The following is a 71,353-nucleotide window of genomic DNA, read 5'->3' as shown; positions in this document are numbered from 1 at the left end:
GATTCTTGAGGTTATTATTCAATCCTCTATTTACTCAAATATAGTAAAACTACTATTAAATGTATGTGTCAATTTTTTATGCCAGGTCCTTACATTTAATCGTGAAATGACACTATAGGGTAGGGCTGTTACCAATCAAATTAAACCATTGGCCGGTTGCATTAACAGCTTAGACTAGTCTGAAAAGTTAGTCATCAAACTGCTATTGGTCAGACTAGTTCTTATGACAGTCTTAACATAGAGGCTAAGTTTTTGCAGCTAGCCACAGTAATTGCATGAATAAAAAATGAATACTAAAAATATCAAACTAAAACCGCCAACATTTAGTTCTACGTACAACATTTTCACACAATTACAAGTATCATGATTACAAGACAGCAAATAATAATAAATAGTCAAATCTTTTGTTTATGATCATAAAGTGAGATATGTATGAAGTCAAGTCAAGTCAAGTCAAGTTTATTTATACAGCGCTTTTCACAATACACATTGTATCAAAGCAGCTTCACAGTATTAAATTAAAATAATACATCAATGTTTGTTTCGAGTGGAAAACGTCCACGTTTGGTAATGCTGATCAATAGTATTGTTGATTGATTAATTCAATTAAATATCCCCAACTGAGCAAGCCAAAGGCAACAGTGGCAAGGAACTGAAAAAAAAAAGTGCCAGCATTCCCTTCAAATGTTTTGAATATTTGCAACATTCTCTGGCTTGATAGAGTTTATGCAGTACTGTATGTAAAGTCTTAGGGAAGCCTGTTTAAAGTGTTGCACCTTCTGCCCCCTAGTGGTAAGAATGCAGTCTATGCAGTCCATAGGGATGGAGAGGATAAACATACTCAATTCAAGAGCTCTAGGTGAAGCGCGCAGAGTCTACATATAAATTCCAACCCATACTGCCTTACAATATATGTCAAATATAATCTCATACGGTCACTTCACCTCACAAATCTGACCAACATTTAGGACACATTAGTGATTTCCTCACATATGTTAGTCTGTAGTCTCAGACAGTGTAGTGTCTTTAAACACAGAGCAGAGAGGATGTCCGCTAATATGACGACTGTGGGCAACCAGGGCGGACAGAGGAAGAGACATCCCGAACCAAGATCTTTGTGTTTAACAGGATGTCCATACAGCTGAAGTGGGGGAGAGTTCCTCCTGTAGTTCCTCTCCAGAGGACGAAACTCAGCGTGTTGGAGACTACAACTACATAGATACCTCATATCTAATGTAATTAATCTAAAAGCAGTAGACAAAATATCATTATTATGGGTTTTATAGACATTTATCAGGTTTTGGCACAAAGGAATATTAGAAAATGTTAAATAAAAAAGTGATTCATACAGGTGTGCCATATGACTTCTGTGGAACAAAACTTAAAAAAAAAAAAAGTTCATGCTGCTTATTATTTGTTACAAACAGCATACAAGCTCCAAAAAGGACAAAAGAGCAGGATTTCCATACGACAAAGCCATGTGAGGAACAGAATATAACTGAAATCTCATTTATGTCAAGATGCATCAAACCAGATTTTGTCAGTGGAATCATAGTTTTTGTTCTAGTATGTTTCATCATTTACATGAAAACTGACATAACACATTTGGTCACAAATGTATGCGAATGAGATTTAAGAGATTATTTGTGAATGATGAGTTAAATTTTGGTCAGACAGCTTCTTAAGACCGAGGGGCCGTTTACACAACGGTTTTCAGCTAAAAACTGAAAACGTTTTATGCGTTTTGGTCGTTCATTTACACGACAATGGTGTTTTGGGGGGTCTGAAAATACAAACTTTTGAAAACAGGTAACAAGTGCAAGTTTTTGAATATGATACCGTTATTGTCTCCATGCAAACTACAAAAATGCGAATTTGTGAAAACTGTGACATCATGTACATGCGTATTACGTGTTCAGTCTATAGGCGCGTAGTGTTTCTTTACAAAGTAACATCGCCAACTACTGGCCTGGCAGCAGAATACAGCGGTTGTAGTTGTTTTTGTGGACCCGTGTGAACAGGGACCGTTTTGACAACGTTGTCGTCTGTACGCAAAAAAACGCAAAGGAAAAAGCACATCGAGTACGTCATTTGTCGTATAAACGTACCCTTAGAATATATTTCTGGACAGTTCTTATGATACTTCATTGGTGTTTTGTTTTGTTTTTTGTCATTTTTGGAGCTGGAGAGTCCTTGCTGTTATTAACTCTCATAGTATGAAAATCAGAGCCAGATCATTCTGTCAAGCTTCTCCTTTTGTATTCCATGGAAGAAAGAAAATCGTGCAGGTTGGAGGTTCATTTTGGGGTGAACTGTCCCTTTAAATTAATATACAGGAAGTATTTCCTTTTATTCAGTCCAAAACACCAGAAAACTATTTCCTCTCATCCTCCCTTCCATGTAGTCTGTGAGAGACACAACACAGCTGAGAATAAAACTCTGACTTCCTTACATTTAAACTGCTCAATCAAGCCTCGCGGATGGATAACATTTTTGTATCTCTATTAACCTTCTATGTGAGACAAAACCACAAGGGAAAATCATCATCTCATCAAGTTCTTATTTAACAGGCATGCAAGCCAGGCCGTTTTTGTGTTGTACTCCCTCGTCCCTTTGTGTACTCCCCTGATGCGACCAAGGCACATTTCAGGTATTAATTAGTAAACAGCACATGCCACCCTCCGCGCAAACAGTGTTTTATGAGGGTTTTTTTCAAGCTGCCCTAGTTAAACTTCACACTGAAAACAATGTGAAGGGAGTCACTGCAGTGACAGCTCGTTGAGTGTGCCTTTGCGTAAAAACCTTTTTATATGTTCGCCCACACATACATTCCAGTCCAAAACCACCTATTGTACGATATGCCCACAATCGATGGAAAGTCCCTCTGAGAGAACAGCAGGAAACGTTACTTTGGAGAAGTAAAAGATATTTTCCAAAGGTTGCCCAAATGGTGGAGACAGTTCAATGTTAAGAGGCCACAAAATCCTCGAGGCTTGTTTTCATATGACAACAGATCTAAAGAGTTCTAGAAGTGCTTGGGGTCACGTGAGTGAAAATACAAGCAGGAGTAATGGAAGACACTTCACTGATCCATAGAAACCTAAAGGCATCACTAATGATGTGTGTGTGTATATATATATATATATATATATATATATATATATATATATATATATATATATATATATATATATATATATATATATATATATATATATTATTTAACTAAACATTTCCAGGGTGACTAATCAATGATGTATTAAATGCATTGAAAATGCAATATCTGCCTTCATTTTTAACATATTTTTCTTGGCTCAAAATTGTATTATAACTGCAAAATACAGATGATAACTGGACACTCTTGCCAAATTAAACATGATCAGGTCATGTACAGTACAAACGAAGGGAGGTCATGTGACAGCACATGATGATGTTCTATTTCGCTTTCTGTTTTTGAAATATAGTAAGGAGTATACAGTTTTGTGCATTTTATTTTCAGAAAGTAATATGCTAGTATATACATATACACATAACAATCTATGCGTCACTGCAGAATAGAGCATTTCTAAATGATTTTGAGAGCTTTCTTGACTCCATGAGTGTGTTGGAAATCACGAGATCTGTGGATGATGAGGAGAGAGTCAGGTGGGCATCATGGGACAGGAGCGCAGGAACAAGCGTCACACTTTCATCATTCACTCAGTCAGGCCTTGATACACTCACACTCACACACACATCACATGTGACTTCTCTTCTGGAGAGTAGCGTATATTTTCCATTACCCTCATGTTGATAGATAAATACACTTCCAGAAACTGATGGCTGTCACAAGATATTCCAACGTTGTTCCAGTATATAAGACTTAAGTAATATCCTGGTAATTTACATGAATTGACATACAGATGATATTCTGGACACTCTTGCCAAATTAAACATGATCAGGTCATGTACAAACGAAGGGGGGTCATGTGACAGCACATTATGTTCTATTTTGCTTACTATTTTTAGGCAGTGTATAGTATTGCACATTTTTATTCAGAAAGTAATATGTCAGTGCGGCTGATTTAAATAAATCTGAATGCTGCCATCTGAACCCTGATGCGCACCAAACAAGTGGACCGAGACAGACCCCTAAAAAGACGGGTCTCTGTCCGCTTTCAAACTAACTCTGGTGCGGTTTAACTGAAATATGAACGTAACATGGACCAAAGACATCTAAATGAACCAAAGAGAGGACATGATGTCACAAGATGCGACCCTAAATAGGACAAAATGTCCAAGCATACCTGGTAAGCAATAGACGTTACAGAAAGTGGCTTTAAAAGTCAATATATTGTTTATGCTACATTTACATTTTATATTTCGCATTTCATGCAGGACAGTCCAGTTCTTCGACATTGGACATAATGGAACAGAAAAGCCCAATGCACAAAATTCTCTTGAATTTTACTGTAAGTCGTAACATAGTCTAAAAATGAAAATTGTCATAATTTAGGCCTAACGTTACTCACCCTCATGTCATTCCAATCTCATAATGCCAGACTACACAATATTTTTGTCTGTTATGATAGTCACTGTCAGATTATGCGATTTTGACTCCTACATTCTTGTAGTGTCGTCGACAAAAAAACATGTCAGACTACACGTTGCTTCACCACAAATCATTGCTTGCGTCTTTAACAATGTGTGATATCATCAAGAAGGCGGAACTAGTGTCGACTGACAGTGTTGTGAGAGTAAACAAACAACGGCTACCAAAGCGTTGTGTTTTGCACTGGTTGTCTTGTCGTCAGAAAAGTTCCCAAAAGAAAGAAAACCTGACGGTTGACATGTTCATAGAGAATACGAAGAGGACAGTATGGAATCTGAGATGTGACGGAACCTGTCGTGGAAGACCAGAGAAAAATTTGCAGCGTCGGTTGTCGTCAACAATGACACACTATACGAGATAAAACCATCGATTTTGTCGCTTACGAATCCAAGACACCCTACGTCAAACGGATTGTGCCAAAATCGGGCTAAAATCGTGTAGTCTAACGGGCATGAGGCGTTTGGTCATCTTTTTAAACATAAATGATAATAAATAATTAAAAACTTCGACACTTCAAAAATCCATAAAGTCATCATAAAATGAATCCATGTGAATGGAGCTGGTCAAACAATGAGCTCTCTGTATGCGTGATGATCAATGTTTAAATACAGTAAGTGAATAAAAGCCTTATTTAAATCCATTCATGATCATCTAAGACTTGGATTAACGACTTGATTCATATGGATTACATTTACCATCTCTTTATGAACTTCTTGAAGTGTATTACAGTTTTGGTGTAATGTATTATAAGGTATAGAGGGACATAAATCCCTCAGGTTTCATTACAAATTTTTGGGTGAACCATTAAGATTACCTTAAAGGGGACCTATTATGCCCCTTTTCACAAGATGTAAAATAATTCTCTGATGTCCCCAGAGTGTGTATGTGAAGTTTTAGCTCAAAATACCCAACAGAATTTTATTTACAGCACGTTTAAATCATCATTTTTTGGGTCTGTGAAAAACGCACTGTTTTAGTGCTTCTCCTTTAAATGCTAATGAGCTGCTGGTTCACGGCACAGGGGGCGGAGCCTAAGCAGCCGCGATCAGAACAGGGAAGATGATAATAATAAAACAGACAGTCACAGTAATGGTGTTCATTTCGACCATAAAAATGCCTACAGAGTCAGAGAATATATGCTGTATGGAGTTGGAAAAGTTATAGTTTAGTTTAATTACGATTATAACCTATTTGGCATTGCTTGTATACACTATTAATGCAAGCCTGCTGTAGGTCTCCGTCTGACGATCTAATTGTCTGAATGATGACACAAAATATACTGATGAGTTTAATAAAGTTTACTGTATGTCACACAAAAGATGAAGCATCAGTTTTTCTTCAGAAAATCACTGTTAGAGCTGAGTAAACAGTATAAGAAGTGCATAAGTAACTTACATACATTTCTGTTGAGTTGAGGGAGGATTTTCTTTGAAAACAAAATGAATCCACCTCGTCTTCAGTGGCTGGCAGATTTCAAGAGTAAATAGAGAGAGCTATGTGAATGAATACATCCAGCTACAACACCTTCAACGCTTGGGAGATGCTTCGACGCTTCTCGTGAGTGCATTGCTGCAGCAATGGCTGATGTGTACAACTCGCAGTGAACTCGATCAGGGCGGGTCTAAGTTATAATGGTATGTCACTCAACACTCGGGGGCGGGGCCTGTGGCTTTAGTGATGTCACTAAAGCCACATTCTGAAAACGGGTCGTTTGGAGAGACTGCTTTTGATTTATGGAGATTAAAAAAAAAAGGAGTGAGTGGATTTTTATCACTGTAGGGTGGTTGTGTACACACACTGCCAACACACATTTATGTCCAAACACCATACAAAAGTGAATTTTGCATAATAGGTCCCCTTTAAAGATTTGTCCTCACAGAAATGACTGCAATAGCTCAACTTGTTAATTAGAAGGTCATATCATAAATCAGTCATACAGTGTATCAAATTACCATCTGAAATCATCAATGTCCATTATTTTATTTTATTTTTACTGAAAGGCTGTTATTCAAGATGATGATTATAGATCTTATGATCTTAATTGTTATGAACAGAAAATGCAATTGCTTGTTTTACGTAAAAAAAAAAAAAAAAATTTAAAGTGCAGTAAAAAATGTGGGTCACTTTCATCTTCTTTTCTTTATAATAGATTTTGGGATGTCCTCTACATGTTTTATAGGTCAAAGAAGTAATGGGCTAAATGAATTATTCTTCGTTATCCCATTTTGAAGCTGATCTTCCCCATCTTGTGATGTGATTCACTGGAGTGAAGGAGTAATGCTTTCATCAGCAGAAGTGGTTCTTAAGGTCAGTAGGACTGCACAGAGGCTTAAGACTCTCTCTCCACACTCTTCTTTCAGTGTATGCCATATGAAATCGGGAACATTTTGGTGGAAATCTTCTTCAGCCTCCTGCCATGGAAAACCCAGACTAATGAAAACTCCCTGAAGGCTCCCATAGGAGAGTGATGGGGGAGTCATTGTCCTTATGTCGCAGTTCTGCGGCTACAAACCCACATTATTTGCTAGACTTGTATTTTATTTTTCTCATGAACAGAAAACTAGGGATGTGAGGCCGGTTCTCTAGAAACAAAACCTTCCCTGTCATCGCGTCAAAAATGTTTTCCAAAAAACAATATAATTCTGGTATTTATCAAATTAGACCAATGTGTCACTATTCTAACAACAGTAAGAGGTCATCCTGATTTAAAACACATTAAAACAGACAGAGTGCAGCCTTTCCTTGAGAACATATGCTGAAATGATTTGCCATTTACATCATCTGGCCAAATTAGCTTAGTAAAAATACACAGTATATGGTATATTTCAGATACTGTAATACAGTAAATTAGAGAGCAAAAAAATTGACACAATCTAGCTTTTTCATACACCATGTCTACACCAATTCTTTATCCTTCTAGAGAGCAATGTGAAATAATGTGCAGAATTATTTAGTTAATTATTATTAACTCCTGAACTCTCTTTGACCCTCTGAGAACGGGGCAGGTTTTTACATGAGTTCGGAGATATTAGCGAGAGTTTGAGATGGTACATATAAAGAACCAACAGCCAAATAATCTGTCAAATCCTGCAGATAAATGGCCCTGATGCGGTGGAGATCTAAAGCAGGACTACACAACAATCTTTGAACTCAACCAATGGTTTTAAAATAAATAATGTAAATAGACTCAACAGTGCACGCCTCTAGACATAACACAGTTGACAAAGCAGGTGGTGATAAGGTGTGCCCTAATCCTAAATCATCTTTACATGTTAAGGCAGTGTACTTTTCAGCTTACACAGGCACGGCACAAAAAAGCGACAAGCGATATATCACATCTTTTGTGATTTCATGCTAATCTGAGTTTTGTCCTGCATCATGGAACACGAAAGAAAAAAGCTTGAGAGGGAAGTGTCCGGACCAAACAACATGGCAGCCATGTTGAAATCCAAGCAGAAGAAATGATTGCTTCAGAGGTTCCCATCAAACAAACAGTAGGCTCCAATGGACAGGTAATATCACAATATACTTTACTCTGTCTCAGCATCATCAGTGTACGTATGACAGTAACAGTGGCTCCTTCGGATTGGAAAGATGTTCAAGTCATCATGAAATGGAAATTCACCTATCTATTTTTTCAGATTTGTCTCCATCCAATCAACAACCAATTGATTGAACCAAGAATACGCCCTAAAAAAAATTCTTTCCGACAATCCATTTCACTCTGATGTATGTCACAAAACAGAAGAAAAGATCTGTTTCTATTTCAGTTACATATTAAGTCATCTAAAGCAGTGGATCTCAACCTTTTGGACTTCAAGGCCCACAAATTGCCCACAACTAGAAAGATGTATTTTCATGACCAAATACTAAGAAATATCTTGATTTTAAATTGTTTTCACTTATTTTAATGCTTGTTTTGTCTTGTTTTAAATCATTTTAAGTCATCTTGAAGCCCCCTTGGAAGTTTGTTTGCCCTCTGGTTGAGAACCACTGATCTAGAGAATATTATGCTTGACAAAATGAATATTTTTTGTCCTTTTTCCTGAAAGAGAATTCCAAAACTTAAATGTGTATACGTTAACTTTGTCACCTTGTAGTAATACACTAGCATTTGGATAACCTCAAAGCAAACACACATGGACTAAAACCCCAAAATGCCAATTCTGATTTCATGAAAGTACCCTGCAAATCTTGAAACCTCCCACCGTGAAGCCTATTTTTGTCAAGTTGTTCTACAAGGCAAATTTTAATTGCTGATTTTTAATTGTCAAATATGCCCTAATTGGCCACGTCTATTGCTTTGGGCAGTATTTCTCTTTCAGTGAGGACAGAAAAATGACTTTACTAATTTGAAGCCTGTCGCATCGTGCCTGGTTAGGACACAGTGTTAGGACACAGTGTTGGGCAATTTGTGGACTAGTTTCCACAGAGAAAGAGAAACAGCCAACTTGCTACACACAATAAGGTCAGCCAAGCCTCAGTCTCAGGGGTGTTTGTCCACTGACCTGGCTGAGTGGCAAACTGATGACAGAGGACTTAAATTCTGCCTTGGCTACCAAGATAGCCAGGCATGTCAGCAAACTGGTAGTGAAGGACATTGGATAAACTCAAAAGGTGGTGGTGGTGGTGGTGGTGGTGGTGGTGGGGTGGGGGGGGGGCTGTGTCTATTGATTCGACATGGCTACAGAGAAAAAAAATGAGCGACAGTGCTCCTGCCTTACAGTTAATTAAACATGACAAGCATACCACAGTAATCGCAGCTGCCATATCACATGCACCTGCATATTCTTCTGCAGAACCAGGAGGTCTCAAAAGAATAAACGAGATTGCATGTCCCGTTTTAAATCAACCCAAAGCAGTGGACTTGAAGTTTTAGTCTAGGTACTGTAGGATAGCACACAATATTGCCCTGTGTTATTATATTTCATCTGTTTGACGCTCTGTGCATCCTGCACACATTGTCATTTCATTGTGTTTTCCTGTGGCTGGCAGGTTTCCAGAAGAACACTGTTAGTATTCATGGGAAAACACCTGAGGCACCTGAGAGCAGAGCTGACTTGGCATAAGAGATCAAGCCACATGCAGTCTCCTAAATTATCTGCAATCGGACCTGTTCCTCCACATAAATATTCAAATAAGTGTCAGTGCTAGTGTGTGCACATACACAGAATATCTCATTGGGGCATTCATGCTTCACTGACAAAAAAAAAAGAAGTGATTTTTAATAGATTGTGGGAAAGCATTTTGCCAGAAATTTTCACAATAGACATTTCTCATCCAAACTAGCTGCATGTAAATCAAATTTTGGGGACTGAGCATTGAGTGACGGTCTTTTTAATTTTGGATGGGAAGCCAGCAAGGAAGAAAGACAAAGGACAATGAACAATGGAAACCAGAGTGACGTTATAATTGAATATCATACCCTGCTTATTTCCCTCAGAACATCAATCCAATATGACCTTCGCTGAAACAATGATCCAATTCTTGAGAAGGCTATTGTCAGAAAAAGATTAATTTAGATCAAACTTGATGGACCTCCTAAAGCAAGAAGGGGAGTTTTTAAGGGAATGTAGCCATTGGTGCTAAGGTATCTTTTTATCCACGAAGAGAACAAGTCATGCTATGAACAGAAGGCATGCTCTTAGCACTTAATGGGCAAATGTCTGTGCCACTGTTTTTTTTGTTTTGACCATTTAACCAACATAGCAAGATTCTCTTCAAACTGTTGCTCCACCATGAAATGTACTATGTACCATGTAAATGAAGTTGCAACAAATTATCAATTGCCTTCTAACACGTTTTACAATGAAATTGAAACACAATAATTTGCATGAACCAGACAAGCTAGTCTCAGCCTCAGTAGCTCATCAAATGCCTGACAGCAACACAACTTTAAGGAATTAAGATGTGTAGGTATTTTATCAATTAACCAGGACTAAAATCTATATTCTGCTTTGATTTCAAGCATTCACTGAGACTCCTGCACCCAATTTCTTCCATACAGATCTATTATTGTGGTATAATCTATTTGTAATAAAACCACCCCGAATGGTACAGAAAAATGAGTAGTTGTTTGATTGGTGTACTTGTCGGTCAGTTGGTTTCTTCCTGTCATGTGGCGGTTCTTGGCCATAATAGCCTGTGACTTTGTGCCGCAGGTCAAAAGTCTGGCTAAACGATCTTAACTGTTTTAAAACAGTGTCCACCTGGGACTAAAACTTGCAGGCGGGGCAACCGAGAAGAATTTCTGCTGACACAGCCTGGAGCCAAAAATCATTGGGCCATCTCTGAACAGCAGAAAATCAGATAACAATAGAGCTGCACAGCAAGCCATATCAATCCCACACCATGTTCATTGTGTGAAAAGTAACTGATATTCAACTCACATGTGCTTCATGACCATTTTGAATACTTTTAATAAAAACTTAGGAAATGCACAATTACAAAGGCAGACATTGTTGTGTGAAAAAAGCTTTCAACCGCTCCACCTTGAACAGTGATGACGGAGGTTAATGCATTGTTAGCGGTGGTCTGTGTGTGGGTGTGCTGCCCTTTCCCTGAGGAGAAGGGAAGAAAGCAGCCACCCCTGCTATAAATAAACAGGCCAGGCCTGGCAACTAATCTAATAAAAATGTCCTTATTGTATCTGCCAAGAGCCGGCAGTCCGAAAGGGCAGGCGTGGTGCATGTGGAGGGCGCAGATATTGGCAAAAGATCGCTGAGTCATCACCTGGTGGAAGGGCGTATGGAGTTGGATGCCGATCTATCCTCTTTCTACAGGCACTCAGCAATAATCAAGCTAATCAGTGTTGAGCCGACAATTCATAATGACAAAGGCATCCATCTTCATTCAATTGATCGAAGGCTGCAGTGAAGTGAAATTACTGTGCCATCAAACAGAATTGCAAAAATAATGAATCTTTTTTCCTAACAGTCACCCACCTACCATTAGTCAGACCAACAGGTAGTCCTGCCCTAAAAACTGTTTGAGTATCTCCACCAGCTCAGCTGAATAATTGAACTGTGGTAAAAAATAAGTGTCTGCATCCATTCGCTCACTAACTAGTGAGAGGATGCATGAAGTAAGTTGCTTATCAGCCGAACACTGGATCAATTCAAATTAGAGAGTCTTCCAGGACCAGGGGCCAGATTCATGTTTCTTAAAGTCCCCCTGTGGTGAAAATCAAGCTTTTAATGTTGTTTTATGTCTATGTTATGTTTTTAATATGCTTTAATACAAACCATGTGCAAATTCATAAGTCAACACCATTGCTGAGTATTTTCTCTTTAAAACTGCCGTGAACCAAAGACACGGTCTCAAAACGTGGTTTGAAATCACTGGTGTTTCTGACGTCACAAGTTACCTTGTAACCAATCAGGTCAACATGTGATCGTCAACGAGTGGATCTCCGAGATGGTGTGAGTGAGTGGAGGTGGGGATAATTTGCATATTCATAGAACAGCGTATACTAAATGAGTCAAGGGTGTAGAGATAAATTCAATCTATTTTAAGGCATGAAGAAATTTTTTCATGGAATTTTTTTTTAAATGTCATTTTGGTGTTTTAGTGGTCAGTTTTGAGGGATAAAATTATAGATTTTAAGATAAATTACACGTTTGTAAGAATGCCCATGAGTGCAAATATTGAAAAATTCTTAAGAAGTTCTCAAATATTTTCTTGAGAACACTTTTCTTTTTTAAAGAAGAATGTGACAGGCATTAGTAATGTTATCTGATTGTATGGCAGTTATTGCAGAGGACTTGATCAACTCAATGAAAAACACCTCAAAGACTGTCTTTTTGCACTGCCTGCGGATTACCAAAAAGAAGACTAAAAGATCAGAATATTTTTAAGAAATGTTTTTTTGGAAAACAAAATATTCTTAACTTTATTCTTAAGTTAGAAAATAAGAAGAAAATAGCAGTTAAGATGAATTTCATTATAAAGAGTTTTGTGTCGCTGAGTTTTGGTTAAACCTGTTAAACTTTTAGTTAAACTAACCTTAAACATTTGGTTGATTTGATTAGCATAAAAGCCTCCTTCTCAAAAGAGTTGTGCATCAAGGAACCCCCTCAAATCCTCTGGGGTTTGGTTCAAGCAAACTGAATCAAGGGTCGTGACTGATGCGGACGCAATTGGTTCAAATTCAGTTCAAACCTTCCATGTGTGAAAATGACATAACTGTGGATGCTTCATATCCTGTGACCATAACCATTACACTAAAGATCAAACCAAAACATCAAAGACTTTTAGTGTGAGGATCTTTTGTTTCATCTATCAAGAGCATCATTTCAGCTTGCATGACATTTAAGCAGGCTCAGATGCTAATGTACAACTATGGTGCATATAATGATGTACATCTACCTGAAAATCTTCAGGTCTACACACATCAATCTATGAACTATACTTCACACAAGGAGATCCAAACAGTAACCAGTTTATTTCATGAATACAGACATGGCTTTACTAAAATGAACCTAATATGTACCTCTTCACAGTGTGCCTTTACTTTTGAACAGCAACATTAAGTGAGGGAGAGGAAGAATTCTTCACTTACACGCTTAAATGCTTCCAGAATTGACACTGAGATAACAACACATTAACCATGAGAAAAATAACATACTCCTGCGGCCTGCTGGGACCTGAAGGACAAACAGGTTCAGTGGAGGAGTTTATTTACTGAAACCAAAGTACTAGGACTCTACAGATTGACCATTTCAGGCACATTTGCAACTTAAAATTATTGCGAGTGACTGCGTAAAATATTTAGGGCACACCGGTGCGAGTGACCAAAGCTCTTGAATAGTTGTATCTACACTGTGCAACAGTTATGTTTCGCATTGTGACTTCATGCCTTCAATAAACAAAGCAAGTACGAAAATGTTTAGTGCAACGGAATATACTTCAGAGATTAAACATTGTGTTTTTGTGTATTTATGTTTACAAGGCGAAACCTCAGTTAATATGAGCTGTTGTTTCTTAGTAGCCTGTGAAATTAAATTTGGATTATCAGAAGCAGGGTCGGAAATTAACTTGGTTTGGGGCAAAAATGCCACCAAAATTAATAAATATTGTTCCAAAAATTCAAGTTATGCCTTGTATGAGTTGTTTTTGATGTGTACAACATGATATAATTAAGCATATATCACATGAGCAAGAGTGTTGTTTTCCCCAAATATGAATGTGATATTGATTGTATACAACAGTTCAATGAACAAAAAGTTAATATTAAGTGACTTACATTTTAGACACAATATTTTCTGTTTTTGCTCTATTTCGCCAAGTTCCAAACAAAGCCGCACCTGAGCCACTGCGCAAACATAGCAATGTTTTTTATGCGTTTTGAATAAATCTGGTGAGTGAGTGATTCAATGAACAATTCATAAAGACAGTTGGTGTGTTCGACTTGTGTGAAGTGGCGCTGTGCAGACCGATCGGTGTATGACATCAAAGTACAGTGAGGCTGATTCGGAAGTAATCGGAGCCGTCTGCTCCTCTATTCACTCTCGTGGTACTTTGATGTCTTACACCGGTCAGTCTGCGAACACACCTAGTCACTTGCTTTGTTCCTGAAAGAATCAGCTGTTTTTAACGAATTTATTGAATGAATGATTCAGTGATAATAATTTAATAATGTAACAATTTAATATTTCTGTATTCAAAATGTTATATTTAAACATTAATATCATAACATTGTTAATATGAATGTAAATGCATTCATGTCTCCTCTGAGACGCATTAATCTGTAAATATAATAAATGGCACTTATTGCATTGATGGATGCAAAGATGGATTTTGTTGATACTGATTTAATTTAATTGGCAATTGACTGACTGTCGTATTATTCTAACTAAATTGATTAATTTAATTTGAAAAAGTTAAGCAATTTCAAATTTAAGAATTTAACATGAAAGTTGATATAAATTTTATAGGTTAGAAAACAGAAAGAATACATACCCTTAATAAGCTAAAAATGCCCCTGGAAATCATTTTAAGGGGGCAAACATTGCTCTGTAATGGAAAAGTTAATTTCTTAACTTTAAATAATGATCAGAAGGTGCTCCTAATTTTTTAACTCTGCTTCTAAAATGTTTTTATGTAGAAGCACAAGTGCTCCTAAAAAAATGTAAGCGTAGAGCCCTAAGTACATTTATACACATTAATTATACATGTTAATCCTATTCTAACAGTATGACAAAGAAGAAAAGAGTGTCCCATTGTTTTCAAGGTGACCCTATGATCTCTGTCTGCTTTGAAATTATAAACAGACTACAAACAGATCGAAACAATTTTTTGAATGTGAGGATTTCAGAGATTCTCTATGGCTAAACCTAGAAAAATGAAACTTAGCATGGCCAATGTCACTTTCAGGATATTGCCCGGGACAACGCTTTCACATATACAGAGATCCAGTATGTTCCCATGAAAAAGGCCAATGTTGTGTAACCACACTGTGTTGCCGCTAACTTTTCCATGGTGATGCTAGCATTATACACATGCCAAGCCAGTAACCAGGGAGATGTCCACTGCAAAGCCAAACGCCTGGTTGCCAAGACTATGATGGCGAGATGACCGCTTGTTGAAACATCTTGAGGTTCAAAGTCCAAGGGTTTAGTGAGGCGTGGTTAGTCTGGGAAATCTAAATACACAGACATAAAAGCTTCAGGATTTATTGGTTTTGGAGAGGAAGCTACTTATTGTTATAATCATATGGACAGCGCGTCTCTGCTTCCTTTCACTGTAGAGAAATGAAGCCAAAATATCCCAGTAACGGTCGTTGCCGATTACGTCATTCGGAGCCCGAGTCTGCGCTGTAATGATCCTGAGGTGGAGCCTCGCCATCAAGGCCCCGCCCACAATACTGCTCGCGCAGACTCAATCACAAGCACAGCTGTCAATCAAGTTGTTACATCCCATTTTTATAGCATCAAATAACTAACTAAAACCAAACTTATTGGGAAACCGAACACTTGAACATATACGTCTGCATGATGAGAACTACCTAAAATGACAGAAACCATCTATGGAAAAAATTATTTGAAGTGTAGTTGGATTTTTTTGTTTGATTACATAAAGTTTGATTACGTCCCATTTGATTACGTGAAGTGGACAGGGCTAAAGACATATACTGCAGCCAGCCACCAGGGGGCAATCGAAATGCTTTGGCTTCACAACTTGTGTAGCACACTTGGTAATAAAAAATAATCAGCAAACATAATATGTTAGATTTTGAAGGTGCACTAAGTAACTAAGATTTTTACATTTCTTGGAAAATATTTGAGTGGAACTTATGCATGCAAATCTTATCGCAATGCCAAGGTGTTGCTGTTTGGTTGAGAAGGGTTTCTATGGTTTCTAGGGTATTGCTAGATGGTTAGGCCCTTTACTAACCCAAGAGTTTGATATATTTCCATATATAAAGCAATATAGTGCAACATTATTACATTGCTCAACAAGATAGCATCAGCATTTGTCCGGTCTCCGTTCGAAACCAGCAAGTTTTTAGGTCCGGAGTTTAAGAGACCAATCTTTCCAAGCCGGAACCCCCTTTTCTGCAGTGAAAATGCATGGACACAGAGAATGGACACAGGCCGAGAACCATGTCGGTGGAAAAGGTGATGCCCCCAACAGAGCTGGAGTACTCTGAGTATGCTGAGCTGACGTGCAACATAACAGTCTGAAGTTTTATGAAAAACATTTAAAGTTGACAGTTGTTGTTTTTTTATGGAATATTGCAGTATTTATTATAAAGGCTTTATCTGTGCACACATTTTTTTGCAAACCACAACCATCTAATGATCCAATCAATTCCCAGTGAACAAAATCAAGTCCCGTCCTTCTTTTTTTCTTGTTCGAGAAGCCGTTTCACATAGCCTAGAAATCTAGATGCACCCTAGAGGCAGCAAAATTTATTTTGCAGCCAGGGTAGTCTAGCAACTCTCCGTTGACTTTCGGAGCTGTAAAAAACTAAATTAGGTCAGGCCAATCACATCATGTATAGAGTAGGTGGGGCGGGGTTAACATAATGATGGCAGAGTTGCGACAGTTCCCTACTACTTGAAAACAAAGAAGAGCTGCTGCTGGCGAACAGTCTTTCGAATCGGCTTTGGCCGCAACTCTGGAGGACTTGGAGTTAAGTTTTTCTTTGAGAAAAGAGCAAAGAACAGCACTTAAGTCATTCTTAAAAAAGGAAGATATGTTCGTAATTTTGCCGGCCAGATTCAAAAGTTCAATCTATCAACTAACGTAAGCTCCGCTGTTGGGAAAACGCTCTGGTTGGTTGAAGCGCTGTCCTATTGCGTGCAGAGGGAATTTGAAAGACAGCTGTTTATCCCGCCCCTCGGATTGAGCCGTGTCTATGGTGAGTTGCCAGACCTAACATCTTGATGTAGGTCTGGCTTGCCAGGCTACGTTTCACACAGATATAAGTCAAAATAGGGAAGAAAAGACTATCATAACTTTCGTTTCATGTCGACTTTTAAGCAAAGGTGTGATTTAATCATTTTGTGGAAAAATGACTTCACCTTTGATTCACAGCACTCAAATGAGTCTGATTTAAAGACTCAGTGTTCTCATCCATCATCTTTGTGCTTTGAGTTTTTAATGTAAAAGAAGCCAAACAATACAGAGCATGAAGCCATAATGAATCCATCAAATTAAAAAAATAATGAAACTCCCCCATGCTCCACAGAGCACACCCCATAATCTAGTCTCTTCTGGAGCTCAACCCACTAATAAAGTCTTGATAGTTTTGGCAACAGATGTTCAAAAGTTAATGGCTGATGAAAAAAATCTCAATCTCCACTTTTAAACCTTGAACAACATGGAATGAACCACAGATTGCGTCTGGGTAAAGCGGTGACTTAAGATATTAGATCACCAGTTAAACAGTTGTAAACAGTAATCTGCTTGAAGGAACTTGACCTCCCTTGACATTCTGTTTCTGTTTCATCAAGTACCAGGTATGAGTTTTAGAAAGTTTTTTACATACTGACAGTTTCATAAATTCATAGTAAACAGAATATTAATGTTAAAAGGGAAAGTGTTATTTTTTCCAATGTTAAAATACTTTGTCAGAAGCCAGTTTAATGTGCAGAGAAAACTACAGTATAAGTAAACCATTCATCTAGTAGTAGGCCAACTTCCTGAAAAGTATAAACATTGACACTTTCATCATTGCTGAGTTAGTTCTAGCAATGTTGTTGCGATCAAGCTTGTCAGTGTCTGGCTCAACCAATGCCATTTGGGGCAGCACTACTTGTTGGCTGAAGCGATAGTAAATGTGTAGGGTGAAGTGATTATTTTTGTAATTCCGTTTGGATGCTTATACGTACCATTTCATTCCAGTGTAGAATATCACATCATAATGTCCTATGTATATGCTATCGAAACTGGAGTATTGCTAATGATTCCAACAAGAAAGTTACCAGTCCAGTTATCAGTGCAGCACAGTTGTGTGTGTCCACTCCAGTAGGTCACTGTTAATCTATGATAACTATGGCACAAAAACTCTTGGCACAATGGTAAAATAGAGAAACTTACTGTTTTCTGACTTTTATTTTAGAACCTTAATGAGTAAAACCTACGGTGGCCGAGAGAGCTCAGCGTGCTGCAACTGACGAAAATGCAACTCACATTGCAACTAAACACAGAAACTTGATGCAAATACTCACAACGCAACCAAACACAGAAACTCACAACGCAACCAAATACAGAAACCCGCTGCAAATACTCAACGCAACCAAATTCAGAAAAGCGCTGCAAATACAAATTGTGAGTATTTGCAGCACATGTCGTCAAACTGATGAAGATGTTTTATTAATATGCTGTGTTTTCTTCAGTTGCAGCACTTTGAGCTCTCTCGGCCACTGTAAAAACCTTAATGATAAAACCCAAAAGTAGATATTTTGAAACAACATTGGACCCCAATTTCATTTTTTTTATCTTCTTTTGTGAAGTAAGAAAGTTAAAGGTTTGGAACGACATAAAAACTCTCATTTTGTGACAAACTATCCTTTTAAGGTACTAATATGCATCATTTGGGGGTATATAGGAACAAAGGTGTATGTTTGAGGGTACTGGTCCAGTAACAAGCTAAAGGTACATTTTTTGCACAATCCTTTAACAGTGTATCTTGAGAGATCAGTTATCACTTTGTGACACAAGCAACTCTATGTTTCCAAACATTTCCCACTTTAAAACATAAAGACGCCTCAATACGCCTCTCTGTGCTCCCTCAATGTGTAGACAACTCTGGGACATAAGACTGTCCACACGATCCAACTGCACATTTTATTGTCTGCCCATTGCATTCTTTATGGGCAGATAAAAAAAAAAAAAAAAAGCAAGAATGAGTTCAATGACCTCACCAGCACCCAGTTGATTCCCATCCAGAACTCTGGAGAAAAAATGAGAGGAATGCATTGGAGTGTAGAAACAAACAATTGCACTTTGTTCCCTGCTGGTACAAGAGGCTTCCATTCGGCCCACAGAGAAAGATTCCTCTAGCCACCATCAAAGGAAGGTCACTGCCTAGTGAGCTAATGTGCATTGCATGGCATTATTAAACAATGCAAATATGTGCTGGGATCTATTAATTTATTACAAACATACATGAAATGCAATGCATACATATGACTTAAATACATCTCTTTGATGAACAAGTTTTAAAATTAAATATGTTTGGAAGGCCTAAAATAAAAAAATGTCAATTCAGCCATAAAATTAAGACAGCCATAAATATTAGTATCGTAATTTTACATTTGAAATAAAGTTATGAATATTAACTTATATTATATTATATAATATATGGTTATTATTATATTATTTTTCTGAAACACTTGATTTTTTTTATTTTACAGTGTTTTTATTTAGTAATTTAAATTTTTTACATTTTTATAACCATATTGTTATATAATCACAACATTTTGGCCAAATTGTGGAGTAGAGCAAACCTGGATTTTTTTTTTTAAATGACATTTTAAAATGCAATGACAAATTTTATAAAAAAAAAAAAAAAAAACGGAACAGAAAATAAAATTAAACAGAAAAATACATGGAGAGGACCACTCCACATGACGTTTTAAAGTAGTAATATTTAAACTTTTCTTGAAATCAAACGTTTTTTTTTGTTTTTTTTTAAACCAAAATGGCACATCAGCTTTAAAATATTTTTTTATTTTATTGTAATTTCTTTTTATCATGGACACTATTTTCAGAATCAAGTATTCCCAAGAGCTATGTAGAAAACATAAATAAAGAAAAATCTTAATTATTAGAAAAACAAATAAGAAAAACTGCTGATATATGTCAGAAGGTCTGGTTATTACTTATGCAGTCAAGGTTATTTGAAATTTCAGACAGCTCAAAACCTTGAGGTTGAAGTGTTTCCAAAGAAGCATTTAGCATGGCAACTGGACTGGCTTGCTTAGCATGCACTGGCAATTGAAGTGAACTCAACAGTTGATGGCTTGACAGCTAATTTAGCTGCTGCATCAAACACTGAACATCACAGGACTTACAGAAGCTTAGACTCCAACTCTAAAGTTACAGCGAAACCATGATGCTTTAGATGTCTCTCAGCACAGGCAGCCACTCCCTGGGTTTCTGTCCGTCTAATGTGGTCTGGCAAGCGTATTGTGCACACTTCTCGCTCTGACTTTTATTAAATGAGGCGTTTGTAGTTTGATGAAGGTTCCCCTCCAAAACCACCCCAGCCTTCGCCTGTTAACATCACCTCAAGATCAAAAGGCGCTAATCGCCGCTATGGCTGCGGTTCAGCATATTAGCTGCTGCCTTCCAACAAACTTTTTGTGATGGTGAACGTGTGTGTCATGCAGTATTTTGCGGCCATTAAATTAAGGTTAAAAAAGGACAAAGTCAAATAAAAAAAGTGTTTTGTTATATTAAAAAATCTTTATTGACAATCAGCATACATTGCTGATATTTACAGAAAAACCATGTCTAGACGTTGCATTGAGAGAATCCAAAATACGGAGGCTCAAGCGGAAGAACATACTCCACCAGTGCAAACCACAAGCTGAACCACCCAAATTATTGCAGCCTGAAACTGCCCATTTGAATAACACTTCCCTGTGCTGAGATCATAAATAATTCAACATGTGTACTTACTAGCCTAACCTCACATTAAAACCTGCCAAAACTGAATCTCAGGCCTCGGAGATGAACTTCAACTTCAATCTCAATGCCGCACTATCTGAACTGCTCCTTCATTAAGTTAATTCCAAGTTGCAAACAAGCAAGCTTCGACAGTGTTGTAAAGGGAGCTTGTTACTGCTGAAACTCTTTACAGGAGAGCGATCTCATGCTGTAGCTGACGAGAGACATCTGAGTTGGAGAAGGGCTGCTTGTGGGAGTTTGAGGCAAAGTCGAATTGAGGGCCGACAGCATGATATGGAAATGCTGCCTTGAAGCTTTTATCACCTCAGCGTCACGCAGGAAGCATTCGTCACCACTTCAAAACCAATCTGACAGTTTCAAGTGATGGCTGAAGGAAAGGTTGAGAAAAGCTGAAGAAAGTTTGGTGGCACTGAAACAAGCCAAGCTGAGTCTACAAGCTTCAAGAACCATCACAAAGAGTCATACAAACAAAATCTAAAGAACGCTATTCAGCTTTTCCATTTTACTATTAGGGTAAGTCTCACATAACGTTTCTTGAGCCCCAAATCAACAATGATTTCTAAAGGATTGTGTGACACTGAAGACTGGAGTAATGGTGCTGAACCATCACAGGAATAAATTACATTAGAAATCAGAATAATTTTTGACTATAACAATATATATTAATGCTGAAGGCCAAACTCTTCCAATGTAATGCCATTTTTTGATGATAAAGCCAAATATGAATCTATGATTCACCTGATTAGACACATCGTTCTAATTATCGGAGCCCTAGAACAGTTGGGCTTATACCAAACAGACAGTTAAAAACAAAAACTGCAATTTTCTTGCTGTCATGCGGCTATCAGTCTGTGGATGTGTCGAGGTGATCCCTAGGGTGATGCCTGCCAGCAGTGCCAGACCATCATATGTCTGACAGGAGGCTAATGTCCTGCAGGTCATTTGCTCCCACAGCTTGCATGTCACCCAGCGACAACAGAGCATCATTGATTTCACACAGCCTGTCAATCTTGCCATCAGTTCCACTTAAAAGAAATCAAACTGGTCTGTCGCAATTTTTATTGTTGAGCTCTGCCGTTTAAATGGGTATAGCCCTATGCTCAAAAAACAATCAGACTTTATTAAAAACAATTACTGGTAAAGTCTGTACAATTGGGAGGGAAAAAAAATCAAACTGCTTTTAGAAATAGAATTAGAAATACTGCTATTGTAATCTTTCACTGCCAAATTATTAAAATGAGTATAATATAATTCGATTTTGCAATACAATTGTAAAATTACAATACTAATATTTATGGCTGTCTTCATTTCTTCATTTTCAAATGTTTGATCATCAAGCTTTTATTTTGCCCAGAAAAACCACAGGGAGCCATTCTCTTTAGAAGAAGTTTTGACAACGCTTCTCATTACAAGTATGGGAAGATGGTTGGGACATCATGTTGCAATCCCAAATGCACATTAAACACGGCCCAAACTCAGAGCAGATGCAGAGATGTCTGTGTGAAGCAGCATTTCCTGTGAACCGAAACGCTCCGAGACACTGAAAACACAGGATCATGAGCTGCTTTCGTGTCACACTTCACTCTGAAACACGCATATATATCTATATAACAAGATACACATATTATTAATATATATAATATATTGGGAATGGATAATCAAATAGGTGAAGTATTTGTATGTTTATTAATTGTTATGTTTCGGGGATTGGTGTGGCCCAAAAAGGGGCGGGGCTTGGCCTATTTAAGCCAAGGCCAAACCTGAAGTCTTGACTTGTTAACCAAGTCGGAAAGCGAGAGTGCAACTGTGGTGCCTCAAGCAAACCAAAACCTTTGTGAACTGGTGTACGGTAGATACGTTTTTTTTTTGTTGAAGAGTTTTCGTCTTTATTTTTTTGTTGTACTTTTAGGGATTTTTTTTTTCTTTTCTTTTTGTGTGCACCTGTACATATACTTCACTGTGGACGGTCTTCTTATTGGCACTGTAAATAAATTCCACCTTGCACGAAGTGCTTCTGCGAGTGCGCCATCCTTTTTACATCCATACACGGACTCACATTTCTCCCCGAAGACGGGCTGGTAGGCTCGTCTTCATCACATACACATTTTAAATAATTGTGTTTTTGGTTATTTTTCAATTAATCATGGAGCCCTAAGTCTATGTTTTCTACTCTCTTGCTTTCTCTGGTTATTCTCAGTTCAATAATCATCACCGTTGCTCTTGATTATTCTCTTATATTTCTAAATCAAAGGTATTTTTGTAGCTTATCTTCACATCAAGTAACCGTTCAGTGAGCCTTATCAACCACACAAAGTTGCAACAACAGTAGCTGGATTCAAAATGACCTTTGCCTTACTGAATTGTTCTCTACATATTCTGGGTCATGCTGGGCGTTACTGTGTCAGACCAAACAGTTCACAACATGATAAGGTAGTGAGGAACAGATACTAATCTTAACGCTCAGGGTTTTGACAGTTCCACTCATTCACCATGCAGGATACGGGATTGAAAATGTGCACTAATCCGCGCTTTTCGCACTATGACATTTAGACAGCGTCCTGGGAGCAGAAACACATCTATATTTAGATGCTCTCACATAGCTCTGAATATTTCAAGGCCTGTATAGTCACCTGATACGCGGAGCCAGTGGGATAAGGTAGTGTGCGGTGAGCAGACAGAAACAGACAGCATGACTCATCTTGTTTGAGGGATGGTCATTTAGTGTCAGAGATTAGCCAGCTCATGCATCTTTCAGCAACATGTGTTCAGGCCTGGTTGCGGCCACAGGGAAAGGAGTTTTATTTGTCAGAGTGGCGTCATTGGATGCAAGAACACGTGAGTGTAAGTGTGGGGTAGAACAGATGGATGTGAACAAGTGAAAATGTGACACATAATGACCAAATGCCTCACCATGCAGTTACTTTTAGACAGATGATAAAGGATGTCATCATCTTCATGCTCATGTGGGCGGTGCAGTTACATTCACAAAATTTCTGCAAGATTTCGCGGGCAAAAAACTCGAATCTGATCGTACAAATTCCTAATGAAATGACTGGATTTCGCTGGCAAAATTTTGCCTAGCAACAGTAAATGGGACTGCACCTTTGCACTCTTGCAAATAGTGCCTTGCCCCTCACACCGTGATGAGTATAGTGATGCACTGAAATACATTAAAAAATATATCTTTTTTAATTCTGGAACCAGAATTTAGTCAAAAACTGACACTAAAAGTAAAGTTTCAGTAAATAAATGTGGGTAATTGTGTTATTGAAGCAATTGAAATCAAACTTGAGTGTGTTTTCACAAAAACATCATTAGACAATTATGGTCGCAAGTTCCGTTGTTATCAGCGTAGTTCAACAAGTCTGTGTTTCCCGAAAACATAGTTCCAACGAACATTCGCAAACAGCGACGCAAAATTTTGTGGTTGGAACAACAGCTCTCGACCCGTGTTTAGAAGCATAGTTTCTTGTTTTACAACTTGTGGACTTAATAAATCCTTATCTGGAGCAAAATAAGCAAGCTGACATTCAGTACAATCTATATCTTTCATTTCGAAAACATACAAATTTAAATTACGCCTTTTAGTTTGTCAAGAGATTTAAAGAGCCGTTTCTGAATAGTGCACGTGAGCGAACGTGCTCTAGTAGGCCTACGTAAGAACGAGCCTATATATGATTAAATCTGGAATTAAAGCAAAATAACTGGATAATTAGTCCTCAGATGCCATGTCCATAATTTATAGCACAAATATCTAGCATTAATTTGATCTCAAACTAATTAATTAATTTAGTTATTATCCACCACCTGCGTGACATCATTAACCGACGTGGTTGAACGACAATTTTGCGACAATACGGTTTCGGGAAACAGTCGCTAGTTGATTTCTTCAATGATGTATTGTACTGTGGTAGTTAAGCATCAAGTTACATCGTTGTACGGGGAACACACTCCTGGTTGATAAACTGGTCAGAGTACAGTTCTTCAGGAAAGAGCTTCCACGCGATATTTCAGCCGAACAAATTTTACATATTGCTACTATATCATCATTTTTTCTCATGTTGAAGGGCGTCCACACTGCTGACATGTTTTCGTGATGTAGCTTATCCATGTTGGGTGCATGAAATAAACGCTGACTGATATTTTTGGTTCCTGAAATTTCCAATTGTTGGTATCTGCAGGTTGGAGGAATGGGTGTGAGGAAAGGTTGGGGCGTGGAGAAAGGTCTTTATCATTGGTCATGAAAGGGGTAGGGTTAAGGGTTAGTTTCTGCAGTAGCAATTTATCTTTCGGCAAACCTCCTTCCGGCACCCCCCTTATTCCAACCTGCAGCTACCTCGGTCTCGAAATTTCAGTGTATCTCTAGCTATGAGCCAACTGTATTATGGTTAAATCAGCCTTTCTAGAGTGATTGTACTCAGCATAGAAGTTGAATCAAAGCAGCAATTACAAATGCACAAACTTCAACATAGACTTTTTATTAACGCACAGAGGCCTAAATGTATTTACACAGGAATCACAATTTTGGGAATGCTTAAATATCGGTTATTGATTTGTATGCATTCGAGGAGCCAGTCCAGTCCAACTGCTCTCTGTGTTGCAAAGAGTAGGAGCTTATGGAGAGTGGTTTAAAATATAGAGTACTGTGAAAGAAATGTTTGTTTTAAGATGGTTATTTATATATTTTGCTTAAGTGTGCCAGTAGGAATGTTCAATTTTAGATTTCCAAACTGATCTCTGTGTGGGCCATCTGTTGTAGGACTTTTTGTTCATACAAAAATCTTGCTGGATTATTACAATGTTTTGAGGTCTGGTTTTTAAACTGGGGTCCAAGAAGCCCCAAGTGCAAGGGTGTGCTGGGGGATCCACAGAAAATATAACATATTTTACATAATGTAGTTACAACACATACTTAACGTGTTGACTTTAAAAAATTATTACCGGTACATATCTTTAACACAATAATTTTAATTATTACAGTACAGTGACAATATTTCATTTTAACATTTCTTTATAACATCACATTTAATATTTTTCGCACACACTATACATGGTAGGGTTCTATGATTTTCATGATATGGAAAACACATGTAAATGCTGCTCAGTTTTGATTACTACACATACTCAAAAATTGTGACAGATATATATTACTTTTGTACAGTAGAATATTTTTCTCAAAGTATTAATAGTGATGATAATAATAATAATTAAATAGTTAAAACATTATTTTTTTTAGGAATATCACAATTTATTTCTTTCGCGTTTAAATTTTAACAGTAAACCTCTGCACCTTTATTGTCAAAAAAAAGGAATTGCTATATTTTCATTTGATTACATTTTAAAGAATAAGTTAAATTTACTTTATATATTATGAAGGGAGTCCCTCAGAACGGGATCCGTTTTGGGAGTCCTTGGCATCAAAAATCTGAAAACCCCTGTGCTATATGATTCATCGGACATTAGAAAAGTACTTGTTCCAGATGTGTCAGATCAGCGTGTTAGTTCTAGGAATCATCCATTATGAAATCAACCTGGGTTATTTAAAGAGCTAATAGATGTTTTGATAAGCCATAACACCTTTCTGAAACCTTTATTTTAAGGGTGTTAACTGCACGTATTCACATGCTCTAATTAATTTGAATGCATTCACATGCATGTGCACAGTGCACACCCAGTTTCACACAGAGCTAAAACGAAATGTTCAGCCAGTTGACCTGGCTGGAGTGATTGTCCACGCACATCCCCACCCATGGAAGGCCTCTCAGGAAAGCAACACCCAGGTCATCCGCTCTATTTATTTACATTCCTCTGATCGGGAGGATCCCCCGGAGACAGGGCACAGAAATGTGCTGTGGAAGGGTGTGGAGCACCTCTGGGACAACACAGGACAGCACCTCCACCAAACATCAGGCTATTATCACACACTCACACCATTGTGCTTTCAGAAAAGCACACTGTATACGAGAACAATACATTACAGTATAGCCACGATCACAAGATTACTGTGTGAGAGGTTACTACTTATCCTTATTTATAGATTCTGTTCTCTGTCCACCCTTCATCACGGGTGCAGGAGACACAACTTAAGACCAGAATATTAAAGTAGATGTGTCATAACTAGGGGTGAGTGATATTGACAAAAATCATGTTTCAATATTTTCTGGGAGTCTGTCGGTAATGATAATTTGACAGTATTTTGCTGAGTGTGTTTTTGTGCTGGTTTAGACTTGTTGTGGACAGCTTACATACTCTTCATATTTGCCCACTTAAATTGATTTCCAACCTTATTAGATGCATGCATATTTTTGGTCAATTTCTTACATTCTCAGTGTAGCCACACATCACAAGAACAAGAACAGCATCACATAATCTGCCTTTTTTCTATGGTCAGTTTTATGGTCAACCAATGGCACGGAAGAGTAACAATGTGAAGAGAATTTTGCCCGAGAAAGTTGTTGACATGTTTACAGACATTTTAGAGAATGGTTTTGTTCATTCAATGAAAGTCAATACGGTTGTTTTGGACCCCATTGACTTTCATTGCATGAACAAAAACATTCTTCAAAATATCAAAAGTCATACAGGTTTGGAACAACATGATGGTCAAGTCAAGTCATGTCACCTTTATTTATATAGAGCTTTATACAATACAGATGGTTTCAAAGCAGCTTTACAGTGAGTGATAACAGGTAAATGATTCAATGATGCAAACAGAGTTAATTTGGGCTGTAAAGCAGCTGTAAAAAGTGTCATTGTTCAGTGTTGATTCAGTTCCCATGTACAGATCATCAATTATTAAATTAGTTCATTTTCATCTATAAAGCAGTTCTGCAGACAACAGTGATGTCATCAGCAAGCTCATTTCAGTTCTCATCCAATTGTGTCAGAGCGTTCAAATCAATAATATTGTTGAATATTAAGTGTCCCCAACTAAGCAAGCCAGAGGCGACAGTGGCAAGAAATCCAAACTCCATCAGTTGAAAGAATGGGAAAAAAAAAAAAACTAAAAATAGGCTATACATTGGTGCTGCATGCTTGCAACACATTCATATCTGCATTTGTGTACTTGCATAGAGTATGTTTTTGCCATTAGAGCATGCCTGTGTATATATCACATTGCATCATAAGACTGTTCAAAAGAAACAGTGGATGGTTAGAGACATAGGCTAGGTCAATATTAGGACAAGGCTTGATAAAAGGGACATGAAGAGCAACAGAGGAAAACATGTTTACGATTAAGGTGGAATGTTTGAAATATTTGTTGAGAAATATCTGTCCTTGTAGAGTTAGCCAGAGTATTTGCTCATGAAGGACAACAACAGTTCTGCCGCAAATTGTCAGGTGTAAATCTGAAGCATCTGAAGTGCCGTTTATTTCAGGCCGGTATTACCTGTGCGAGCGACATAGAGTGCATAAGAGAGACATATATTCTTGTTTGTGTCTTGCGACAGACATTACACTGAACGCCTGCCTTATTCCCTTTGGCTAAGCTAGTAGGAAATGTTTCTGAGATTACCAGCAGTCTGCTGATGAGTGTAAACACAGGGGCAGATGGTAAGTGACTGCAGCTCCGGTAAGAGGACCCTGTGCGGGGGAAACTTGGCCGGATTTTTAACTTTAATGAACTGAGCTCTGGCTAGTCTGAGAGTGTGAAAACATTCACACAGGAGTAAAGTATACATTTACTCATGAGGAAAGAACGTACGCTACCATTTACTTACTATATGCTATACAGAAAAGGTTTCTTCAAACACTATTTCTGGACCATTTTTGTTTTGCCAACCATAGGAAAGTTGTTTTCATCGGAAGTTATGACATTTTGATTAAAAATTACGTGGAATCATAAAAAAAGAATCATATACATGGATGAATTGTTCACAATAAGATACATAACATGCATTTACAAAACAGATACAGTGATTTTTCATTTCATGCTGACTTTAAACTTAGATAATAAGATTTAATGCTTAAATCTCTTGCTCCTCAGATTTCTTCTGAGAAAAAAAGTTTTAGAAGTGTTTTAGAAGAGATCGCAATAGTGTCAGTGCTTAGTTTTCCAAGGAAACTAAATTTTACAATCAAAAGTAAGAGATTTCAAACTCCAACATTTCACATCAAATTGTTACAAGACCAACTTGGAAAAGAAGATATTTTGAATGTCAGCGGGGCCTATGACATTGGACCCCATTGACTTTAATTGTAGAGACATTCTTCAAAATATCTTCTCTTGTGTTAACTGTTCCCCAGTAGATAAAAGAACATACAGGTTTAAAACAACATGAGGGTGAGTGAATGATTACAATTTTCATTTTTGGGTGAACTATCCCTTTAAATCAAATATAATTATCCTGAGTTACAAAAGAGAACCATCTGAGCAAAAAAAAATGTTAACCAAAAGTTATACACGATGCCAATTTCTTATTTTCCACAAAACTTCCAGTTTTTCTAAGAACAGTCCATTTACGGTTCACTTCCAGTGTCTGGAAGGACATGACGTGAAACATGTGATGTGAAAGGCAGCCCAAGGACTTCTTCCACTCTTAACTTTCATTAGTGGCTTCTCCATTTCCTGAACGTGGCTTTTGTTCCACTCTCATATCCCCCTTAGCCAATAAATCAGAATGATAATCTTTCACAGAAGCATCTGAAATGAAAACTGCAAGTTCTCGTTAGTAATAGTTCTGATTGTTCCACTCTTTCCTAAGAAAGAGTCATACTGATGACAAAGAGTGAAACATACAACCACACAACGGAAACAATAGGAGTCAGTAATACCTGGATAGAGGTATCCGTCAGCAACTGAGATGAATGGGAATGCTGACGGATGGCACCTGCATACTGACAACTTTGGCATATTATGTCATATATTCCATGTGACTGAATACTCTGGAGTCTCAGGACAGCTGCCACATAAACGCTGCCACAAAGTCACAAGTGGGAAATTCAGAACTTTCTTTAAGTTTCCAAACTGGGCGGTGTGTTGTTGATAAAATATTATGGACACAATAAATACATTTGTTAAAATGAATTTATTTATCAACAATAAAATTTGCATTTAAAAAATATGCTAGTATTGTACAATTACGATTGAATATATAACAATTCAATTAACAGTACCTTCATAAATTGAAAAAAAATATAGGGATGTATTTGCTTTATATAGGAAATGCATTTTCAGAAACTAAGATAGTGTAGTTCACTTCACTTAAGTGTCCGATAAAATATGGTTAACAAATGATAGATCAGTTTATTGTAATATTATCCTTATCTTATAATTATGAGTACAAGTTGTAATTGCTGCCTAACACATTCATTGTGTCTGCTTAAATACATAGTTCTGTCATGAAACTCTAGATGGCTCAGGCTGGTAGGTTCTTAACTCAACCTGGTTACAATCACATCTATCTCTATAGGGCACATCTTTGTTCAATGTTCCTGCTGTATCATAGCCAATGAGCTCACTGCTCATCCTTCAAATACTTGGTCAGCGTTTGCTGTAGCAGTCTGCAACGTGCTTTCAGAAACCCTCCACCTTCCCCAGCTCCACCTGTATAGATCTGCTACAGGTAATTCATGTATGCTATATTTTACAGCAGCAGCATGTCTTACTGATAACAGAATACTTCCTAAATTGTAACATTGAAACAATCATTTTCTTTAATGCTGCTTTGAAACAATGTGTATTATGAAAAGCGCTATAAAATTACGAATTGAACTGAATTGAATTAAAAACATAAAAAAAAACAAAAGCACAACCGATGTGCATTCCTTATTAATCCTTTTGTAGAAGTAAAGTTAAATCTTGCTGAATTCTTTGTAAAAAAAAAAAGAAAAAGTACATCTTAAGTGATGCACCTGATGTCCCAACTTCCCAACTCATAAATAACTTCCAAGGAGAACTTGAATGCATCAAATGACAATGCTGACAAGCTGATGGCACCACAGTCCCAAGCCCTTCACTAGCAACAACTTCACATTGTCCTAAAATAATATAGAGATATATATAATATTCAGCCAATGGTGTTTTTGTTAAACCCGTTTCTGTGACCATCATAGGGCCATCATATGATTGGCTTACTTATTCAAGTGACAAAAACACAGAGGTTGCCATCTCCTCCTTAGATAGGAAAGTCTTAGGCATTGGCTTACACATCAAATGGTTTGATGGTCAAATGGTACAAAAATAAAACTGATCCTAAACCATTTCAGGCTTGAAACTGGAAAGAGCATACAAAGGGCCGTGTGTGTTGAGTATCAAATCACCTCTCTGTCAATCCTCCATTGCCCTCATCACCTCTGTGCTCACCCAAAGTCTTCATTGAAGCTGCTAGTAAATGAAGGAATAACTTGTAAGAGCAGTCCCAAAATCCCCCTTTTAAAGACACACAAGCAAATTCCAATCATCTGTCCTCAACTAAATGCCAGGGCTCTTTTGCAAAGTCATGTTATTAGCAGACTGCAGATCTGTGGCGTGTGCATGGCCTGCTAGCACGCATACTCCCACTACACCCCTGGGCTGAACCTGGATCAGCAGGCTGAAGTGTATAATTTAAGAGCCCAGCAGCTGCCAACACAGCACGTCATGCAGCATTTACTGTCACGTCGCACAGATAAACACAGGTGCTGCCCACGTGGGGTTCAGGCGCATTAGCTTGTCAGTCTGCAGGAGGCATGTCTAGCCCATTCAGCACAGAGTTCACAGAAGTGCAATGGTGTCCAACATGAAATTAGAGGAGAATAGGGTAGTTAAACCCTGGATCAAATGGGCTAAGCGTTCATTTTCAGAGGTTTTAATTGTTTAATCTATCTAAACTTACTGTTTAACCAAACATTTAGAAAAGGTTCAAACGAAAGTTCAAAAGAACAGCATTTATTTTGAATCCAAATTTTTTGGATCAGTCTTTTCCTGTCACTTTTGATCATTTTAATGCTTTTTTGTGTGATAAAAGTATCAGTGCCGTTGAAAAAAACAAAATCGTACTCGCCCCAAACATTTGAACAACATTCTATGGATCCTTGTTTGAAACACCCGCTTGGATCAGGTTAGCCAAAAATATTGAATTAACACAAAATAAAGAGGAACTTTATGAATGATGTCCACTTAAATTCTGTGGCCGCATGTGTGGCTATTGACTTCTTTTGAAAGAATGAAATATTAAAAAGTGCAATTTTGGTATATTTTTTGGTATACATTTTGGTGTTTTTGTTTTGTATATAGCTGTCAAAGTTAACTGCATATGTGTTCTTGAAAAATACTTCTTAAAAAAAGCTTTCAAATAAAATGTATTCAACTAAAAATGTTTCTCTTTAGGTTTGTACATATAACATCACTCTAACAGTGGGTAGATAAAAATACACTACAAAGTCAATATTTTTCAATTTTGCCATTATATATGGATCTTTACATGAAAACATAGCTGCCTTTACTGTATATTTTATAAAGGGAATCCCTCAAAAGGGGATTATTATATTTGGTGGTCCTTGCATCAAAATGTTTGGGAAAAACCCTACTTTCAGCCATGGATAAGAGTGTTGTACTTTCAGGTTAAACTCTAGTGTTCAGTTCCATTTCATTGAATCTTAAAGATCCTCAGAATCAACGCAAAAAAAAAAAAAGTCCAGAGATTCCTTCTGGGCCTAGATGAGAACAATCGCTCTGCGTGGGACGATTGAAACCCACTGCCAAATGTATAATTGAAACAGACTGAAAAATATATAGAATATGACTCAAGGTGTTATTTTCTGAATGCAGGCTTATACTGTCTCTGAGCACACAGTGAATTAGAGGACAAAGTAAGACAGTGGGGTGTTGTTGAGATCCAGACAGCAAGGTAAACAAACATAGTCTTGTGATGCAGCTTGATGAAAAATGTAAGTGTTTGGGGCAGGACAGTAGACTCAACAACATAAGCCCACAAATGACACCTATTTTTGTCTGGAGTTAAACAGGAAACAGAAGGTAGGCTGATTTGAGAGCACACGCATTGCTCTCGCCTGTCCAAATGTCACCATTAAGGTTAATGAGCCTGACACCTCCGTCACTGCTTTTAGAGCAGGGCGGAAAATATAAGCCCTGCATGGCCGGATTTATAGTATCTAGTTGCCCACGTCACAGCAATTTAGTAAACTTGATTATTTTTATAGAAAACCACAATAGTGGTCTCAGACACTGTGATCTCAATACCTCTATTCCTACGAATAATTACAGAACAACATGTTTACAGTGTATGATAACCTTTAATACGCCACAGGCAGCTACCTTGTCATACAGTGCTAATTTTGTGGTTTTTCACTGTGCCACTTTAGTAAATGGATTTGCTAGTCAATTTAGCAGTAACACTTTTATCCGTTTTTGTCAACTGCAATTAATATGGGCAACAGCCAGGATATGATGTCACACAGCTTTTATTTTTATAAATAATAAATTGTGAATTTAGGGTTAATTTGGGGTTTCTATATTCTATTATATATATATACCATTTTTCATGAGATGTACACAAAAGGCCTGTTACTCTCTAATACTGTTCACAAATCTGTCTAAATCTGTGTTAGTAAGCACTTCTCCTTTGCCGAGATAATCCATCCACCTCACAGGTGTGGCATATCAAGATGCTGATTAGAGAGCATGATTATTGCACAGGTGTGCCTTAGGCTGGCCACAATAAAAGGCCACTCTAAAATGCAGTTTTATCACACAGCACAATGCCACAGATGTCGCAAATTTTGAGGGAGCGTGCAATTGGCATGCTGACTGCAGGAATGTCCACCAGAGCTGTTGCCCGTGAATTGAATGTTCATTTCTCTACCATAAGCCGTCTCCAAAGGCGTTTCAGAGAATTTGGCAGTACATCCAACCGGCCTTAGGGAAGCTGCATCTGCATGCTTGTCGCCCTCATCGGGGTCTCGACCTGACTGCAGTTCGTCGTCGTAACCATCATGAGTGGGCAATTCCTGGAAGCTGAAAACATCCCAGTTCTTGCATGGCCAGCGTACTCACCGGACATGACACCCATTGAGCATGTTTGGGATACTCTGGATCGGCATATTTGACAGCTGTTCCAGGTCCTGCCAATATCCAGCAACTTCGCACAGCCATTGAAGAGGAGTGGACCAACATTCCACAGGCCACAATCAACAACCTGATCAACTCTATGCGAAGGAGATGTGTTGCACTGCGTGAGGCAAATGGTGGTCACACCAGATACTGCCACCCAATACAGTAAAACTGCACATTTTAGAGTGACCTTTTATTGTGGCCAGCCTAAGGCACACCTGTGCAATAATCATGCTGTCTAATCAGCATCTTGATATGCCAAACCTGTGAGGTGGATGGATTATCTGGGCAAAGGAGAAGTGCTTACTAACACAGATTTAGACAGATTTGTGAACAATATTTGAGAGAAATGGGGCTTTTGTGTATATAGAAAACGTCTTAGATCTTTGAGTTCAGCTCATGAAAAATGGGGGCAAAAAACGTGTTGCATTTATAATTTTGTTCAGTGTGTATATATATATAAATCAAAATAATCTCAATAGTTAGAAGGGTTTCTTAAATCTGAAGTATTTTTACTGTTGGATACTGCAGCCAGTTGTCACTGTGACTCAGGCGTTCTGGTCTATTTCAAAGCCATAATTGAAAAGAAATTAGTAAATAGAGGAACTCTTTCCTGATGTTCAGGTCAGTGAAAGTGTAATCCTTTGATATGTGTCAAAAGTTTCCACTTTCAAAAGGTCAGGACTCGAGGGGAATGTTAAACTTTCCTTCCTTAAAGTTAAAATGCAGCCTTTGAATTATTGATGAATGCCCTGTGGACACAATGCTTTGAATTATGCACATCCACATTAAGTCTTTGTTCAAACACAAACTAGTATTAAATAATGTTGCGGTCCACAGTAGAACAGAGATGTGGAAAATGCAACCAGAGTGAATGAAAGAGGGGAAGTCCTGGATGACCTTACTGATCTGATGCTTAAGTCCTGCACCAGACCACAAGTTCCCGCTCATTTATGATTGTCACCTTACAGTTCAAAGCGAGTTCATTATTGAAAGGTCATATTCTGAATGGCCATTAAAAAAAAAAAGCAGCATGTCTCATGAGTTCCTCCTGAATGGCATTATTAATTTACAGCTTACTGAAAATTCATCAGGATATTTTTTACATATTTGACATTGTTGCTGCACCTCTCTTCCCAGTCTGTCTGTAATGCTCTGGGCTGTGTTTCCCAAAAGCATCATCAGCCTAAGTTGATCGTAGAACAATTGCCACCAATGGTGTCTAAGATCAGCTTAGGCTTACGATGCTTTTGGGAAACGCAGCCCTGTTTAGTTCCTGTCTCTATGAAGCCCCTCCTTCTGAAAAGCGCAATGTGCTCTGATTGGTCAGCTGGATCAGTGTGTTGTGATTGGTCAACCGCTTTGAACGTAATTGGGAAATGTCACTCCCCTTACCATAACTGCGACACTACTCAACCAGGGCGAGTCTTGGGCAGGAAAATTATGTGAACGAGGAATTTTATGACGTGTACGTTCGCGGAAGAAAACTCAAGACTACAATCGAGGCAGAACTTTGTAGACATTTTTCATGCTCAAACAGCAACATTACACAAGAAAGAAAGTTGAAAAAGTAAGAAACATCTAAGAAAGCATAATAGGTCCTCTTTTAAAAAACAGCATATATTGTAATCTCAGTTGCATGTTTAATTTGGTGAGTAGCTTTGTCTTTTACATCATGTTTTTACATATATATTTTTTAATTTTATGCAGAAATATCAACAACAAAAATTAAGTGTGTCATTTCCAATAAATGGAATTGTTTTCTAAAACAATTCCTGAAGACTCCCACGATCTGCTATTGGTTTATTCATCACTCTGGAAATTAAAGGTCATGCACATTGCATTGTGGGATGCAGTACCCAGATCTTGGTGGCATAATGCATATAGTAAGTCATCTGGGTATTCTATGCATGTGGAAAATTAGCATATAGTACACAGTATACCTACTATATGATACTGAATTTACTCAAATAGTAGGACTAATATGGTTATTGGAGAAGTCCAGCATTCGTCACCAGAGAGAAGCCTGTTGCTTCACTGGAAGATCAGTTATGACAGTTTGAATAAGAATTATGAGATAACTGAAACCTGCACTGATGAATTGTTTAAACAACATGCATTTAGAAAATAGTTGAGTTTTCATTTAATGCCAAATTTAAGTCTTTCTACTGGTTATTTACATGCTTCCAAAAATTATTTATAAGTTAATAAAAATAATAAAAATATATTGTATCTTCTATTTTGTTGCCTATACAAACCCTTTGTGCCAACCATATCTGTGCTGAGGTAGGCATGATTACACAAGTCATGAGTTAACAAAATTTAGGAAATATTTTGTAAGATCTAATTTGATCTGGTTTTTTTTACTCAATAACTTAATCAATCGTTTGCATTTACTTAGGTTACATTATTGTCTGTTCAACCAGAGATACTTGACAGAAAAGCGTCACATCCACTGCCTTCAACTGTCAAAGTACATTAATTTTATGTGTGCTAAACTAGAATTTTCATTTTAGAACTCTAGTTGTGCAAACCTGGTTTTCCAGGTACACCTGGGCAGAAAATGAATGGAGTTCAGTGATGTTTAAACAATATCATCACAAGCTGATCCATTGCACTTAGCACAAGAATAGCCCAGGGTAATTTAAACGCATGATTTGGTGAGTAAATATCGGATATAGCATATCCCATAAAACTGGTAAGGCCAAACATCCTCCTGTTTGCATGAATCAACAGCAGTTCCTGAAAGTTCCGCACAGGGAACCACACCTTCAACTCTGCAGACAGCAGCTGTCATTGATGGCTTCACGTAACAGACTCGCCACGGAGGCGTGAGAGAGGTGTGACAAATCGCCGAAGCTCATTGGCTGGCGCATTTTAACGAACAGCGCTACCGGCCAATCAGAGATCACGCGCAACGCTTCGAACGCATGACGCCATGCGCAGAGGCGGAGCATGAGACGCTGCGTCTTCGGACGTGAGGTATATTGAGTTAATTACATACCCAGCCACCGTTCTCCTGGATCCAGCCGTGCAGCGGCCCGTTCAGATATTCCGTCATCCAGCCCGCAATGTTATCCACCTGCGCCGTCATCTCCTTGTTCACGCATTCGACACAAACAGTCCCTCCAAACTCGAAAAAAGCGATGATTCTGCCCCAGTTCACGCCGTCCCTGAACAGCTCGTCTATGACCGCGGTGAAGCGTTGATGCGCCGTGATGGACGTGAGATGCAGCTGTTTGGACATCTCCGCAAAGTCCGACTGATATAACCGTTCCAGTTCATCCCCAGCCTCCCGTAGCACCTTGTGAAGAGCGCTGAACGGGTCGTGACGCGGGCTGGGAGAGACGCCGCTGTCCTCCTCCTGCCTCCCCATCATCAGTCCATTCGAGACACTGTCATCGTGTCCATTCACTTCCCACACGAATCCCCTCTTCCAGAGCTTATGGTGGATGTACTTCACCACTATATTGCGGTTATCATACACGACCTCCTGTGCCATATCGACCTGTATATATATAGCTAAACAACCTCAGAATCAATGTGAGCTTATTAATCCAGGCGCATCTCCATCATGATCTTCATCTTCATAACACCAATGCAATGCAGCAACTGATTTTTAGATAACTGCAAATCGTTCGAACGGTGAACTTACTGCATGTTGCCTCACTTGAGACGGCAAGTTGCAGCACTCGCGCAAATCCTCCTCCAGTGCCTCGGTGTAGAAAAACGCCCACTTTCTGTTCCCAGCAGAAAATTCCAGGCATGTATGAGAGGACTTAAGCATCTTCCTTCATATCAGATAACACAAACATGCCGTATAAGCACGGGTGAGAAAGTCTCTGGTGTTTTGAGTGGGAATTGCGTGCAGTAAGTCATGGTTTATTCGTGTAAAAGACTCCAGAGCTGCGGGAGACGGAAGAGGCTGGTCGCCGAGTGTTCACGCGCACTTGTGAGTTTCTTCTCTCGCGGAGCGGCTAGTGTGAAGAAAGACTTTCTCAGTGGTGTCTGCTGCCGAATTGAGTCTTTACGCGAAAGGTAAACGGGTAACAGTTGTGTCTCTCAGTATAAGTTGAGCGTTTGGAGGAGTCTGCTGTGCGCAGTCGCTCCATTTGCAGCCAGACTCGACTCTGCCCCCTTTATAGCAGAGGTGTTTCCTGTGCGACGTCACTCATTCACACTCATGTGCGTGTGTGAAGTGCAAATACTGCTAATGCATTGCTCGTTTATCCTCCTTTGAGCATTTAAAAAATCTGGAGCATAATTAATATTAATCATAGTTTTTAACATTACTGAACAACATTTTTTGAATAATATTGTTCATATAAAAAGTATTATAACATCTTTATGTAAAAGTAGATTAAAGGGATAGTTCACCTAAAAATGAAAACTCACCCACATGTCGTTCCATACCCATAAGACTTGTTCATCTTCAGAACACAAATGAATAAAAATGAATGAACACATCAAAATATATTTTGATGAAATCTGAGAGCTTTTTGTCCCTCCATTGACAGCTACGCAACTACCACTTTGACCTTCAAAAAGTTCATGAAGAGATCGTAAAACTAATCCATATGAATTGAGCGGTTTAGTCCAAATTTTCTGAAGAGACTCAATCGCTTTAAATGATGAACAGATTGAATTTAAGCTTTTATTCATCTATAAACATTGATCAGCAAACATAAACAGAAGCTCAACCGAACCTACATGAGAGTGAACCTCATTGGTTCTTGCTGAAGCTCAAACGTGATGCCTAACACGAGAATGAACATCATTGGTTCTCGCACGTCAAGCGAACAGGCTTGAGCTTCCGTTTGCCATAACTGATGTGCGAGTTGAATGTTTATATGTGAAATGTCAAAGTGAGGGACAGAAAGGTCTCAGATTTAATTAAAAATATCTTGATTTGTTTTTCCGAAGATGAATGAAAGTCCTACGGGTTTTGGAACGATGTGTGGGTGAGTAATTAATTATAGGATTTTTGGGTGAACTAACCCTTTAATGGTGAGTTCATATTTAATCATCAACTTATTTTTATATTTATTATCACACTGTATATCTTCACAGTGGGCTTTTAAATTTTACACTTCTGTTTCTAGGTCAGTAATCAAATAAGCAATTTGTGGCATGCACTGATCATGTGAACTTGTTTGTACAGACGATCAGATGTTCTTGCTTTCACTGAAGCATAAAATGCTTTTTGGATTATTTTCAGATCACGCTGGAAAACATGAGATGATCAGAACTTCTGGAGTTCATAACATTCGAGTGCTGTCTTAAGCAGATTGGGACGAAATCCATCATACGGTTTCACTTGAACTGTTTTCATGGAATTTAAAATGTTTTTTGTTTTGTTTTTTTATTCAGAAGAGAAGCATTTCCTAGTGGTCTTTTGGATGTTTATATATTATATAGCATATCATCATATTGGCCACACCCCCAAACATTTGGTATCACAGAACAGTCTAGGGTGTTGTTACCTTTACCTGTTACTTGCTGTTTTTAGAACTAGCTTAACTTATTTTTATACTGTAGTTTGGCATTTGACGCTATGTGAGAGTTGTCTTATTGTTTTATTCTGTGCTGTTGACTGTTTGTATCATTGATATGGGATATGAGTGTACAGCACTTTGATAAACACTTGCTGTTTTTAAAAAGTGCTTTATAAATAAACTTTGACTTTTGACTTTAATATACACAGAACTTAAAATAGTGGAATGTATGCTTTCAGGGACCAAGCAAAACATATTTATGTGGATATTAAATTGACTGTTAGGACTGACTATACTGTACAAGCAGAGTAGTTAATATATATTATTAATATAAATAATAATAAATACTCTTTAGAAAATGTAGGAAAATATAATTTATTCTTTGGAGTTTCCAAATGTTATTTAGAATTCTCATGTTCTAAATACCATCCTAACATTTAATTATTTATTTATTTAGGTATATGGGAGAAATAACAATTTTCTTGCAAATAGAATGCGTAGGTAATTAAATTTTTTACCTGGTTCGGATGAGCTGAAATGGAAATCAGCATCTGTACAAGCAGAGCAGAATTTGGTCCCCAGCCTTGCCTCAAAATGGGAACTTCTATGGACAGGAGGCCTTTGATCTTTCAGCACCCCTCGGTGTCAACCCTGCTTTGAATAAAGGTGAACCAACTCATGCCAAACCCTATGAATTACAGCAGAACAAAATGACTACATCATACATATGACCCCTGCTAGCAGTCCAGGCTTCCGAGACAGAACATTGTGTGTTGCAATGGTGGTCTTTAAAATGTTCAGGTTTGTGCCTAACTTGCTTTCTACCTCTGTCAGCCTTGACTGGGTTATTCAGGGCTAAGTTAGGCTTCTGGAGTAGGCTATTTCAGACTTGCGATGAAGTGCTTTAAAGTAAAGGAACAGGTTCAGGCGATTTATACTGATGTTACTGACAGGTATGTCCTGTGTCTCCTAATTCTGGCAAGAGTGAACCTCCATTCCTGTCTATTAATGAAAACAAATAGTAAATCCCTAACCCCTGGTTCCACAGACAAGGCTTAAGACTAGTCCCAGACTAAAATGCATGTTTGAGTTGTCTTAAGTGAAAAAAAACTTGCACTGACCAATCTTAAAATATATCAGTGCCATTGTTGTGTCTCAAAATGCACACCAGCAATGTTTTTTTCTAAGGCGCGTTTTAAAAAAGTTACTTGAATTAAACTAAGGCTTAATCCTAGCTTAATCTAAGCCCTGTCTGTGAAACCAGGCCTATAAATTAAATGGTAAAATGTTACATAGGACACTATGTAGTGCATATGTTTTGAGCAACAAGTTTTCCAGTCAGTGATTGGGATTATTTCAAAATAGTTATTGAGAAAGTTATTTTAATAGACACTGCGAACAAAAAGACGAATTTCTAGCCAATTAAATATTTAAAGCATAATTAAGCAGAAATGTTTGTTATATTTTCAAGGGATTCCATCACCATCATTTTACAAAGTTCAAAAGGTTCCGACACAAAATTACCTTTCAAAAGTTATTTATTTCATTATGTAAGAAAATAAGACAAAGCAACAACATCCTCTTTTTCTCCCATGGCACACAAGGTGAAATTTATGCAATTTTGGCAACAAATGAATAAGGGAAAAAACAGATATACAAGCAAAACGTATCCAAGTTGGTCTTGGTCTTTTAAAAGTTACTCATAAACTATATACCTTATTCTCAGAAATATACCTCAACTTCAGTCAATAAAAGAGGGAACTATAGCAGAAGACAGTGAAAATAAAATCAAAGTATCTTCTTATGCTTTTAAATGAAGTGTGAGCACAGGCTTGATTTGCATAGCTTTAAGGAGATCAAAACATTTTCTCTACTGTTTGCTTCTTAATGACTAAACAAATGACTACGGCCATGTGTTGAGTTACGGAAGAGGGCACGACCGAATCGTAAGTCCGACACACATCGGCACCTAACTTATAGCTACTATGTGCTGGACGACGTGCCTTGAGCCAATATCAAATGAGAACATCGTCGCTCCGACTCATGCATTCTCACTTTCATATTTTGGGCCATTTTGTAAAAAATATCCAATGAACAAACAAACAAAAACAATGTCTTTTTCCATATTGAAACAAATCTACGTAAACCATACACAATCTATGCCATAGTTGGATGTGGAGGTGTCCACTCTTATAGCTTTTATAGTGGTCTGTGTTTGGATCTCTTAAGGCTTGGAATGGGTCTCCACGACTGCATTGGTCAATCGTTTCTAGCATACCTGCAAACTCCGGACCGGCGAAAAATTTCTCTTCTAAAACTGACTACATCTTATGCTAATAGGAAAGCAGAAATACAGCGGTTACCCCTGCAAAGCTACGCTTATAGACTCTATTACCGTGAAAAGGTAAGATGAAAAGAAAGGCGATGAGTTTGCAGGCATGTTCTAGGGAAAACAGCAGCATAAAAAAAAAATCTTAAATAAAGAGTTGCATTGAATGGAAGTGCTACTTCACCCAAAAATGAAAATTCTGACCATTCATTCACCCGAATTCCAAAACCGTAAGACTTTCTTTTTTCTGTAGAACAAGAGTTTTGTTTAATTTAGTTTTTTTGTCCAAAAATTTGTCATACGGACCACTTTTACAGTCCCTTTGAATCACTGTATGGAAAGGAGCAGCATGAACATTCCACTAAACTTCTCCTTTTGTGTTTTACGGATGACAGAGAGTCATGCAGGTTGAGCAACATGAGGGTGAAGAAATATTGAGAGAATGTTCATTTTCATTTTCAATTGACCCCTTTCTGTTCATTCAGGCTTTCAAGGGATAAACATCCGCTCGTGTAACTGTAGGGTGTGATCACATCACATGCTCGCCGTTTGCTTGTGACCGTGAGGAAGGCAAATATTACAACAGCATGAGTAAGTGTCATTTTCTCTCTAGCTATTGTGTTGTCAGTAAGGTACGACATCGAACGGGTGCAACAAGAACAAGGGGCAAGTTTGGAAGGCCTAAATCAGAAAACACAGTTTATATGCTAGAACCATCCAGTTTACGTTACAACAGAGCAGAGCAACGAGGAGATTCACTTCACTTGTGGAAGCCATATTGCTTGTTTTGGTGTACAAATCAGATCAAGCTTCACAACATCTACAGTATTTGAAATGCCTGCGTGAACACAATACTCTTGATACATTTATTCATCTTCAATACTAGAGTTCTGGGGTTGTGGACATCAAACCACATGTATAGCTGACTACGATTATTCAAACATGAGCTGCTTCATATGTAGGCTTTTGCTCTGGTTACACCTGATCCATTTGGATCTCCAGCTCCACCTGTTGGCAGAAAGGTGTAGTGACTCGAACCAGCGAGCCATTCACCACCGCAATGGCTTATCAAGACCCCTCCTCCAGTTCAGTGAACTCTTAGAAGCCCCTGAGGTCACCTAAATGCATGCGTACAAGCAGACAAATATAATACACACACGCACGCACATTTATAAGGTAAACATTTCCTTCAGAAACCCCCACACAGAGCAAAGAAGATAAGGCAGAGTGGCAGACTCAGGCTGTTTCATCCGAAAACACAGACGCCCCGTGTCCATACCTTAAAACTATGAAATCTAAAAGCAGGAAGATACAGTGCTTGAATACGAACATCACAGACCAGTCAGAAGAACATAGGACAGCTCGTCACCTCATAAGGAAGCGAAGTTGGAGTTCTTGAGCTGTACAGATTTTTACCTGTACAGCATATGGTAACATTTCATTAATATAAATAAAAGCTGACTGAATTTTAATTCTAGTGTTGAACCTTCTGAAGTAAAAACCTTCTAAAACATGAAAATGAAGTATAGGCAGTGAGAGCCAAAGAGTAATTCATTTAAATGCAAATAAACTTGGTTTTGTTTTGTTTTTTAAGAGATTGAAATATTGATGCAGCATGCACTGGAATGACTGGGATCCTGAATATTACAGAACTACAGTGTTTTTTAGTTTTTTTTGGTAGACCTCTTCTACCCACTTAAACATGTCTGCCAGGCTGGGTTTGTGCGTGCTGTGAAGGTGTATGGGTGAATGTAGTGGTGGGAATGCTGGTGTTACTCCCTCTTGTCCGCTGCTTTGGACTGTTCTCTCTGGATCATGCAGCGGCGGACGATGCTGTCAAAGCTGCCCAGGTAGAAGAGAGCGATGGTGCGGAACAGTCCCATGGTCACAATCTGGACAGGGTGACAAAATATTACCATTTTAACATATCACAGAAAATAAATAACTGTGTATCCGACTATCCATCCATCCATCTACCTATTAATCTTTCCATCCATCTACCTATCCATCCATCTATCCTCCATCCATTCATCCATCCATCTACCTATATACTGTATCAATCCATTTACCTACCTACACATTCATCTTTCCACCTATATATCTATCCATATATCAATCTACCTATATATCCATCAATCCATCTACCTACCTATCCATCATCAATCCATACATCCATCCATCCATCCATCCATCTACCTACCTATCCTTCCATTCATCCATTTATCCATCCATCCTCCATCCATCTACTGATCAGTAAACAGTTGAGCTCTTAAAAGAGACATGTTTTTCTTACTGTGAAGAACATTTTAATAATCTAAAACAATCTTTTCCCACTATAAAGAATCTTTTGTGGAATGGAAATGTCCCATGGATGTTAAAGGTTCTTAATGGAACTATCAATGCTGATAAAGAACCTTTATTTTTAATCCTATGTTTCGATCTATCAACATATACAGTGAGGAAAATAAGTATTTGAACACCCTGCTATTTTGCAAGTTCTCCCACTTAGAAATCATGGAGGGGTCTGAAATTGTCATCGTAGGTGCATGTCCACTGTGAGAGACATAATCTAAAAAAAAAAATCCAGAAATCACAATGTATGATTTTTTAACTATTTATTTGTATGATACAGCTGCAAATAAGTATTTGAACACCAGAGAAAATCAATGTTAATATTTGGTACAGTAGCCTTTGTTTGCAATTACAGAGGTCAAACGTTTCCTGTAGTTTTTCACCAGGTTTGCACACACTGTAGGAGGGATTTTGGCCCACTCCTCCACACAGATCTTCTCTAGATCAGTCAGGTTTCTGGGCTGTCACTGAGAAACACGGAGTTTGAGCTCCCTCCAAAGATTCTCTATTGGGTTTAGGTCTGGAGACTGGCTAGGCCACGCCAGAACCTTGATATGCTTCTTACAGAGCCACTCCTTGGTTATCCTGGCTGTGTGCTTCGGGTCATTGTCATGTTGGAAGACCCAGCCTTGACCCATCTTCAATGCTCTAACTGAGGGAAGGAGGTTGTTCCCCAAAATCTCGCAATACATGGCCCCGGTCATCCTCTCCTTAATACAGTGCAGTCGCCCTGTCCCATGTGCAGAAAAACACCCCCAAAGCATGATGCTACCACCCCCATTCTTCACAGTAGGGATGGTGTTCTTGGGATGGTACTCATCATTCTTCTTCCTCCAAACACGTTTAGTGGAATTATGACCAAAAAATTCTATTTTGGTCTCATCTGACCACATGACTTTCTCCCATGACTCCTCTGGATCATCCAAATGGTCATTGGCAAACTTAAGACGGGCCTTGACATGTGCTGGTTTAAGCAGGGGAACCTTCCGTGCCATGCATGATTTCAAACCATGACATCTTAGTGTATTACCAACAGTAACCTTGGAAACGGTGGTCCCAGCTCTTTTCAGGTCATTGACCAGCTCCTCCCGTGTAGTTCTGGGCTGATTTCTCACCTTTCTTAGGATCATTGAGACCCCACGAGGTGAGATCTTGCATAGAGCCCCAATCCGAGGGAGATTGACAGTCATGTTTAGCTTCTTCCATTTTCTAATGATTGCTCCAACAGTGGACCTTTTTTCACCAAGCTGCTTGGCAATTTCCCCGTAGCCCTTTCCAGCGTTGTGGAGGTGTACAATTTTGTCTCTAGTGTCTTTGGACAGCTCTTTGGTCTTGGCCATGTTAGTAGTTGGATTCTTACTGATTGTATGGGGTGGACAGGTGTCTTTATGCAGCTAACGACCTCAAACAGGTGCATCTAATTTAGGATAATAAATGGAGTGGAGGTGGACATTTTAAAGGCAGACTAACAGGTCTTTGAGGGTCAGAATTCTAGCTGATAGACAGGTGTTCAAATACTTATTTGCAGCTGTATCATACAAATAAATAGTTAAAAAATCATATATTGTGATTTCTGGATTTTTTTTTTTTTAGATTATGTCTCTCACAGTGGACATGCACCTACGATGACAATTTCAGACCCCTCCACTTTCTAAGTGGGAGAACTTGCAAAATAGCAGGGTGTTCAAATACTTATTTTCCTCACTGTATATCCATCCATCCATCCATCCAATATAGCTATCCATCTATACCCATCCCTCTATCCACCTATCCATCCACCTAGGAATGCACCAATACCAGTATCGGTATCGGGCCTGATACTGCACTTGTGTACTCGTACTCAAATTCATTACAATGCTTTGATACCAAAAACTCCCAAAATTTGCCTCTGATTCCTCTGATTTGACCAGTTTTGAGTCAGGGAAGATCTGGACAAAAGTCAAGAGGCTCATTAAAATCTTCAAAGGGAATATCTAAGAGCGTGACTGACTCAAATAGCCCTACGAAAGCTGAATGCAAACAAGATGTTACTAAGATACAAAGATGAAGCAGGATGATGAAAGAGACATGATGCAGAAATAATTAGCTGTCATTCCATGTCAATCTCCTAGGGTATTGTCAATGAGTCAAATATGATGACACTGTTGCGCTAGAGCCAGAATCTTAGTGTTTTGTGACAATGGGCCATACCTGCTGCAGCCCCTCAGTGATGGAGGTCACAGGTGACATCCCACAAGTCAGCGCTGACAGCATGTAGCCATCAGGACCAAATGAGCTGGTGAAATTTCCCTGCTGTGAATGGACAGAGACAAGAAAGGGTATTTAAGGTATTTGGAAGAAACAATAGTTAATGTATATATACGTATATATAAATATAACATTTCTCAAATTATCTCCTTTTGTATTCCACAGAAGGAAGTAAGTCATACAGGTTTGGACCGACATGACAGTAAAAGATGACAATTTACATTTTTGGATGAACTATCCCTTTAAAGAAGGACTTTATTGTGCTTAAAAACAGCTAGACGGAGTGCAAAACAGAAGGCAGGGGTCTCAAGGCATGTTATTGAAAGCTAATAGTCGAATAGTCGATTGTTGGAGTAGTTGACTTCCTTGACCACTCCCTACTTACCACAGCATCCTTCACCGCAATTTTTGCCACTTGCTCAGGCTGACAGACTCCAGATGTCTCTGAAATTAACTTGGTCTCCAGAGGCTGCCGTTGAGAGAGATAAAACCAGAAGAATAAAACATAGGCAGGACAAAAACACGTTTTGCTCAGCATTACTTTGTGCAGGGACAAACAGCCACCTCAATATATATGAAGAGTTCAGATGCAAAAGCCTCTAAGTGCCATCTGAAATTTTCTTTTAGAATGATCATTTTTATCAAGCTCATATATTTAAGTTCAGTAATTTCACTTAAATGGCAATGAAAATTAACTATGAATTGTCATTTAAGTGACATTGCTGAACTTAAATATATGAGCTTGATAAAAATGATTATTCTAGAAGAAAATTTCAGATGGCTCGCCTCTTCATATATATATATATTTTACTTCAGGAACAAAGATCCAACTATGTAACAGAGCAGAGACATGCATTATTTGAAATCCTTCATTTTTAAATATTCTATTAATATTAATGCTCTTTTCTAATATTCTAGGTATTTAATATTCAGAGATTAATTCTATTCAGGAAAAAAATAAATCTATTATCTCACCTTATTCTTATTCTCTTCTGCAAAACCTGGTGTGTCAGTGTCTGGGGGATACGCCACAGTAACATAGATATTATAGGGCTTCATCTAAGAAAGATCAGGAGGAAAGAATAAATCAAAATCAAAGTGTTAATGGACAGCTACATGGTACATACTAAGCGAGCGCCACGTATACATACACACCTCCATCTGCAAGGCCTCAGCCAGACCACGCAGGGCGAATTTGGATGGCGAATAGGCCGTGTAGCCAAAGAGGCCAATCTGCCCTCCCTGTGACGACACAAACATGATGCGGCCCATCCGCCTTTCCTTCATAGTGGTGATCACTGCCCGGGTAGGGTAAACGCTGCCCAGATAGTTCACCTCCATCATTTTCTGTTAAAGGCACAATATGTAAGATTTTTGGGATTAAATTATCCAAAAACCACTAGAACAATGTTATACATTTTGTTGACTTGTGTACTTGCATTCTCCAAAATATTTCCAACAATGTTTAAATACAGAAAAGTTGCTTTAAAGCAAGCAGCTTTACAGTATTAAAGTCGTATTTAGCCCTTGGAAGTTTACCCAAGTTCCCGAGTTGGGCGGGCCATAAACTTTAAACATGGCGAAGGGGAGAACAATTTCTGCTCTGACTGATTTTCTTTATTAGTTTTTTATACAACGGCTTCATTCACCTTGTCTAGTCATTAAAGTAATGTATATTTACATATATGAATAATCATTTAAAGCGTATAATTTAAAGCCTGTATATGACTGAAATTCTAGAATCGACAGCAAGCTGACTATCTAGATAGCGTGGTGAACGTATAAATGGTTGTCAATGAATGGGACGCTAAATATCATCACTTGAATAGGACGATATGGTAATCGAGACTTAAGAAGTGGGAAGTAGGAAATTTCCGATGGCAAGTGAAGACAGAATAATAGTAGTTTGAAGGTGTTTACCAGCCATTTACAGCTATAGGGAGCTGTTTTGAACTCCAGAAACAAACTCAAAAACTAACTTCATTTTGGCCTGATTTTGCTCGAAAAGACATCACAGCAGTTCACTCTTCGATTTCCAGGGCCTTTACTAGCCCAATTCAAAAATGCCCACGCACATGTCCATGATATGCTGCTCTTACCTTGAAGCGGTCAACTTCCACCTCCTCAAACTTCCCAGATATAGACGTCCCAGCACAATTCACCAGCATGTCCACAGGACCCAGCTTCTCTTGAGCCTGGATAGCAAACACAAACATGCAACAGTCAGCAACCAACGCAAACCATCTGAAGAAAAAATTATAATAAGAGTTTATGTTTGAAAATAATGACCAGATTAAATGCTGACATGGAATAATATGCGAACAGATTCTTATAAATTGGTAAACAAAATAAACATACTTGTTTTATGACACTCTCCACTTGGCTGTAGTCTTTCGACACATCAACAGAAATGCAAAGCACCACCTAGAGGTAATCATAACAATACATGTCAAGCCCATTTAAGATTTTTGAGTTGATTTTGAGTGCAATGTCCAAAAAAATTAAATAAAATACATACTTGCTTATCATTTATGGCACATTTTTCCACTTCTTTCTTGGCTTGAACCAACTTGTGCTGTAGGGGAAAATGTACGCAATGGTAAACACACATACACTCATGGTTTTCAGAATATCAAATATGTAATACCATCCAAAGGCAGGATAAATTATTATGTAAACTACTGATCAAACAATTTGGGGTCAATAAGATTTTTTTTTTTTTTTTTTAAAGAAATTAATACTTTTTTTCAGTGCAGATGATTAACAATGTTACAAAAGATTTCTATTCTGAATGCTGTTCTTTTTACTTTTCTATTCATAAAGGGATCCTGGAAAAAAAAATCTATGGTTTCCACAAATATATTAAGCAGCACAATGTTTTCAACATTGTTAATAATTTCTTCAAATAAATGCAGCCGAGACTGCAGTCACTGACAGATGATATACACACCTCATCTCGTGCCACCAGTGTGATGAAGGCACCATGTTTGTAGCATTCCATGGCAATGCACTTCCCAATCCCACTGCTGCCTCCGGTCACCTGATGATGGACAGCATATTCAGAGCAGATTTATTACTCACCAAGCAAGTCACAGTTCACATCATTTACTAAAATATGCTAAAAGCTTTGAGAGAGCATATAAACAAATTCACCAGGTTATAGGCACCAGAAAATCCAACAAATAATAATAAGTGCAGGTGCCACCAAATGTGCATTTATTCTCAAACAGTGGTCATAGAGCAACAGTCAGATAAGGTTGCAATAAAAAAAATCCTGTTCATATCCTCCATAGAGAAAATGACTTTTCACAATATACATGTACAAGACTACTATTAAAGGGATAGGCCTAGTTCACACAAAAATGAAAATTCTGTCATAATTTACTCTCCCTCAAGTTGTTCCAAACTTGCATGAGTTTAAATAGAATATAATTTAAAGAATATGGGTAACCAAACAGTTGATGGACCCCATTGACTTCCATAGTGTCCCCCGATAGATACAAATTCTCTATTGTTAGAGAGTTCAACATGGTGTTCATTTACAACTAGGTAAGTTCAAGCTCTTGATAAACTATGAACCTTAGCAAATGCAAAAACATGCAGTGCCCTCTTGAAAAGGTCCATTGCCCTGGAACAGATGGTTGCATAACCAGTACAAGAATGCATTTATTTGGCTTCCTGTAAGAAATATGAGCTGTAACATGAATATTTCTATGCATTTACAATATGAAGTCATAACAAATAGTCTCACCAACTGACGACACAAATAAAAGTCACATGCACATTTGCATTGGTCCATTGCGCATAATTGCAGTGACGTGACACATAATGCATATAAGTGCATATAATCACTTTATGAATAAGCAGGAACAATTAATGTTTAATGCAAATACATTATTATGCTTTTGCAATATATGGAAGACAACGTATTGGCAACCATTTCTTTTATACTTCTGATGTTATGAGATCTGTGCGCGCTGTTATTTAAAATAGAATTATATAAACTTACCACCACATGGGCCCCGTTCAGTTTGAGAGGTTTGGGGCTTATTAACGGGGATATCATGTACAGCAGCAGCACGAAGGCCACGATGAAAGCAGCCACTACCAGGAGCATAATGAAAGGCAGAAGCAGCCACCAGGAGTTAAAGGAGAGCCAGTGTGAGAGCGCGGAGCCGAGAGCCTTCTCAGAGGACATGGGTCAACCTGATGCTGATGACGTTAGCTCACAAGCTAAATGTCCAATTACAGGCACTCCCCTGTCTCGCGGACAGAAGATAACAGGCCTTCGGGCGAGCTGTTTATGGGCTTATACTATCTGGTGATGTGCAAGAGGTTTGTGCAGCAGATTAAATACTAGGTTGAAGTCGTAAAACCGCAAAAGCTAACTCTTTCCGTTCACTACATGAACCAAAACATAGAATCTATGCACTTTGAACGGGATGCTGCGCTTGGGCGGAGGAATTATGGGAGTTGTAGTTTTTTCAACCTCCGCTTAACCCCGCCCAGTGCAGAAAAAGACTACAAGTTCCAAAGTTCAACACTCTTCATAAACTGTCACTTTCTTAATTAACGTAAAAGAGTCTTGAAATGTTTTATAGATGTTCTATAAGCCGTTTCGCTGTCTAAGCTACTGAATTTGACCGCCTCAGAGATTCAAACACGCCCTCTCTCCTAAAACAAGCCCCCTTATCAGTCAAAAAACCTGCAGTCAAAAAAAAAAGACACTGCCATCATGATTGACTGTTATTTCAACGACAAGAGACAAGTTATTTCCATTTCAACCTTTATTTACATGTGAATAATAAAATGAACAAGATAAACCCCTTAGTTTTAACTGTCTAACAGGCCTTATCCTTAAAACAAACCAAACATTTCTATACTAGTTATTCTAATACAACGTCTTATAGGTTTTTTTAAATGGCAAACCAAACACCCTATAAATGCATAGGAGGTGTATACAGATTGATATATAATTGTAAAGTTTTAAATGAAATGTGCAAATATCGAATCATTCCCAAACGTTCTGCCTATAAAAACAGGTATACATCCATCAATAAGCATCAGTATGTGTGAATCTGTATATGTAGACTGAGAGAGACAGACAGAGAGACAAGAGGAAAATGCAAAAAAGGCACATTGTGTGCTGAGCCTCAGCAAGTGAATTTACAAACGTCCAACACTGGCCCCTGAACATATAATGTAACTCATAACTCAGTGAAGAAATATCACGTTTTACAGTAATATACTGAAAGTAACGTTGTACATGGAGACAAAAAACATATGTAGTACATGTAAAGAGTGCTTGAATTGTTAAATGGGGATCTCAAAGTGTTACATCAAATGGCAATGCAGATTCAAAGTGTGACTTTCTCAAATGAGAAGGAAAAAAAAAGACAACTCTCATTACCAACACCCATAAAATATGTCTTTGCAGCAACAAAGAGCCACTTTAAATGGTTCTTCTACAAAGCATAGCCAGCAAAAACATTTTAAGATGGGGCTGAAAAGTCTTCATGCGCCATGGAGCTTCATTATTGTCCATTCAGACTTATGCGACTGTAAACAAGAGTTACATTAGTATTTCTTCAAACGATTAGTCACTGCGTGAAGTAACAACTCATTACATTTGCTAATTGTTTAACAGGACATCTGTTGTAGGCTCCTCTGACTGTTAATCATAGACAGACAGTAAGCACAAATTATTATGATTGAGCCCGCTGATTAAATGAAAGATGCATGATGGTCACAAGGTACTGATGGCAGCCTTGCAGGCAGAGCAGCTATTAAAAACAACTGAGAACAACTTTCAAATTACATCTAGCATTTAGCCTGAGCTGAGGGGGGGCCGTCGGTCAGAGGAAGAGCATGGGTACAAAAGGAAGAGAGGGCGAGGGCAAGAGAGAGGACGTTACGATCACAATCTGTTTGCTTTGGTTTCGGGAGACCGGCTCTGTTCAGCCCTCCTGTCCAAAGTCCTCTGTGAACTTTTTCAGCTTCTCCAGATCCTGCTCGTTGACGGTGGGCTTTGTGTTGGTGAGGGACCTCAGCATGTCCGACTGTGGGTACGGGCAGAGTAGAATGATGATTTGATTAAAGTATCATAACATTCTTGCAAATCTACACAAGTTAGTTTTTTAATAAAATGAAATAAAACATTCATTGTTTCATTAACTTCTCTTTTTTTTTACTCTACCTTTTTTTAATAAATACTAATATTATTACCATTTCTATTGAAACACTAATATTTTTATATAAATACTTTTATTCAGTTTGGTCCAACCATTAAAAGATGCTGCAAAATAGCCAATATACACACATATAAACACTGAGTATACTGTATATTTTTATATATTTTGTTTGTAAAGTTTGGGCTCAGTTAGAATTTTTTTTATGTTTTTTTATTTTATTTATTTGATAAAAAACACAGTAAAAACAGTAATATTTATTCATAATAATAATGATGATAATAATAATATAATATGTAGGGATAATGTACATCAAGTCATCCGAACTGGATGTACATTATCCCTTATGTATAGCACAGCATAACTTTTTTCTTACAACCAATAATCACAATTGACCATTCAGGGAGTTTGATTGACAGGCGATCTGACCAATCATAATCCGCCATCCGTCGAATTCGACATTTTTCTCCGACAAAGCAGTCAGGAGAGTTAGTAGATTAACGTTGGAGGATTTGAACTTGAAAAACGTTGTGTACTGACGTCTTTCCACGGTTGAAACAACATTCCTTCTTATGTTCATTCATGTTTATTTGATGCTATAAATTAACTAGAAGGAAGAGATGATCGGTTTACGAGCAGCTTTAACTGAGGCTCTACAGCGATCTGTCTGACACATTAAAGAGCCACAAAACGGTATTTATTGTTTAAATTTCACAAAATAATGACCAAATTTGAAAGGTGAGACTTTGTTTCATATCATAAAGTAACCTGGTCTGTCCTGTCTGTCAGCGCGTTGTCAGTGTCCTCTCTGTTCCACGATGTATTTTTCACTGCGTGAGAACATGGTGTGTCACGTGAGAGCGACGTGGCTTGTCGGACATAGCAACAGTAACTAAAGGGGGCGGGTCTTTGTGAACGGTCAATGGTGTGTACTGATGGTGTAAGAAAACAAAAAACAAAAGAGAACTAAAAACATGCTCACCATGGAAACAATTGGCTCCAAAAGTTTCTCTCCAGGAACATCCATCCAAGTCATTTCTATAGCCTGTGGATCACCTGGGGAGCAAGGGGTTAGCAGGTCATCCACTAAGACATTTGGATCATCTCTTGATGGTCCTCGTACCTAATGAAAGAAAAAAATATTTTCAGTTAGAAAGGGAGGGTAATTCATTTTCAATTAATTAATATGACACATATTTCACAAGTTTTCATTTGCTCCATTTCCGTTTTTTAAAGCGTTAAAGGGGGGTACAATGGTGTTTCATGTATTCAGAGTTGTTTACAGTGTTAAAGAGATGGATTCTCATGCTTAACATGGCCAAAGTTTTAAAAAAATATTTTGGACGAATAACGGAGAATTTCTGTGCCGAAAATCTTACTTCCGGGTTGGTACAAGTTTCGGCTGGTTTTTTTTCGACCGTGGATCTAATGACGTAGACCAGAGTGGAACTCCTTATATGAGCATTTCTCTCGGAAAAGCGCGGCCGCGCACACGTCGACCAGAGGAGAGCGAGACCGCGCACATCAACGCGCTTCAACAGGAAATCATCGGCAGCGCTGCATAGTGTTCCCAAAGAACCCAGCGTTAGGAACAGTGGATGCAGATTGTTTTTCCGGGGCAAAAACGAGTTGTGTAGACTGTTTGTTCCCTGCATTTCGACGATGAATGTTTTATAAACAAAGCCCAGATCGACGGATTCTCTCTATGGCTCTGGCTTCGCCCACACGGCCCGCCTCCAGACGCTCGTTTTTTTTCCGGAAAGACTCGGTACAGCCTATTTTTCTTTTATAAATATAATAAAACTAAAGACTTTTTGGAGATATGAAGGATGCAATACTACTCTATAGGTACTCAAGATTAACAGGAGATTGAGTGAAAATGAGCATTTCACCCCCCCTTTAACGCAATGGTGTCTGGCAGGACTCACCCGTTTAAAGTGAGTGGCAGACTGAACCTTCCTGACGGGCTGCATGAGAGCGTCTCTGACGATGACGCTGATGTCAGCACCAGAGTAACCGTCCGTCTTCTTGCCCAGAGTCATGAAGTCTGATTCGGTGAGAACGTTAGGTGTGCTGCCCAGATTTAGCTTGAACATGAACCCGCGAGCGTGCTCTTCAGGCAGAGGGATGTAGATACGTTTCTCAAATCTAAACACAACAACACAGAAGATGAACAATGAACAAACACTTGCAGTTAAAAGTGGTAGATGGACTGTTACTATTTTTCACATATTACAACAATCGTCAAACAAATGAGTTACACTTTATTTGAAGGTGCCCTCGTTACAGTGTAAATATGCATTTAAATACTCAGTAATATTAATTAACATGTACTTACTATAGGGTTTGGTTTAGGGTTAGCTGTTTGTAATTATGCATAACTTACTGTTATAATTACTACCATAAGAATAATATAGGTAACAAGGGCACTGTAAAATAAAGTGTTACCAACAAATCAAATATATGAAATAGCACAAATGTAGCTTTAGGAAATCATAGCTTATACGTCACCACCTACGTCTAGGTGTTTTATACATAGTGATACACTACAGTTCAAAAGTTTAAGGTCGGCAAGTTTTTTTGAAGATCTCGCTTATGCTCATCAAGGCTGAATCTATTAGACTGAAAATACAGTAAAAACCATACATTTTATTGCTGTGATGCAAAGCTGAATTTTCAGCATAATTTCTCCAGTCTTCAGTGTCACAAGAAACATTTCTTATTATTATCAATGTTGAAAACAGTAAGTGCTGCTTAATATTTCTGTGAAAACCGTGAAACCTTTTTCTTTTATGAATAAAAAGCATTCATTTGAAATAGAATTATTTTGAAACATTTCTTTGTCACTTTTGATCAATTTAATGCATCTTTGCTGAATATTAATTTAATTAAGTATTCATTTCTTACTGACCCCAACCCATACATAATTTCAAACGTCCAGGATTTCAAAATTGTCCACATAAATAAAATACTGAGACCTGTACATCTTTCATAGTAACATTCCACATGATTCATGGTTTCTGGCTCAGTTATGAGCTACAAGAGTTGAGAAACCTGTTCCTTGGTGATGTGACTCAAGTGATGTCATGAAAACATGATGCGTCACGCTGGCACAGAGTTTAATGAGATAATCTTTAAGTGATAGACTCAATCACTCCTCTCAGACTGATCTCTTTCAGTTTTCATCATGGTAATTCAGTCATTCATGGAAACAAATTATTACCGTCTTCTGATGGCAGAATCCAACGTCCATGGGATATTTGTGGCTCCCAGAACCAGGATCCCTTCATTGTCAGTACCAACACCTATAAAGACATGGATTTGCATTAAAAAAGTATTAAACCTTCTTTAATCACTTATTTAAAAATGTATTACTTTTATCTTAAATATGACAAAAGGGCATAGAAAATGTCAAGAAAATAATCTCACTATGCAAAAATGATATGAATATAATTTCTTAATATTCATGTCTATAAGAAATATAATATATTGTATTTGTTTTATTAATACATTCAAATCCAATTATATTTGAAAAGCACACATCCTAAAGACAAAAATGAAAGTGATTTTGATTACATGATTTTACATCACTTTTGATTCAGAATGTGTTTCAGACAAACAAGCCATTTACTCGTTCATTTCGTTTCTTTGTGGTGTGTTTTATTAGGATTGGAGGATTGGATTTAACATCCCTGTAACAGACGGTCATAACATATTCTCACCTTGCATCTGAACCAGAAACTCTGTTTTGATTCTGCGAGCTGCTTCACTTTCATTCTCGCTCCTGGAGCCACAGAGTGAATCGATCTCATCTATGAAGATAATAGAGGGCTTGTGCTCTCGGGCCAACGTGAACAAGTTCTTCACCAGCCTGCGGAGGTAAAAGGACACGTTTAGACGTCACGTGACATCATTTTAACCATTTAATCAGGTGACAAACAACTTCAACAATCAGAAATGTAGATATTTCCAGTATTCTGTATCATTTCCTAAAATTATACAGAATGCACAGCCATGAGAACTAATTATAAAGCCATCAAGAATTAAATGTTTTAAGCATTTTGGCTTTCATTTACAGGTCAGTTGGTGAGTCAAGGTTGCTCGATACCAAATTCTGTTCAAAGATCCTCATAAAAGCTGTACAAAACATGTCCAAAACCCCACAGATGCAGATGCACCTTCAATACAGTTTCTGCAGTGTTGCACATCACATGGCATTTCATTTTCTATCCATTATTTTGTAATATAAAAAAATATATATTAAACATATTTCAGATGTTCATTTTCTAGCAAACATCCAGACTCCTTAGGTAAAGGTAACCATCACCATTCCTCACAAGACTCACTTTTCACTCTCTCCCAGCCATTTGGATACCAGGTCTGAGGAAGAAATGGAGAAGAAGGTGGAATTGTTGGCTTCTGTCGCTACGGCTTTGGCCAGGTAAGATTTGCCTGTTCCTGGAGGCCCGAACAGAAGGATGCCCCTCCATGGAGTTCTTTTACCTGAGACAGAAACAATTTGGATTATTAGCAGTCAACGTCACTCATGAAGTATTGGTACAGTTGTAGTTTTGGATACACACACAGCTATCAATTATCCCTTTACACAAAGTTCAAACTACTGAGCAAAGCACAAGACACTTAGGCCCTGTTTACACCTGGTATTAAGATGCGTTTTGGTCGGTCAGATCACAAGTGGACATTGCTAAATACAGGTGTAAACGGGGTCTAAAACGTTTTGAGCTTGTCCACTTCCAGAGGTAGTCGAAAACACATTCGACCGGATTGCTTTCGAGGTGTAAACGCTCATGTGGTCGAATGCGTTCAAACAGTCACAAGAGACCATCTACTCTCCACCTACTGACCTAAACTAAAGCTTCTGCTCTCTGTATGTTTTTACATCGTCTCTGGTCGCGTTCATATGTAAATTTTGTGAGCTTATTTCATCCATTAGATCGAAAGATCTGAAAAAACTCATACATATACCCACCCATTTACTCCCCTCAAAGAAATCAGGACAGAAGTGGTTAAAAAGTGGACAAAAAAGACTAATTAAAACAACAGGTGTAATCAGGAATGTGTCTGCCTCGTATACTTGTGATCCGATTGACCAAAACAGATCTTAATACCAGGTGTAAACAGGACCAAATTGGCATTGATGACCATTAAATACTTAAAACTTTAAGAGTGTTACATGAAAGCATTAACCCATTAATTGATATTCTTAATACAGGCAGGAAAAAGCCACTTGCCTGTGAAGAGATGTGGGAATTTGATTGGCAGAATAACGGCTTCTTTCAAAGCCTCTTTGGCGCCCTCCAACCCGGCGACATCATTCCATTTAATGTTCGGCTTCTCCATGACAATGGCTCCTGTGACAGAAGAACCGGTCTTTGAATCAGTCAATAAGATTTAACAGAGATTTGTTGGAAATTAAAACGAAGAAACATCAAATGTATTAACAAAAAAAGGACTGTTTTTGCTTAGTTTTTACTTAAGAATAAAAGTACTAACAAGTGAAAAACAAAATTCGTAGTATTTTGTAGTATTTAGAAGAAAGCGTCTGAATGGGGAATAACTAACCTGAGAGTTGATTCTGAAATTTCTTTTTCTCTGGGTCATCTCCTTCTCCATCGCTCTCATTCCTAGGGTTAAAAACACAATGTGAAATGCACGCAAAAAGCCACTTTACAGACAGTATGGGTATGAGATCTCTCTTTTCTTATCACACTTAAACTGACAAAAACACAAAAATTGTTTACGAGTACTCTCGCAAACGCAGTCTTGATTGTAAAGAGTTGTGAGAAAATGGGATGTGCGTCGGATCCGCGTTATGTGCGTCAGGTCTTAAAGTGACAGCCGCCTAATAAACCTGCTTCTATTTGTCTCAATGTTAATCAAAAAACAAAAGAAAAAAAAGAAAAAAACTCATTGCTCTTCACTAACTTTAGTAACTTTAATTACAATAATCAATAATTAATTCATACAGTGAAGACTATGCAATGTTTAATTTAACATTTCATTACGTAAATTAAATTTTTGTAGTTCTGTATTTCTAACCGAAACCCTACCTAAAAAATCTTTTTAAAAAAGATGTTTATTTCATTACTGACTACGTTTACAAGCTGTTAAAATTCGGATTATGGTCGGGTTAAGGTCACTATTTGGGTTTCTGAAACATTCGGAATAACCCGTTTACATGCGTGAGCAGAGAGAGTTACTCCTGTATACATGGAATTTGTAATCAATTGGCAATAGAGCCCTGCAAGCCCGTCGGGGCCCGACGGGGCCCGACAGGCTAAGCCCATTCGGGCCGGGCTCGGGCCGTTTTTTTTTTTTTACAGATCGGGCTCGGGTCGGGCTCGGGCTTATTTTAGCTTCTCTCCTCATTGTGTATATAATTAACGTGCAGCAGAGCACACGTCACGAAGTGTGTATGAAATATTGTTATATTGATTATATTATAAATATTATACATCACCTAAGAAAGTAACACAAACGCAACACGCATACACGAACGCGCGCGCGTCACTCACGTGCATTAAACAGGTGACACTTCAGTTACTGAAAAGCAAAGAAAGCCAAAGAAAAAAACCAAAGAAATACTTCAAAGGCCGTTTATTTACTTATTTTTGCGGTTTGATCCCATAGCACTATATTCTCCCTTCATGTTTATGCTTCTGTGTAATGGACGGTTTGTCCAATATTTTTGGGCATGATGTTTCAGGCCTATAATAAAAGTTTACCTCTTAGTAGCGTGTGACGTGTGTGTGTTTGCGTGTGTAGCAGAGACAGCGCGCATCAGAGAGCGCGCGACGTGTGTTTGCGTGTGTAGCAGAGACAGCGCGCGTCAGAGAGAGAGAGAGCGCGTCAAAGAGCGCGCGCGTCAGAGAGAGCTTAAAAGTGATTGATGTTGGTCTCGGGTCGGGTCGGGTTCGGGCTGAAAAAATTGCAGGCGTTGTCGGGCTGGGGTCGGGTAGGGCTTGAACACCACGGGCCAGGGCCGGGCTAGGGCTGGAGTTTTTGGCCCGTGCAGGGCTCTAATTGGCAATATCCCGATGTAAACGCCGACGCATGGTTAGCGTCTGGACGTACGGACAACCTTAAGACGCAATATTCGTCATTTCCTATTCTTCTTCCTGTATCCAAAGACAACAACAACAGCAGCAGCACGCGGATAATGAATAGTTCGGGGCAGATAGCGATCGCCTTTGTTTGCGCTTTCCTCCTCGCTCTAAAAGTGTGGTGCTGTGCTGCGTCTCGCCATGTTTACCTCTACTTCTTGTTTACTTCCGGTATACTGCACGCGGGTTTTTGTATGCGTCGTCTTTCCTCAAAAGACCAAGATTCCTTGCGGATAGAACATGCGCAGAACACAAATCAATGTTCCTTTTGATGGGGATATGCCGATAGGCATTTACATGACCAAATATTCGGGTTAGAAAAGGGGTACCCCAGGGATCATATCCGGGTTTTTAAAAACCGGGATATGAGCATATCCGTGTTTTTGCCGGTGTTTACATGGCCGTGCGCGACCGGGTTATTGCTAATATTCCGGTTTTGAACGGGTTATTGCATGTAAACGTAGTCACTGTTCATTATCTATTGTATTTATTTGTGCTATTACTGGTAGTTTATTTATTCTTATTGTATTACTGATTGTTTACTTGTCTTTTAAAATGTAACTTTATATTAGTTAGTCAAACAGTTTATGTTGTGGTATAAAATTGGAAGCGAGAATGGTGTCATTACAACGTTATTTATTAAAATACAAGACAACTTCCATTTAATAGAGACATCAATAGCTGTATTGCTGTCTGTAATATTAGCCTTCATTCATAGTACTTAGTAAAAGATGGCATTAAACAAAGAAATATAATATTTATAAATACATATTAGTGCTGACAATCGATTAAAAAGAAATTAACTAATTAATCGCACATTTTTCTGTAATTAATCGTGATTAATCGCAACTAACAACTTAAAGTTTTTAATATATTTTTGTATTGACAATTTCACATTTAATCTCCAAAATAATGTAGAAACAAAGAGATTATATTTTAAATATTTGATCTAACAGGTAAAAAATGTCCATAAATTAAATAAAGTTCTAACAATTCAGTCTTCACTGCATCATTTATTAATTAAATATACATTTTTATTAAAGCTACAAAAGTTATTCAGTTGAAAGCAGTGAGGGATTTTCTATTTTTCTTTTGTTCTTTGATCAACATGATAGACAGCAGCAGTTTTATTAGACTGCTGCCGCTTTAAGACCTGCCGCACGACACGAATTTGACATCCATTTTCTCACAACTCTCTATGTTCATTTAAAACTTTAACTCATTTAAGACTGTGTATACAAGGATACTTGACAAAACGGGCATCATTTTGTGTCTTTTTGTCCGTTCAAGCGTGAAAGAGAACCAGCGCGCGGTCTCAAGCAGCTTCCTGTGTGTGTGTGTGTGTGTGTCACACAGACAGGAGATTCACAGACGTAACGCACTGCGTTCTCTTTTGTGTCTTATCGTGCTTGAATGGTTTAAAAGCATTTGTACGAATAAGAGTGTAAACATTATGTAACACTAGCTAAAGGATGACGGGAAAAAATGGATGCTGTGTTAATTGCATGTAATATATTAACACGTTAAACTGAAAATTAAATACATGCGTTAACACATTCATTTTGACAACCCTAATAAATATTTTAAAAAATAGAATAACATATTTAAAATATATACCCTCTTTATGTTGTTTCTACATTAATTTGGAGTTTCAGTATGAAATGATGTATTACAAAATAAAAAATATATTACAAATTTTAAAGTTAGGTATGATTAATCACAGAAAAATGTGCAACAAAACAGTCTCAGTAGCTAACATACCTTTGTATTGACATGTGAACACACACTAGCAGTTAGGGATATGCAAAACTACTATTTTAAATAAATATGGGTTATCTGAATGGCCAATCGATTAGTCAGCCTTTAAGGAAGCGCTTTACAATTGACCGTTCGCAAAGACCCACCCCCTTTAGTTACTGTTGCTTTGACTGACAAGCCACGCCGCTCTCACGACACGCCATGTTCCAACTCTTTAATGTGTCTGACAGATCGCTGTAGAGCCTCAGTTAAAGCTGCTCGTGAACCTTCTAGTTAATTTACAGCATCAAATAAACATGAATGAACATAAGAAGGAATGTTGTTTGTTGTGGAAAGACGTCAGTACACAACGTTTTTCAAGTTCAAATCCTCCAACGTTAATCTACTAACTCTCCTGACTGCTTTGTCGGACAAAAATGGCGGATGATTGATCAGATCGCCTGTCAATCAAACTCCCTGCGAAGGGTCAATTGGGGTCTATCAGAGCCAGATTAGATGCTTTTTTAAACAGGGCATTCAGACTGGACATGTTATCGTGCTCAGAAACAATTGGCTAATATTTGCCATTTTGATATTTAGCCGATTCACAGAAATCGAGCACACATTTCGAATGTATGTTTTGCATATAATTATTCAGTCACACCCACCCTTTGTCACTGGACTGGGACTCCTTCACTGGTTTTGCAGGGGCTTTCTCTTTCTTCTTCAAGTACTCTTTCAGCTTTTCAGCCCGGTCTAAATATTCGGCACATTTGGCCCGGATACTTTGTTTGGCCTTATCACCCTGTGCTTCATCTTTGTAAAAAAATAAACATAAACATAAAAAGAGTTAAAGATATAAAAAGCCTTCCCTGTTGTGATGTATTCTGCTTAACATACTGATAAATTACAATGTGTAACTATAAAGTAACAATCAAACTATTACAGTCTGGACACAAACAAATAATATGACAGGAATAATATAGTTTTTCCAAAGCTAAAATCATTCTTCTTGATGGATGATATTTAATTTCTGCTGCATACTTACATTTGACAACATGTAGGAAATATTGAACTGCATGCTGATATAAACGCAGGGCCTCTTCATAGTTTTCGGCCTTATCCTCCTGAGATGCCTTACTGGCCAGATCTATAGCTTTCTGTGTGGGAAATATCATAGCATTGTTTCAGAATGGGTTTGAGGGGAAAAATGCAATGTGGCTGTTAATTAATTAACGCAGTTTTATTGTCTTAAAATTAAATGTATGGAGGATTTCAATTATGGTTATATGAAAGCACATAAATTAGACACTTCAGCAAACCCTCATTCTCAAACCAAAATGATGGATGTGGCATCAGTCCTCCAAGAAAAACTATAATGCTTAGGAATTCACCAGAACTATGAGTCTAAAATTAATAGGCGTATTCATAAACACAAAACTAAATTTAGATCTAAACTTCACACTAGACAATGGTCAAACCCAACCGTATCGTTAGCTCATCTGATCTTAACCTGACTTATTAACGTTCAAAATGCCATTTATAATCTCACGTACAATCAGTTAGGCCTGATTACGAACTTAACAGGTTTGTTAGTATATAAATTTAACAAGTTAAAGAAAACATGATGGGTGCTAGTAAGAGATGAGCGATCATTTCGCCATGTTTAACGTTACTACAAAATCATTGCTTTCAAATGTATGAATTTACAAATCGTTCAAGACTCAGTACTTATCTTAATTAAATCTGTAAGTTAACATTATTGCTGTCAGTTGAAAAACTATGAGCTAATTTGTTTGCTAACTTACCTGTAAGTTGTTGTTGGCAGCCATAGGGGCTGAAAAAATCAAGAACGTACGACGTGTTTCGGAAATATAAAGACAGTGTTATATTAACTGTCACAAACACGATTTAACAAACAAACAACAATTATTGCAGATTTAGGAATTTCAGTGCTTAGTTTTGAGATCGTTGAATAACAGAGGAAAAAACAACTTCCGCATTAAAATGTCGAATGTCACTTCCGCCTCCTCGCTCACGTGTTCCAAAAATGTCATGCGTCATACGTGTAAGACAAGCCTCTTTGGCGCGCCCTGAAAAAACACCTCTGGTTTCAGCAACAAAAGATAAAGACTGTTGTTCTTACGTAATAGAAGTTGTTGTCGTCATATTAACGATTATTGTGGGTAAAAACAAAAGGATTCTCTCAAGCTAATGCCACCAAACATAAGAAAGTGTAACTGCCTTACCGGAAGTATATCAGATTTTGTACAAATCATCTGCAACCATTTGCTTGTAAGCTATTGAATTTACAATGTTACAATGATTACAGTTAACGTCACTTGAAAACAATTCATTGGGGAGACTGAGACTAGCTGGGAATCTATAGGCTATCTGAGCAACTATAAGGTTTATAGTCAAAGGTCCAAATGCTTGTTTTCTTTAGTGGTTTTGTGTTGATGCTGGTTTCAAGCACTTGATATTATTCATTATTATTCATATTTTTTTTGTATTCTTCTAATATATATTGGGTAAATAAGTGAACACAATAAAACCACACTAATTTTTTATGTCAGATATTCAAACATCAAACATTATATTCAAACATCAGGACAGAAGATTTTATTTTTAATCCAATTTAATGTAATGTTTGCCAAAAAAAGAATTATATATATATATATATATATATATATATATATATGCATTACATTACATTAATTTTAGTTAATTATGCCTTGGCATTGTTTCCCTCAACTGATTAGACACATTTGGTTTCCAGACCATAACCAGTTAATGACCAGTCCCCATGTGACAACTTACCCCTTATAGTGGTCAATGTAACCTATATTTCCCAGCCCACTCTGAGAAGAGTGATAACTAACTCCAGTCTCATCACTTTTATTAAATTGGCTTCCGTATTAATTACTAGAATGCACATTCACAGCTACACAGAAAGGCCAGTGTGTTACTAAAGTGATATGGTCTGAAGTCATCAGCAAGATAACTGAGCTATAAACAAGTGTTGCTATTGTAAAACTGAAAGGTCACCTACAATCATGAGCCATAACATTGCTTACACATTGTCAGGTATTATATTGCAACATGACAGGCTAGTAATAATATAAATATCTTACGCTTATTTCTTTTAGAATCATGTTGTGACATAACAAAAAGGAAAATATAACAAAACAAAAAAAAGTTATGGAACAGACAAAAAATAGAAAGTAGTATAACCAAACATACAATGGATATATACAAAATGATGAAAGTATAAAAAGTGTAAGTGGTCCACTGCCTTTATAATAAACATAAAATCAAAGTAGACCCTTTATATTTTCTTAATATGCAAGTTCCTAGACTTATTGCACATGATTCATCAATGAAAAAAAATAAATAAATGCTTGTCTACAAAACTTGACATCACCAAGCCTTCTTAATTTTCATTCAGTCCCCTAAAAACACCGGTGCAATCGTATGTAAACAACATTTAATTTTCACTTTAAAAATAACTGTAGTGAGGTAATATTGGTAGCTGAGAAATATTAAATATCAGCAAATTTAGAGAACGGTCCGTTATGGTTTTTATGAACAGTTTAGCTTCATCGCTCTTGAAAGTTGAAGCATTGTTGTGTCTAACACAAAAAAGAAAAATAAGCATGATGGCCCACCTCTAAATATGACCATCAGTGGGGCGTAAGCAGATCCTGCGAAAATACACAATTGAGGGTGTACGTATTCATATGAATTAAGGTGCAAAAAAACTCAAATTGTCTTTTAAATAGGAATCAATGCAATTTGCAATTTAGAGTGGAAGATTTACCCGCACAGATTTTGTTGGTCATGTGGACTCGCCCTGTCGACCAACAGAAAGCTGCTCGGTTTGAAAGTTACATCTGTGTAAGCTGTGCTTCATACCAACTGAAAACGTAGCTAATTTTCACACAAATTTTTGCTAATGTTACTGTACCTTTAGCCACCAAATACTCCAATACTCAGGGGCCAATACTCATACATTGGCCCCTCCAGGTCCCTGAAAACCCACCCATATCCCACAACCTGGAGCTATGGCTGAGTTTCAATATCTGTTATAATCTATGATTACTGCTGTCAGATCTGGTGACATATGGGTAATTAGGATAGCAAAGACTAAACCTTTTACTTGCAAAAGAACCAGACCTAAAAAAAGCCAACACCCTGAAAATAAACTAAAACAACAAAAATACCCTACGGTGAAAAAGCATGCAATGAATCACTGTCTAATGGTGGAACAACCACCTCACTTGCCTTCCAGACACTACATTCTTACATTAGACATTAAATTAAATGACCAGACCTTTAGATCAAGAGGTCAAGGTTTTGCTGATTAGCACGTCGTCATCAGCTCTAACAGCTCATCTGCCATAACTACACCTTCTGACTACAATAAGCATATTTTTTATTTATTTACGAGCATTCAACATCATCTGTGTGTTCTGCCGAAATAAAATGTTTTACAAACGCACTATACACATTGCACTTACTCATAGTGTTTTAAGAGACTTGGCACATAATGCATTAGGCCCCATATAGGGCCTAATATAGGCTACTTACAAGCAAAACCACAGGATGCCATGGCATACCTGGCAGAAGCACCTCTAAGACTAAGCAACAGACCACAGTCAGGATACAAAGTAAGACTCCTACCTGCTCATTACTATTGGTGACCCCCAGGGCTATGTCCTGAGTCCACTGCTGTTTATCTTTCTGACACACAAACGTCACACAAAAAATCACATAATTAAATTTGCAGACCATTTCAGTTCACAGAGAATATGGTGAGACCCCTCTCCAGCTGTCAGTAAAACAAAAAAAGATTAGAGACTGAAGAAAGGTCAAAGCAGTTCACAACCCCATCAAAGCAAAGTCAACTTCAAATACTTATTAAATAAATAATAATATAATAATAATATAATCCATACAGTGATCTCTAATCCCACTACATTTTGGCTTCCAGGAACAGTAAATGACAGGAAATAAGAAAAGGAAATGTTGCTAGTTGGATTCAAACTCACACCAACCGTATGTGAGCACAGCATAATGTGTTGGAGCTCTTGCACTACCATTAGGCCATGTCTATAATGTTCCATTTGATTTTAAACTACTTTAGTGTGTCCAGTGATTTTGCAGACCACATATCGTTTTCCCTTCAGCAATGTATTTACTTAGCTTAATTTTCCCACTGCATGTTTTTCAGTCCATGATACAGAATGATGCTGCCACCATGCTTCAATGCACTGTTAGTGTTCTCGAAGTGGTTTAATTGTTGGTCAAAATGTGTTTTTTACTATTTGACCAAAGTAATATTAGTGACCAAAGATGTATTAGTGTCCAGTATTTGTTATTAAACTGCTGAAGACAGGCAGTTTATCAAGACTGTACATAACAAGGAAACAGCACACCTTTCTAAATGATCATGTCTTCCAGCATGATCTTTCCGAATTTCTAAGTTGTCACAGAAAATAAAAGTTGAACTGCTTGGACATTTATATTCAATACACAAAGAGACTGTGATAATTTGATAGTAACCTCTTTGTTATCGAGATAGTTTTGGAGCTCTTCTGCTCTGTCGAGATACTGCTTACACTTATCTCTGATCTTCTGATTCCCCTCCTTACCCTGTGGCTCACCTATATGGAAAACAAAGGGTTACATTTGCAAGAAAATGGCAAGACACCATTGTAAATTGTATATATTATGCACTCACGTTTTACTATATGCAGAAAATATTTCACTGCATGTTGATAAGATTTAACAGCCTCCTCATAATTTCCATCCTGGTCCTCCTGTGAAGCTTTGTTGGCTATAGCTATAGCTTTCTGTAAAATGAAGCATGTGCAATTTGCTTATATTAACTCATTATAACCTGACTTTTGTACATTTAAGACATTTTTGAGACACATAATCACAAGGTGAGTAAGGTACATCTTAAGACACTATGCAGAGATTTTAAAGTGTGTACATAAATAAAGCATCACTACACAGCATGTAGTTTAATATTTAATTATGAATAAATAATGCTATATAACAATTATGTAACTGTTAGCATGGTTGTGTTGAGTCAATCAATAATATGAAGTAATTTATGACTAGAAGTACAAAAGTATCAGTGACTTAACTTTAATAGATATTAAAATTATAATGAATCTGATAAGGCACATAATTGAATAATAATGAATTCAGATTATCATGATTCTTATAGAGATTCAGATTATTATTTATTTAAAAAATCTCAAATGTAACAAGACATAAATGTCTAGTGACATATAGCCTAATGTGGCTTTTGACATCATTATCATGACTATCATATAATATGACTATTATTAAATGTGCCTGTGTAATGATTTATGAGATGAAAATAATGAACCACACGAATAGGCTATGTTAAATTCACCAGTGAATATGGCAAATACCTGCTCTTCATAAATGTTTCATTTCGGGGGATGAGTGACGTCTTGAAAATACTTTTCAGATAATCGTCACACTTCAACAGCAAAATTGTTCCTGAACTGATAATATCCTCGATATGTCAATAATATCCGGTGTTATGGTCGCGGCTCAAAAACTAGAAAGCTGTCTGCCTGTCTTTGCCAGCATTTGAAGGCATCCTATGAGCTTTCGAAACCACTAACTTACTTGCTGTCTAAGCAGGCAGCTCACTAGGTATTGAAACATAACCACTGTCATTACGATGAACTGCGTACTCAAAGATAACTTAAATCACTCCAACTTCAACTTTATTCTTAAACAATGAACATGGTTGCGAGAGTGGTGAATGTGAAAGTGGTTTCTTTCTATACTTTTACGAAGAAAATTATTACGGCATTTAAACATTACAAACCATAACACTTGGTGAACTGACATTGCCATCACATTTACTGATGATTTCTGAGTGGATATATTTACCTGTAAATTAGTAGGCTCCATGTCACGCTGATTTGTTGTGTGTGAAATCGGTCACTGCTAAGTTTCGGTAGTCGGCGTTGACTGTAGCGAGTTTGTTGACACCCACTCGACTCATAGATCAGGCATGATAATGATTGAGGCACAACACGAGAAACAGCGCCCTCTACATTGTCACACTCAGAAATAAATCATAACTAAAAAACTGATTTGTTTGCTAGTTCATTCTGGAATGATTGTTGTTAGCTTAGTTTGTTTATCTGTTGATTAAGTAAAAAATGGTGAAACAGAGTCAAAAAATAAACTAGATACTACAAAATATAATATATTTTTCAATCAATCAATCAAACTTTATTTCTATAGCACTTTACAGCAGCCACCAGGTGTCCAAAGTGCTTCACATCAGGTACAAATAAACAAACACCACATTCAACAAAAAACAGAGTAAGAAGAAAAACAAAACATGAAGCATAAAAACAATAAGCTATATATGATTACTTAAAATCATCAGAAGAAAGAGTAAAATTGTTGCACCACTACTGTGTATTAAAAGCCATTTTAAACAAATAAGTTTTAAGTTTTGTTTTAAAAAGTACAAGGTCTGTTACAGTACGAATGTCAGGGGGGAGCTTGTTCCAGAGTTTAGGGCCAGCAACAGCAAAGGACCTATCGCCCCACTGTTTATACCTCGACTTCGGGAGTCGGGACCTGTAAAGTCAGTTGATCAGAAGACCGCAACCGCCGATTTTGTCCACCCAGAGTTAAGAGCTCAGACAAGTACTCAGGAGCTAGCCCATTCACAGCTTTAAAAACAAACAATAAAATCTTAAAATCAATCCTAAAACGCACCGGAAGCCAGTAGGGTAGCTAGAACTGGAGTGATGTGTGTGCTTCTAGGTGTACTTGTTAAAAAGCGAGCAGCAGCATTTTGTACAAGTTGAAGACGGGAAAGAGATATTTGACTCAGACCAACATAAAGAGCATTGCAATAATCAAGTCTTGAACTAATAAAGGCATGTAAAGCCTTTTCTAAATCGTGCCTTTTAAGAAAAGGCTTAACTTTAGTCAAAAGACGAAGTTGGAAAAAGCTCATTTTAACCACATTGCTAATCTGTTTATCAAATTTCATACCGCAATCAAAAGTGACTCCCAAATTTCTGACAGTTTGCTTGGCGCATGAAGTCAAAGCTTCCAAACTTAAAGCTGAATTAATTGACATGCATTTTGTATTGAAGATAATGCATTCAGTTGTATCTTCGTTCAACTTAAGGAAGTTCCGAGAAAGCCACAACTTAATATGATCAATGCAATTTTGCAAACGGTTTAATGCAATACTGTCATTTGATTTCATAGGCAGATAAATTTACAAATCATCTGCATAACAATGAAATGACAGATTATGCTCGTTTATTATAGCCCCTAGTGGCAACATATACAAAGAAAACATGGTGGGGCCAAGAATTGAACCCTGGGGCACACCACAATAGAGAGGAGCAGACGATGAGGAGAAATCACCCATTGTGACAGAGAAACTCCTATTTGTCAAATTTAAGTGTGGATCCGTGAATGCCTACACAATGCTCAAGACGTGCGAGAAGGATGCTGCTGTTAAATCCAGAAGCACTAATACAGGATCCCCTGAATCTACAGACAAGGCTATATCATTGTGGTAACAGTGCCGACTCTGTGCTATGCTATAGTGCTATGACGTGATCTAAAACCAGATTGAAATTTCTCAAACACTGAGTTCTGTTGTAGAAAAGCTTGTAACTGATTAAAAACAACCTTTTCCAACACCTTCAAAAGAAAGGGCAGATGTGAAACTGGTCTAAAATTAGACAACACATTAGGATCAAGATTGTTTTTTTTAAGCAGGGGTCTAACCACGGCATATTTAAAAGCATCCGGGACAGAGCCAGAACTGAGACAAAAATTAAAAAACATCAGCAAACTCGACCCAAGAGTACTAAAAACCTCCTTGAGCATCCAGGCAGGGACAATATCTAAAATACAGTTGGTAGGTTTCATGTGGCATACAACCTGAGAGAGCTTCGACAGAGAGATAGGTTTAAATTCCCTAAAAACAGCTGAATACAAAGGATCAGCAGGTACAAATACACTAAGATCAACACTGGCATTTTGCCTAACTAAAGCTACTTTATCAACAAAGTAACATAAAAACTTCTCACACATACTGGTTGAAGCCTCTGTCAAAGCAAAAGTGTGTGGATTCAAAACAGAATTAATAGTGTTGAACAACACCTTAAGTTCATGGCAGCTGTTAACTATGACAGATGAGAGATAGTCCATCTTTGCCACCTTTACTGCCCTCTGATACTCTACAAAACTATCCCTTAACATTCCCAGAGAAACCTGCAATTTGTCCTTCTTCCACCTCCTTTCAGCTTGTCTGCAGTGTTGCCTTATGGTCCTTGTGTTGTCGTTTAACCAGTGGTCCACTTTAGGTTTAATACACTTAAACCGATAAGGGGTAACAGAGTCTAGGATTTCAGCATTAGTAGAATAGAATGCAGAGAGAATGTTATCTGGGGAAGATGGAAGAACCATACCATTCTTGGCATAAAACTGAGAGCCCAAGAACATCGAAGCAAACTCTCCACCTGAAGAGGGTGTGAAACAGCGACGCCTAGAGACTGAAGGTACAGCAGGAGGTTGTGGAACACTGATCTCAAATTTAATGGGGAAGTGATCTGAAATACCTGATTCTAATATTTCTGTGACTGATACTGAAAGACCAAGAGAAATAATGAGATCCAAAGTATGGCCAAGATTATGTGTTGGCCCGTTTACACATTGGATGAAGCCAACAGAATTTAACAGATTTTTAAAATCATTAGCAAATAGATTTGAGGGGCAACAAACATGAATGTTGAAATCCCCACAGATCAGGAGCTTATCAAATTTCGGAACAACATCAGCCCAAAATTTTGGTGGTGTTCTCATGAAAATAATTTCTGTCATGACAACTCTCTAAATGTTTGGTAGGCTAATGGTAATGGATATGACACTGTTGATATGTTTCTGCTGCTGCAACAACTTTATGCTGCCAATACATACACAACACACTGCTGTGAGCAAGTAAGGCATGCTGCTGCTGTACAATATATGGATCTGGAAACGACACCTCTGGCCA

The 71,353-nt window shown here is 37.8% G+C and overlaps 3 protein-coding genes across 5 annotated transcripts; all 3 read right to left on the bottom strand.

Annotated features, from left to right (window-relative positions):
• Window positions 1-35,435: 35,435 nt before the first annotated feature.
• bcl2b (BCL2 apoptosis regulator b) lies at window positions 35,436-37,953 on the bottom strand. Its single transcript, XM_079876182.1, has one exon. It carries the CDS (start codon window positions 37,288-37,290, stop codon window positions 36,781-36,783), a length of 510 nt encoding a protein of 169 aa, XP_079732308.1. The 5' UTR covers window positions 37,291-37,953; the 3' UTR covers window positions 35,436-36,780.
• A 4,469-nt stretch (window positions 37,954-42,422) lies between these two features.
• kdsr (3-ketodihydrosphingosine reductase) lies at window positions 42,423-50,679 on the bottom strand. The gene is made up of 10 exons (XM_079875484.1): window positions 50,221-50,679; window positions 49,162-49,251; window positions 48,730-48,786; window positions 48,570-48,635; window positions 48,311-48,406; window positions 47,367-47,558; window positions 47,187-47,270; window positions 46,597-46,680; window positions 46,155-46,256; window positions 42,423-43,504 (listed from the first exon to the last, which is right to left on the bottom strand). Exons 1-10 carry the CDS (start codon window positions 50,407-50,409, stop codon window positions 43,385-43,387), a joined length of 1,080 nt encoding a protein of 359 aa, XP_079731610.1. The 5' UTR covers window positions 50,410-50,679; the 3' UTR covers window positions 42,423-43,384.
• A 973-nt stretch (window positions 50,680-51,652) lies between these two features.
• On the bottom strand, window positions 51,653-68,301 carry LOC307162213 (vacuolar protein sorting-associated protein 4B). Of its 3 annotated transcripts, XM_079877414.1 has the most exons (14): window positions 68,203-68,301; window positions 67,004-67,115; window positions 66,826-66,926; window positions 65,944-66,003; window positions 62,309-62,420; window positions 61,929-62,076; window positions 57,983-58,044; window positions 57,652-57,771; window positions 56,746-56,902; window positions 56,122-56,270; window positions 55,623-55,704; window positions 54,328-54,547; window positions 53,382-53,522; window positions 51,653-52,270 (listed from the first exon to the last, which is right to left on the bottom strand). In XM_079877414.1, exons 1-14 carry the CDS (start codon window positions 68,221-68,223, stop codon window positions 52,169-52,171), a joined length of 1,587 nt encoding a protein of 528 aa, XP_079733540.1. In that variant the 5' UTR covers window positions 68,224-68,301; the 3' UTR covers window positions 51,653-52,168. The 3 variants fall into 3 exon arrangements, with proteins under 3 accessions (XP_079733540.1, XP_079733541.1, XP_079733542.1); XM_079877415.1 differs by lacking the exon at window positions 65,944-66,003; XM_079877416.1 differs by lacking the exons at window positions 65,944-66,003; window positions 66,826-66,926; window positions 67,004-67,115; window positions 68,203-68,301 and adding an exon at window positions 63,069-63,315.
• Between the last annotated feature and the right edge of the window lie 3,052 nt (window positions 68,302-71,353).

Source organism: Squalius cephalus (assembly GCF_949319135.1).
Source record: "Squalius cephalus genome assembly, chromosome: 7".
Lineage (NCBI taxonomy): Eukaryota > Metazoa > Chordata > Actinopteri > Cypriniformes > Leuciscidae > Squalius > Squalius cephalus.
Note: the sequence above shows the minus strand (reverse complement) of the source record. Positions and strands in the feature narration are given on the sequence as shown.

Coding starts and splice junctions, on each gene's coding strand:
- bcl2b (XM_079876182.1), bottom strand. CDS start 37,290: ATGGCACAGGAGGTCGTGTATGATAACCGCAATATAGTGGTGAAGTAC.
- kdsr (XM_079875484.1), bottom strand. CDS start 50,409: ATGTCCTCTGAGAAGGCTCTCGGCTCCGCGCTCTCACACTGGCTCTCC. Junction 48,787..49,161: donor CACTGGTGGCACGAGATGAG/GTGTGTATATCA, acceptor TTTCCCCTACAG/CACAAGTTGGTTCAAGCCAA. Junction 47,559..48,310: donor TGGAAGTTGACCGCTTCAAG/GTAAGAGCAGCA, acceptor TGCCTTTAACAG/AAAATGATGGAGGTGAACTA.
- LOC307162213 (XM_079877414.1), bottom strand. CDS start 68,223: ATGGAGCCTACTAATTTACAG. Junction 66,004..66,825: donor ACTATCTCGATAACAAAGAG/GTTACTATCAAA, acceptor TTTGTGTGTCAG/AAAGATAAACAGCAGTGGAC. Junction 55,705..56,121: donor GTTTCTGGTTCAGATGCAAG/GTGAGAATATGT, acceptor ATGTCTTTATAG/GTGTTGGTACTGACAATGAA.